Here is a 69,483-nt window from a genome sequence, read left to right on the forward strand (position 1 = left end):
GCACAGAGACGTGCCATTCCAGACTCTGGCAGATCTAATGAGGCTGGATGTGTATTTGCCCTGGGGAATATAATACCCCCTTGTTTACCGTAGCACTTTGCCCAAAGCCAGTCAAATGGGAGAGGAGAGGGGTGCGTACTGACCTGGGAGAGGCAGGGCTCTTTTCATGAGTCATGCTTTCTAAAGTTAGACAGTTGGGCGCTATTGGCACGTGACTCTGAGTAAAGCTCTGGATTGGCGCTAAAATGAGCTCCTTGTCGGAGATATCCCCTCGCAGTGACATGGACCAATGCAACCTTGACAAGTGACCTTTCTTATCCCTTGGTGCAGTTTCATTATTTGCCTTTTGCAAGATGTGCTCTCTCCAGCCTCTGAGAGTGGAGATTTGCTTCTGCAGCACCTGGAGATGTGGTTTCTAGTGATTTCACAAGTGTACAGCCTCCATTAATCCTAACATCAGTAACTGCTATTAACTTTGTAAATAAATTTTGACCGAAATCCTGAATTTTGGGACATTGGCCAAGCTGTAAGTTATACTCTTAAATAAATGTGCTCATTCCAAAAGCGTGATGGTGTTTGACTTCCTGAATGCTGTGATGCATTCCTGGACGTACGTGCGTGTGAGTGAGATGGGTAGGGATTCCTTGGATGTTACCAGTATGGAAGAGAGGGTTGTAGTAGGAAAAGGGTGGAGAAATCCTGCCCGTGTCAAAAGTTTCAGCATGAGACTAGTATCAGCTGGCTGGGTCAACGAGGCTCAGTACTGGGGAGCCCTGGCTGTTCAGACTCGGGGGCACCACTGAATGTCCAAAGGGTTTGATGCCCCTTTTGGATGCCTGAGGGTGTGATGTATCCATTGAAGTTTCTAGCAGGCTCTGGCCCTTTGGGGATGGGAAGTGATCTGTTAACTGAAGTATTGTTACCCAGGATGCCACATGCACAGTTAGCTAATTAATGGTGTTGCAACTGTGTGCAGGCCTACAGATCATGATCTCATGTCCTGGCATTTTAGACTTCAAGCTGTACATCCACAAGGGCATGTTGGGGCCACTGGCTTGTTTGTGCATTTACAGCAGCAGGACATTGGAGAAGCTAAACGTACTCGCCTAACCTAGATGGGTCTATTCTCATTTCTTTGCTCTCCGTCTTGAGGGGAGTGAAACCACAGCTGCCAATATCCCATAGAAGTACTGAAATGCAGGAGGTTCTCAGCCTCTTCCATTCCAAAACCTTCTCACCAGCATTCCTCTTCACTGCCATATCCTGGGTCTGTTGTGTTGGTTCCCACTGTACTTCAAAGGTGTTTCCTGCAGTGCTTCGCAGGGGACACCATGGAAATCGGAGCTACTGTTTACAGGATGCTCCTAGTGTCTGAGGACCCTCTTGTTGTAAATGGTTAAGTGAATCCACTCCAGAACAAGACCAGAAATGTGGAATGGGAATCGGCAGAGTCCCTCAAGGCCATCCCAACTCCCATGCTGAGGCGTGCTGAACTTGGAGAGTGATTCACATTAACCAGACCCTAGTGCCAGTCATCCCAGTGCCGTCAGGTGATGGATGGAACCGTCCTGCCGCCCATCGTTGCTATGAAAAAAACAGGCACCATCCAGACAACAAGCATGTAGCTTGGCATCCTGGTCCAGATCTACAGATACGTTGTACAATCTGGATTTAATGGGTTTATACCATAATAGATGTTGGCCTGTTCTATTACAGGGGCACTCGCCCTATCCATGATTGTGGGCATACTGCCACATTGTCATACTCTGATGTGATTCTCATGTGCTGAGTCGGCCAACACATTCTAACTACAATTGGTAAGATAATGCTCAGAAAGTGTGTTTCTTCTAAGAATAAATATCCAAATGTTCTTCAAGAGACTGTCCAAGTGGATTCCACTCTTGGACCATGTCCGCCCCATGCGGGTGAGATCAGATTCTTTTTGGCCAGCAGTGTCTTGTGGAACTACACCTGTGTCCTCGCTGCCCTGACCCTCCCTCCACCCCAATCCAGGGCATAAAGGAAGGAGTGGGCCCAACTGTCCAATCCCTTCCTCCACTCCCTCTGCTCCAGGCTCTACTACCGCTGGGTAAGAGGGAACTGGAGCAGCATCAACCCACGCAGCCTCCTAAAGCCTCAAACGCGCCATGTGCGGGTCAACGGACACTACTATGAACAGTTCTGGCTCCAGCGCATGGTGTGCATGCACACCCATGTTGGGAATCCAGATAGGGACCACCCATCTCGAAGAACCTCCAGTTACAGTAACCTTCTCTTGCACACATACAAAATGGGAAATGATGGCCTAGGAAGAAGTACTGTGGAAAGGGATCTGGGGGTCAGAGTGGATCAAAGCTAAAAATGAGTCAACAGTGTAACACTGTTGCAAAAAAGCAAACATTCTGGGATGTATCAGCAGGAGTGTTGTAAACAAGACACGAGAAGTAATTCCTCTGCTCTGCGCTGATTAGACTCAACTGAGGCATTGTGTCCAGTTCTGGATGCCACATTTCAGGAAAGATTTGGACAAATTGGAGAAAGTCCAGAGAAGAACAACAAAAATTATTAAAGGTCTTGAAAAGATTGAAAAAAATGGGTTTGTTTAGTCTGGATAAGAGAAGACTGAGGGGGGACATAACAGTTTTCAAGGACGTAAAAGGTTGTTACAAGGAGGAGGGAGAAAAATTGTGCTCCTTAACCTCTGAAGATAGGACAAGAAGCAATGGACTTAAAATGCAGCAAGGGCAGTTTAGGTAGGAAGTTTTTCCTAATATCCAAACTGTCAGGGTGGTTAAGCACTGGAATAAAATGCCTAGGGAGGTTGTGGAATCTCCATCATTGAGGATTTTTAAGAGCAAGTTAGTCAAACACATGCCAGGCATGATCTAGATAATACTTAGCCCTGACTTGAGTGCAGGGGGCTGGACTAGATGACCTCTCGAGGTCCCTTCTGGCCCAACGCTTCTGGACAAGTAGCCACACCCATTGGCATAAACATGGACCTAGCAACACTACCCTTTGTGTTTCTCACACCCAGACTACGCTACTGCTCACTCCTCTGGAAGCTGAGCTCAGGGGCTACTCGGAAACCACAGCAGGGAAATATACAGAAACCCACAAGCCAAGCACAGCCAGCTGGTGCAGGTACATCGTGTCAGCCCTGCACTAATGGCCCGTTGAATGCTGGGCGTGATCTGAGGCCCTCACCCTCATGCAAAGAGAAACAATTGAGCTCAGAACCAGCTCTCTGCTCCTCTCTTGCTGCTCTGGGAGATGGCAGCTCACAGAGCCCAGGCTTCCCCTGGTGGTGGGCAAACAAGGAAGCGAAAGGCCCCCGAAACGGAGTGAACTTCTGCAGCGGATCAAGCTGAACCCAGATCTCTCCTGCAGCTCACGCTGCACGTCACACCTGCTTATGCAGCTTCCCCCTCAGCACCATGTAGGAACAGCACCCAGCACAGCAGTCATCTGCCAGCAGCTCCTATCGCTGTGGGGAGCCAGCCTCAGAGGAGAAGGGAGCAGAGGCTCTGCCTCCTAAAGGTGATCCTGCTGCCTCTTGAATGATCATGAGGCTCTCGGCTACTCCGGCGATGTGCGCGCCTTACAAATGCCTATCAGTGAAATTGCTACGTCCCTTGGCCCTGCCTCCCAAATCTGGGTCCCTTGTATGGAGCCCCTTACGCAGCTCCCCCTAGAGTGGCTTCAAAGGTTCCCTCAGCTGGGATTGCAATGATGCTTGAGTCTCAGCTGAGATCAGTGGAGCAGCCAAGGCCGCCATGTGTCAGAGGCGTATTTCTGGCTGCCCGTGGCTCAGCCTCTGCCCCAGAGGAGCAGCAGTTGTAACAGGCAGTGACATTTCATGGTTTCGCTGGCTGCAGCACGTAAAGTCACATCTGCCTTCCTGACGCTCCCGGCGGGGTGGAAACCAGCACCGAGTAAATGTCACCAGCAGCCCTGAAGTGCAGCAGTGACCTCCGCCTCCTGGCCCAGGCGCACGGGCAGCTGTGACTTGCAGCAAACGGATTAAGGCTCTGATGGTGCGGCTGAGAGGCAGCCTCCTGAAGACCGCAGCCACCCCCATCTCCTTCCCTAGCAAGGATCTAGGGATGGGCCCGAGACACAGGCCCCAGCTGGTACAATCAGCCCCTGCTGCAAGAAACCCAGGACCTGGCTGGCTGTGATTCTGCAAGCCAATGTGAACAGTGCCTGCTCTACTCCAGGGCAGAACCTGCTGAGGACCACAGGCTGTAGGGGGACAGGGAGGCATTTAACCCACTGATCCTATGATTCATCTACTTTAAGGCTAGACGGGACCATGCTGATCATCTCACAGCTGATTAACGCGGGGCGTAGAGTTCTCCCAGTAATTCCTGCAGGGAGTGTCCAGCTACTAGCAATGGTCAAGACAATGAGACTATGCTGGGATGTTTGCTGCTGTAGCCTAGTATTTGATTTCCCAGCTCCCTCTCTCTACGCTGCCCACCAAGTGTGGGGGACAGGAAAGCAGGAAGCCTGATCTAGTGATCAAAGCACAGGACGGGGCCTCAGGAGAGCTGGGTCCTATTCTTGGCTCTGCCACTGACCCAGCTGGGTGACCCTGGGCAAGTCACTCCCACTCTTTGAGGCAAGGTTCCCCGTCTGTAAAATGAGGCTAGTGCTTCCCTGAATTGCAAGGGTATTTGGAAGCTCAGTTTGTCCACGTGCTTTGAGAGCCTTAGAAGATGCTCTAGATGCATTAGATCTATTAATAACTGGGTAAAGTGTCCTACCCACACACAGCGTTTCCTTAGCATCCTCTCGCATCTCACTATTCCCCTTGCTGCACAGAGTACTAAAGCAATGCCCCACAGAAAGCCACTAGGGCTGCAGGGTTTGGAATGGCTCCTCCTTATATGGCCCTCATCACCACAGTACCTGAGTAGCCCCTCACCCTCCTGAGGATTTTATCCTCACCACACCCTGTGTGGCAGGGAGGGAGATATTGTCCCTTGGTAACAGATGGGGAACTGAGGCACAGAGAAACTAAGGGACTTGCCCCAGGTCACCCAGCAGATCAGTGGAAGGGCCAATAATTGAACCAAGAGTGCCTAAACCCTACTGCAGAGCCCTATTCAATCGGCTATCCTGCTTACTAGGGTAATCACCCCGTACCAAAACCAGCTCAAATCCAGCCTTCTGTTTCTTCAGGATCCTTCAGGAATGCCCCTGTCCCTTTGGTAACCATCTCTTGCCCTCCAGGTTGCAAAGAAAACTCTGAACACGTGAACCCGAGTGCAACTGAGGCAGCAACATCTGGAGAGAGCCTGAGACGCGATCTCTGGCCCCCGTTCGCCTCGGTGGGTGTTGGTGGAGTTACCATTGTTAGCTAGTGGGCTGAATGTCACTGCATGGGAGAAAGGGCAAGTAGGATCCTACCATGAAGGTCTGCACAATCTGTGCCGCGTGCTGGCTCATTTGGAAGCCCTGGCCTTGGGAGACACCTCCAATGGTCTACCCCCAGTCAAGGAGACACGCACAAGAAACCAGAAGGGCACCCAGGCCCCACCAAGGGGAAGTCCAGCATGGATGCCCTCCAGCCCCACTGAGGAGGAGCCAAGACCAAAGAGCCCAGCCAACATGCGTGTTCATCAGTGAACTCCAGCACAATCTGTTGAGTGGTCTCCCTCGAGGGAGGAACTTTTCTGGTGGTTGGAGCTTGGAGTAGAACCACTCGCTTTATTTTTCCCTCGCTGTGAGCCCCGCGGTGATAGAGTGGAACAGGATACTGTGGGTGCGGATGTGTCATTGATTTATTTTCTAGGGTTTCAGAATTCCTCTGCTCTCCTTCACTAAATTGTGTTCAGGTCTGGTCCCTCGCCTCTCGCTGTTCAAGCCGTTAAGGGTCTGGCACCCCAACACAAGCTGTGCATGAGCTAGCCTACCCCAGCGAGCTTGACTCCAGCTAGGATGGGTGGTAACCGTGGTGAAGAGGGTGCAGCGTGGGCTTCCACGCGGGAGGTAGAAGCCCGGCACAGACTCTGAGTACATACTCAGCTAGCCCGCTCGGAAGCACGTGCTGGGCTGGCTTCACTGCTCGTTACCCACACTAGCTGGATTCAAGCTAGCTTAGACAGCTGAGCCGTGCATAGCTTTTGCTGTGTAGACATTCCCTACATCAGACAGATAAGGCTCTGGATGCAGCCTTCATGAACAGGCACATGCAATGACCTGGTGTGGACATGATGAAGGGAAGTGGAATGTAAAGGCTGCTAGACAACCAAACCTGACTGATAACTGTCTGTCTTCCTCAGGCAAGAAGTAACCTGGTTATTTTTAAATCGGCGGGCCTGTAGATAGCTACGTCAAATGCTGTTCCTTGTGCAAAGGAGAAGAGAAATGGTTTACTATTTCCTGAAATTCCCTGGGCTTGTTTCTGTGTGCGTGCGCATATAGGCACATGTTCCTAAACTGCTCACTTCCGTAATTCACCTCTGAGAAAAGGAGGACAGTTGTTCATAAAGTGGAGGTCACCCAGACATGGAACAGAAATTATACCCTGCGTTCCCACATAGAGGAAAGACCTCTGATTGTGAAGCGTTTTTAGTCTGGCAGATAAAAGCATAACAAGATCCCATGACTAAAATTCAGACTAGAAATAGGGTGCACATACTCAAGTGAAGGTAATTAACCATTTGAACAATTTAGCTAGAGATGTGGTGGATTTTCCATCACTTGAAGTCTTCAGATCCAGACTGGATAGCTTTCAAAAAGATATGTTCTAGCTCAGCCAGAAGTGATGAGCTTGGGGTAGAAATTAGTGGGTGAAATTCTATGCAGGAGGTCAGATAACATTGTCCTTCTGGTCTTAAAATCTGTGAATCCAGGTGACCAATCAGTGTGAATTGTGAATACCTGTGGTGAACAGTTTATCAATAGTCCAAAATCTGTTAGCATCAACTATTCCCGCATGGTGGATAAATGAACAGAAGCCATTATCTGTTTGGGGATAATTTCCCATCAGAAAGAAAAGCTAAATCCATGGACCAAATTCCCCCCTGGGTTTTGTTCCCCCATCTCTAGCCACGTGCTTATGTTTCATGGCTGTCGTAAAGTGACACGGACGGAAATGAGCTTATTGATTGTGCTCTGGTTCTTTGCTTTGGAACCTTGAGTCAATTTGGCCTTTTAAGTTGCCTCTGTTCTTTTATTAATACTTTGCCTTCTTTTTCTCAACAGTGCTGTTCAATGACGACTGAGTGCAGAGGGCTCTGACAGGGAGGGGGTGCAGGGAGAGAAAAGCTAGCTACGGTCATATTTAAGCATTAAGTTGCAAGTTTTCTAGTCCAGAAAGAAAAGACAGCGACTGCTAAAATCACATTGCTGGCAGGTTATCCTCCTGCTTTAAGCTTGTTTTAGATTTGCTCATAATACCTAAGAAATGGTAGAACCTCCTCGTAAATAGCCCCAGTCTCAGCTACTCTATATATTTCTAAAGGAATATTTAAAGCAACTTTGCACTGATTTCATGCTAAATGTATTACCAATAATTGGCACTTCTGTTGCATCCTTCATCCCACCAGCTCAAAGCGCTGTTCAGACATTCATTAATAACATTGCTTTCCATTTATATTGGACTATCAAGCTCAAGGCGGGTGAGCAGCATTGTCATCTCTTTTTCACAGACTGAGCAACTGAGGCACTGGGGAGTCAAATGACTTGTTCAGGGTCACACAGCGAGTGAGCAGCACCACTAGAAACAGAACCCAGGAGTCCTGACTTTCTGCCCTGCATTCAGGTCACTAAATCAAAGCTGCCCTTGGAGAACCTCAGAATCAAAATGGTGTTAGGGTTAAAGCACAGGGCTGGGAGGCAGGGGATTTAGTTTCTATTCCTGCTACAGGCCTCTCATGGCCTCAGCTTCCCCATCTAAAACACGAAGCTAACGCCAGTTACGTACCTCGCAGGAATGTCAAGAGGCTTAGCTCATTCATGTTTGCACCGGTCTGTCAGGCCTTCAGAGGGCAGGTGCTGCAGAAACACAGGGTATTATTATGCATCAAGGGCCCAATGTCAAGTCAACTTTGCTTCCAAAAACATAGGTGATTTTAAAACGCTTTCTTACCCTATGCTCACAGAAATACTTCCCTCCTTAAAAAAAATCCCTTTGGAAATCCATTGCCATTTCCCCAGCAGTGTTTGCAACCAACCATTGTGGCTTGGATTAATGAGCTAATGCAGGGGTTCTCGCAACAAACTTTTTGGTGGCCTCAGAGTGCGGCCACCAATTCTTGCTGGTGGCCACTTTGACAATTTTTCCTAAAATACTTTAACTTTAGGAAAAATAAATAAATATGCAAATACACATGTCCAAATCATAGTAATTTATCTATGTAGGGTGGTGGGTTTTTTACAGACTCAATAATAAAAATAACACACAGTTGTCTCTATTCTTTACTGGACCTAAACAGAATAGAAACACAAATAAGGTGCTTTGAACATTCTTGTCTTTTTTCTTGTTGGCGTGTGTGTGTGTGTGTGTGTGTATGTATGTATGTATGTATGTATTTGGGTTGTTGGGGTTTTTTTAGACTTGCTAGCTATAAGCAAGTCTGCTGTGAAAAGTGATATTTGCATGTTTGTTAATATCATTTTTCACAGCAGACTTACTCAGCCCCCACAAATTAAGCCCTGGATGGGGAGGTGGCTACAGAGGCAGCGGGGGCCAGGGGCAAAGGGGCACGTAATGGGCTCTGTTTAAGGCTCTGGAGTGGGACTCAGGGGATCTGGGCTCAGTTCCCAGCTCTGCCACAGACTCCCCGTGTGATCTTGAGTAAATCACCTAAGGCTGGATCCAAAGCCCACTGCAATCAATGGTAAGATTCCCACTGAGATCAGTGGAACTGGACCAAACCCATATTGCCTCAGTTCTCCAGCTGCAAAATGGGGATCACAATATTCCCCCTCTCTCATTTATGTATATTCTAAGCTGTTTGGAGCAGGGCCTGTCTCTTGGTTGAGGCCCCTACATGTTACGGTGATCTGTAGGAGGATCCTGGTGGGTTCTTACTGTAGGGCGCATAGTTGTTCATCATGCCAGATCAGGCCACTTGATCATGTCTGATCTGCCTCTGGCAATGGCCTACATCTGAGAAAGGCAAACTACAGCCCTCCATATGCACCTGTACAATGTTTATTCCTGTATGCAAGAGGAAAGTCTTCCTGCCTGACCTTTCCAGCAACTCATTTATGCCCTGGAGTATGAGAGTTTTTAGTGTGAATGCTTCTCACTGCATGAATCAGGAGGCTCCCCCTGCTTGGACACCTCCAACAGAGAATTAATTCATGAATCTGTATAGGGCAGCATCTTGCTCTACCGGCTCATCAAAATGGGCCTGCCAGGTGCTATCCAGCCCTCAGGAAGCCTTGTTTTTCCCCTGAGGGTCAGAGGTTGCAGGGAATTATCACCAAAGATAAGGCTCAAGTTTCCTCTTCTAGGGTGATGCCAGCACTTCTCCAAACGGAGTTATTCTGAACTTCAAGCAGATCCCTTTGGAGACAGCAGGATATTTCCACACATTGAGCACTGTGACATCAGAACCAGCCTGTTGTTCCACTTGGCAAATGCGCTGGGAGATTCTGCCATCCCCATCTGCGCGCTGGCTTGAAGTTGCCAACAATGACAGAAGGCTTTAGTGCCTGAAGCAGTGTCTTTCCGTACCCTAGCACGGGCTTTGGCTTTGCAGTATTAGTGCCTTCGGTACGTGCCACCATGATCGTCGGGAGGGATCTTTCAGCTTGGACTGAAAAGCGCTCCCAATTCTTCTGAAAGGAAATCAGAGAGTCCAGGCAGCAGCTGGGAATGAAAGCACCTTCTTCCTTTCCTTCCAGTTCAAATATCTAGTGATATTCAGGTCCTGATGCTGTCCTCTGCAATTCTCCTTCATATTTTGGAGTTGCTTGCCTGAGTTGTTTTGTAAGCACCAGCAAAACACCCCCCACCCCCCTCCCCAGCATTTATATAGCACTTTTCATAGTCCAAGGGGATTGTATAAATAAATTAATGGAGATACCCCATCTCCTAGAACTGGAAGGGACCTTGAAAGGTCATCAAGTCCAGCCCCCTGCCTTCACTAGCAGGACCAAGTACTGATTTTGCCCCAGATCCCTAAGTGGCCTCCTCAAGGATTGAACTCACAACCCTGGGTTTAGCAGGCCAATGCTCAAACCACTGAGCTATCCCTCCCCCCAATTGTGATATTAGCCACTTATTTTCATTTCACATCAACTGACTGTGAAATCAGGAATTGTTGTTAGCTGATTTTGAAGAAAGGGAAACAAAGGCAGGGATGTGAAGTAACTTACATACGATCACAAGCAAGTCCGTGTCAGAGCCGGATCCTTTCTGCTTGCTTCCTGCCTCTCTCCCAGACCTCACTAGGGAGGAGCAATGAAAGGAGAGTTGGGTAGTAAGCGGAGCTGTACATTTAGTGTTTAAAGATACTGCAGTCTGTAGCAGCTGAAAGCTGTCTGGTGGCTTGTGTGACAGGTTATTCATCCCACTTCCCATAAACCACCGCTACATTAGGGACTAGCCAGCATCTTTGTGGCACTCCTAGCAGAGAGGCCATTCCCCCTTTCCCTTTAGAGAAGGTCCTTCTCTGGCTCGTTACAGATGTAAGTTCTGATATTGGTGCCCATCGAGATCCCTGGGTGCTTTTCATACAGCAGGCCTGTTAGTTGATATCCTGGCTAGAGTCCAGCTTTGGGAATGACGTGCTGCCCACTGCAGTTTCAGCTACATAAGGGATGTATGACTGTGTCTAGTGCTGAATGGTAGTGTGATGCTGCGGGGTGGTGTTAGTTAACTGTATTCCACCCTAGAGGTATCTGCAATTGCATGGGGGATGAAGCAATGCAGGCTGTATTTTGGGGCATTCTGTTTGTGCCCGTTTGGGATGAGGTGCCTGATACAAATGTGGCATCTTCGTATTTGGTACTGAGCGTTCCCTTGCAGTCGTCATATCAACAGGCAGGGAACGAAGGAGGCATTGATGAGCTAACAAAGGCGAAAGGATGCAAAGCAAATTGCTTATCAGTGTTTTTTAAGCCAGGGTCAACAGGGCTACAAGAGGAAATCGATATAGGAATTAAAAGAGGGTGACATCTCCCAAACCTTCCGGTGTCTCGGAAATAAGTTAATTTACAAACGCTGTGTTTGCCTGTCCGCTCACAAGATGAGTTTAACCTCACGCATTGGCAAGGTTATGTTTTCCCTATTAGACAAAGAGCTCGCAGCTGCTGGATGTCACTTCGGATGGAAAATGCTCAGCTAATTTCCACGTCGGGTTGAGATGCAGTGATACAGGATGCGCTTACAGGAGCATTCTAGCCAGTGACAGAGCACTCTCCTCAGGGAGCCGAGCCCAGTTTTCATGCCCTCGCCTCAACAAAGATCCCAGCATGAATGGGGAGGCCCAGAGAAGGGCAGCCAAGATAGCTAGAGGCCTGGAGATACTGAACAAATACTGGCTTATTTAGGGTTGAAAGGAGAGAAGTGAAGGAGAACTTGATTGAAGATCACGCGTAAGAACGTGAACGTGCCTTTTAGGTGGTCCCATCACCTAAAAGCTCAGTGGTTTGAGCATTGGCCTGCTAAACCCAGGGTTGTGAGTTCAATCCTTGAGGGGGCCATTTAAGGATCTGGGGCAAAATCAGTACTTGGTCCTGCTAGTGAAGGCAGGGGGCTGGACTCAATGACCTTTCAAGGTCCCTTCCAGTTCTAGGAGATGGGATATCTCCATAAATTTATTTATTTAATTTAATTTAAATTTATCACGTGGGAACAGGGCAAGACCCAATGGCCTCCAGTGGCACCATCTTGTTAGGGATCCTCTGAGGTACCCCAAACTAAGCAGGGCTGGGCCTGGTTGAGTATTTGTATGGGAGAGCCTCTCAGGTCACCAAGGCCCAGATCCTCAGAGGTATTCAGGCACCTATCTTCAGTTGAAATCAGTGGAAGTTAGGACCCTAAATATTTTGTAGCTTTGGGCTCAAGTTGCTTCAAGAAACGGTGCCGTACTTCGCTCTGAATCAATCCCTCCACTAGCATGGTGGGAAGGGGTGGCCGTGGCTGGAAGTGCCACCTTTTGGACAAGAAGTAAAACCAATGCCTTGGCTGACTGTGGTCATTAAAGACCCCATAGCAGTCTGTGTGGGAGCCAAGCTGGTGATGCTGGAGGCCAAGCCGAATTCCAACCAAGGAAGAGTGTTATTCTGCCCATTTATATGCCCCCTGCAGCATTAGTTGGATACAGTAATCTCAGTCACATCCTGTCCTGAACTGGTGTGTGCTGATGTCATACACCATTGGACAGTTGATGCCATGAGCCAGCACACAGCTGGATGAAGGGATGTTTCTCAGTGGTTTGTATAGTAGTTTGCCAGTAAAGTGCCTTGGGGTCCTTTAGAACAGAAGATGCTGTATAAATATCAGTGATTATTATTGGCTTGCTTATACGTATAGGCCAATGTGCCATCCTGGCTGTCTCTCATTCAGACAAGCACGAAACAGATGAGCCCAGGCCCTCAAATTCACACTGCTTCAGGCTGGATGTGCCCAGAAGTTACTTATGCACCCTGAGATGTTTGGGATTCCAGTTCAGCCCATTTCAGAGGTAGGGTCCAAGTGTGAGGTAGAGCTGGTCTGGAATTTTCCATAAAAATCTTGTTTTGACAGAAAATTTAAATTTTCTGAGGGGAAAATGTTGATTTTTGCCAAAAAAAATTCAGTTTTTCCATCAGGAAAATCTAAACAAAACATTTTGTTTCAAGTCGGGTTGCAATTAATTTGAGCATCAGCATGAGCTGCAGTGGTGCCTTATGGGAGTTGTAGTTTGGGTGCCTCAAGCCCCCATTCTCTCCTAAAGACTGGGCTCCCGGGTTGGACTATATCTCCCATGACACCCCACAGCTTCTCTACCTGAGGAAGAGAACATAGTGCATCATGGAAGATGTAGTCTGACCAAGGAGCTCAGCCCATAGAGGAGAATAGGGGCATGAAGCTCTGGAACTACAACTCCCATGAGGCACTGCAGCATCTCAAGTGGGTGCAGATTAATATCAACCAGCCCAAAGTGAATCAATTCTGACATTTTCAAATCTAAATTTTTCTGGCTTATTTAGAGTTGAAAGGAGAGAAGTGAAGGGGAACTTGTCTGTTTCATTACAAATTTTGAATTTTCAACCTGATTCAGGACAAAAACAAATGTCAAAAATATCAGAATTTCCTGGGGGATGGCTTTTCAATCAACTCTAGTGTGAGCTAGGATCTGGATATAAATGCACCCAAATCCTGCAGGGGAGGAGGGGCGTTGGGATCTGGGGCTCCCATCTGGATCCATCTCTAGTTCTAAACTACTTTTTCTTTTATATTTTCCTTAGCCCTAAATGCCTGATTCTTCCACATTGTGGTGCACCCCAATATCACACATGCACTGGTCCAAATGCAGCCTCTGGGTAAGCAGGTGCAACTCCCATTGACTTCACTGGGAATTTCACATCCTTGCAGCAGGTCTGACTTTGGTCTTATTAATTGTATGTTCATTCAAGCACCCCCTGCTGAATAGATCTTGCATTAGAGGACCTTATGGCAACCTTATTCGATTAGCTGCCTCCTTCACCAGTCTCTGCGTTTGCTTGGTGTACACCAACAAGTCCCAGCCACCTGCAAGGGGCCTACAGGCTAGCTCAGACAGATGCAGTATGCCAGTAAGAGCTGGAGGGGATGTAGGAATCTCGTAGCTAGCGATCAGCATGAGCCAAAATCCTGGCTCTGAGAACCTGAGTTTGGTTCTAGATGTGTAAGCTCCACCACTGACCTCTCTCTCTCTCTCTAAAGGCCCAGGCCCAAAAGCCCAGATCTGACCAACCAACTTCCGCTCTGGCCCCCCGAATTTTTGGGATGAGTCCCAATCTCATTCAGTTTGAGACAGACTCTGCTGCAGTGCTCACTAGTGGAAAGGCTTCACTCACGAGGCAGCTCGTTGCCCCAGACATCAGTAGATGCTGAAGAGCCACCATTTAAATTGGATGTCCTTTGCCACTGTTGGCAACTGCCCTGCAATACAACTCTGCTCCCATCTGCTTATGGACACAAGGAAACTTCCACTGCGGAGCGCAAGGGGTCTTTGCCAGCTAATGAGCTGGCAGGCGGGTGTTCCCAGAAGAGCCTTTCTCAATACTGTCTCATCAGAGCACCAACCCGGTGGCAAGAGGGCTTAAACCTATCCGTGCACGTCGTCGTCAGCAGAGTATGCGATGAACGTCAGCAGGCAGCCCCAATAGAGTGGGAGACCAATTACACTGAAGCACACAGGGGATGGTATAAATACTGAGAGCAAACTGTGCAGGCATCGGTGAAGTCTAAGGACATAGTGAGCAGGAGATCGGAACAGGGTGAGTACCTCAATTTCTCTCATGCTTTGCAAACCGTGTTAGTTACAAGCAAATCCGATAACAGAAGTACTTCTGGGGGCACAGTATCCTAAAAGCGTTAAATGCAAATGGACTTTATGTATGTGATTATCTTTCATAGAGTCAAATTCTGCAGACGGTGTAAATCTGGAATGGCTCCAGTGGAATTCCTCCCGCTTTCCACTGGTGAAAGTGGGGTCAGAATTTGCCTTCTAGATATGAAAACAAAACCGTAAATAGTGGCTAATCAACCCCAGCCAACCTGAGTATTTCAGCAGCAAGGTGCTGGCTTGCCTTCCTCTTGCCAGCTACAATATCTTCATCGTGTAATAGTTGATCTGACTTTCTTTTGTTAAGATGGTAATATTTTGAAATGACAGAGAACCGCACAGCAGTTGAGCACAGAGTAAATTCCCCTGCAGAACTGGGTTAGCCTGGAGATGGTATCACGCTGCTTCAGGCTGGATACATCTCACAAGTTAGTTATGCAGTTGCTTTAAAAAAAAAAACACAACAAGAGGGGAAAAAATTCTTATAATGAATATTCTTTACATCAGTGAGAGAACCCTGTAGGATCCCATCTAATCTCTATCTAGCCTGCACTCAGCCCAACTGTAGCCAAGTGCTTGTGATCTTTGATCACCAGCAGAGCCCTTGAAGAGGGCAAGTTTGCAGTGGGAGTTTTCCTATCAAAGCTTAAAATGGGTTGGGATGTCAGACTCAACTCCCCGGAGCCTCCAGGAAAAAAAAAGAGAGAATTTTGAGATGGAGTGAAGAGAATTTAGTCACTGATTATAGGCACTGTTTTATATCATGAATGAATGAAATTCCATCCTGACTTAATGACAGACCTGGCACTTGGCTGAGAATGCTTTAAATCCTGACTGAGATCACACTAAACCCTGATCGCAGAGACCTGTTCAGAAGAGTTTGTGATGCTGTGTCTGGTGGAACGGGGAAGTGCCACAAACTGGAACAAAGTGTTGCCCGGGGTGCACAGGGGGAATCAAGATTTTTGGGTTCTAGTCCCAACTCTGCCACTGACTTGCTGTGTGGTTTTGGGAAAGTCACTTAACATTTCAATATTTCCATGTTTAAAAGGAGCATAATAATCTTCTCAAGGTGTTAGGGGATTGGATTGATATTTAGAAAGCACTTCAAGGCCCTCTGTGCTAGAGAAGCACAAAGCCTTGGTATATGGTTGTCACTGCAGTTTCTTTAGGTTGTAAAATGAAGAGGGCAAAATTAGACGCTTCTTTCCCAGATTTAGGATATCGATGAAATCACAAACACTGCTCACATTGTGCTCAGTGGCTTGAGAATACAGTAGAACCTCAGTTATGAACACCTCGGGAATGGAGGTCGTTTGTTACTCTGAAATGTTTGTAACTCTGAACAAAACATTATGGTTGTTCTTTCAAAAGTTTACAACCGAACATTGACTTAATACAGCTTTGCAACTTTACTACGCAGAAGAAAAACGCTGCTTTCATTTTATTTTTTCAATAGTTTGCGTTTTACACAGTACTGTGCAGTATTTGCTTTTTTGTTTGTTTCCATTTCTGCAGCTGCTTGATTGTGTACATCTGATTCCAAATGAGGTGTGTGATTGACTGGTCAGTTCATAACTCTGGTGTTTGTAATCTGAGGTTCTGCTGTACCATTGACCAGTATGTGAGCGGGGATGATGGATTGGCTCTTAGGTTAGCTCCAACTAACAAATGCTGCCGACAATGGGATGGCACCAGAGTCAGTTGCAAACTGTTCTAACACAGGGAGCAAAGCTGACCGCAGGGCTTGGCCGTACAGGTTCAATGGAGCACGTTCAGAGCTTTTTGCTTTGCCCTGCTCTCTCAAACCTGCACCACAGAACCCTGGGGAAAGACCTCTTGGATCAGCAACTCCTCCCTTTCCCCAGCCAGTGCAAACGTCCCAACACTATGGGCCCAAACCTGCTCTGTTACACGAGTGTAAACCCAGAGTAATGCCACTGGAGTGTCAGAGGTGCTGGGATAAATCCAGATGAGCCCCATTTTGCTTTGCACTGGTGTAAGTTTTAGTGCAGTTATCAGTCCCTTCCAGGACTGCTTAGTTGAAGGCAGGACCTAGGGAGACCCAATGAGGTGACATCCAGGAGAAGGCAGCACAGGCTGGGAGTGCCATCAGATTAAGAGAGTCTCAGACCAGAATGGACCATTGTGATCATCTCATCTGACTTCTTGTAGAACACAGGCCAGGGAACGTCCCCAAAATAATTCCTAGAGCAGAACTTCTAGAAAAACATCCAATCTTGACTTAACATTTGTCAGTGATGGAGAATGTTCCAAATGTTAATAACCCTCGCTGTGAAAAATGTACATCTTATTTCCAGTCTGAATTTGTCTAGCTCCAACTTCCAGCCATTGAATCATGTTATACCTTTCCCGGCTAGTCTTAAGAGCCCAGTGTCAAATATTTGTTCCCCCTGTAGGTACTTATAGACCAGGGGTGGCCAAACTGCGGCTCTTTTAGAAAGCTTCCCATTCTCTGCCTACCACACTGGGGGGAGAGCTCAGGGCTTCTGCCCTGCGGCAGGGTGGTGGGGCTAGGGGCTTCTGTCAGAGACGACTGGTGCCTGGTATGAGGGGGCACAATATAAAGGTTTGGGCCCCCCAACAGCTTGAGTCATGCCCCCAAGGCGTGCACACCCCTTATCCTTAGCGGCCCCTCCCTGCAACTCTCAGGTGTTAGCTCTGCCTGGAGAGGCAGCAGCAAACAGCTGGGAGCTGCAGGGAAAACAGCTGCTCCTGGCGGTTTGCCGCTGCCTCTCCAGTCTCCCCGCAGCTCCCAGCTTCCCGGCTCCCGAGCGGGCCCAGCAAACTCTGGGGAGGGGCACAAGACCCTACATCTCTCAGCCACACGTCGCCTCTGGCTTTTGTCTAGTGGGAAGGGGAGCATCTCAGGGCTTCCACCCTGCAGGGTGCACCTGCCGGGGCTCAGGGCTTCAGCCCTGATCCCCAAGACCCCCCTCCGCACAAGGCTGAGGCTCCGAGCCTCGGCAGGCACCCCCAGCTCTCAAACTTCTGAAGATTGCCGTATGTGGCTCGGAGGATCAGGAAGTTTGGCCACCCCTGTTATAGACTGTAATCAAGTCACCCCTTAACCTTCTCTTTATTAAGCTAAATAAATTGAACTCCTTGAGTCTATCGCTATAAGGCAGGTTTTTTAACCCTTTAATCATTCTCATGGCTCTTCTCTGAACCCTCTCCAATGTATCAACATCCTTCCTGAATGGGTGGGCACCAGAACTGGACACAGGATTCCCGCAGTAGTCGCACCAGTGCCAAATACAGAGGTAAAATAATCTCTCTACTCCTACTCGAGAGTCCCGTTTATGTATCCCAGATCACATTCGCTCTTTTGGCCAGATCTGCCTATAGGTCTTGAACTAATGCTATCCTTAGTCCCTTTAGAAGCCAAGTGTCTTTCATCTGAGGGCCACATAGCCTGTTACTGATGTTAAACAGTTGGACTTCACAACCACCCTGCCAGGCAGGTGAGTGTTATCCAAATTATACAGCTGGGGAACACAGACATACAGCAACCTGTCCAGCGGGAGAGCTGGGAAGAGAACCCAGGCTCCCTGTTCCAATCTCTTCCCACCAGGCCATGCTGCCTGTGCGCACCCTGCACTGCGTGCTAGCAAATGAGGCGCTGCCTGCCATATGGCTCTAGAAACACACACACTGTGGGACTTTTTCCTCCGCTGACTGCTCCCAGGCCATGTCCGACTTGCTCCTCCCTTCTCCTTGCAGGATCTCCCCATTCAGCCAGACAACGCCATGGCATGTCAACGACCTCTCCTGCTCTTGCTCTTTGTCATGCTAGTAGTCAGCACCCACCTGTCGAGAGCTCAGCACTGGTCCCACGGCTGGTATCCCGGAGGGAAAAGAGAACTAGATTTGTCCCAGACTCCAGAGGTGAGTTCCAGCCTTTCCCTAGGGGGAGCTTCCATATTACTTGAAAGCCCACAGTACGTTCTCAATACATCTTGTTCTGCAGCCCTAATTTAAGGACTGATCCTGGGAGGTGCTGAGCATCCACATGGGATCCAGTGGGAATTGTGGGTGCTCCGCACCTCTCAGGATCAGATCCTTAATGAAAATGCTGACATACATAGAGAGAAACCTTTCATCGCCACTTCCCAGCCCTGTGCTCACCACCCAGAGCACACGGCCTTCAGATACAGATCAGGATCTGAACCGTCCCACGGCTCAGGGTGGTTCTGATCCGCACAGCTGCGGTATCATAACAGACACAACTGGGAGAGGGCCAAAGCTGGACAGCCTTTAGTGCTTTCACATGCTAGCTTTAAGGCATGCACCATTTCCTGCAGCATGTCCGCTGCCCTTCAAGGCAGATCCATGTGGAGAAGGGTTCCATCTTGAATTCAGCCGTTTGGGGGACTTCGCGCCCTGCCCCCCCAATATGCATTGACTGAATTTTGTCACCATCCAATATCCAGACATTAGAGCGCAGCAAATTTCATGCACATTGGAAAGGCATGAAGAGGTAACAGCGAGAAATGAGCTAACGCATAGCTCTGTTAACAGAAAAATACCCTCTAGGTCCTGCACAGAGGCTACTAACTCATTTCACACCAGGACACCAACCAGCCATCGGTGGTAACGCTTCCACTTCTAGGGTTATAGGAATTGCTGTATCGGATCAGACTGGTCACTCATTCTAGTCCAACATCCTGACTCTCATAATGGCCAGTACCAGCAGCTTGAGGAAAGTACAAGACACTCTTCAGTGGACAATTATGTAATAACCAGTCCATAGCGAAAGTTTGTTGTCTGCTCATGCAGGCTTATACTCCACAGCATGAGGGTTTATATCCCTTGTTTCTTCCCCCACTAACTGTGAATATAAGTGTCTTCATGACAGAGCAGGGCTGGATTTAATTTAGGGATGAAAGACCATGTAACCACCCAATCCCGGAAATGTATTTGTTTTGTTTGTGAGTTCAGGCTTCAGAAGAAATCAAACTCTGTGATGGGGAAGAGTGTGCTTATCTGAGAAGTCCAAGGAAAACCATTGTCAACACTCTGCTGGTAAGAACAACATGCAACCTTCTCCAGTAGCTACCAGAGTGCCTCAGCATTTAGCAGAGGAGGCAAAAGTGGGGGCAGTAGTGAACAATCCGGTATTGTCAATGATTAGAAGTATTTTCTATCTCTAATGCCAAGGCTTTTAAAGACAAACAACAAACACAGCTGTCTGCCCAAAAGAACGTAAAGATCTAGCAAGATGCTGGGCATCGCCTATGAAAAGTTCAGAATCATGGCCAGGACACGTATCCGGATAGGAAGAGCTCAAGAGATAAAATGTCCAGGTTATTCAAGTTCTTACATTGCTCCTGTCACGGGGGTATCTGCATGTGGCCTCTGTTGTTTCCTTAATAGACATATAATAATAATGAATTTTTAGGGAGCACAGTCAGGCAAGAGGGGTAGGTGAGTGGTAGAAAGTTAATTGGAAGACGCAAGCCTTGAAAGGAGGGATTTGAAGGAATAATGAAAGTCGGGGAAGATAAGCCAGACATAATGGGTGGAGTGCCCACTTACAGAGAAAAACATTCAGCATTTAAAAGACTGGGAAAATTATTATTTGTACTGCAGTGGTACGTACAGGCCCCAGCTGTAGATCACAACTCCACTGTGCTAGGTGCTGAACAAATGGTCTGAGATCAATCACATGCGATTAAATGGAGAATCAGGCCCAATAAATTGTGGGATTTAAAAAAAAAATGTCTTTGTTGCCAAACAGGCTGACCTGCTGGCGAGACAACTACAGAAGAAGAAGTGAGCCTTTCCACAGACTCTTTCCGAAATGCTTGCCAGCCCCACTGGCTTTTCAGTCACTTCCTTTGCAACATGATGGTGTGTCTATAGATTCCATGTATCTGACCGTTAAAGAATTCTTATGAACATCTTGGCTGACTGCACTCGAATGCTGGGAACGTGGATAGTGCTGTAATGCTTGAGAAATGCCCCCGACCCATCACCCAGCCAGAACGAGGCCCTGTTTGGAGTTCTTTACGCACTTGTGTAACTCCACCATGTTGAATAAAATACTTTATTTTGTTACATACACAATTCCATCCACATTTATGTCCTTACCCATGTCTTAAAAAGATAAAAATAAACGAATCTCCAGCCCCATAAACCAGTTTTAAGCACGCACTGATTTTTGAACAAGAGTTGGGTCATAAGGCCTTTTATTGGTAATTCCTGGCCCTCCTTGCACTGCTTTCTGGGTAGTTCAGCCTTCTGGCTGAGTGCTGGAATATTCTGCCAAACTTGATTCACGTCCTGTGTACGGCCCTTTATTCACAGAGATACAAATATCAGGGGTACATGTAACCTTGGAAAGGTTTGGTGGTGGTAGTTTTTTTCACAAAAGGCAACATTCTCACATTCATATTAAGAAAATAAGAAAGAGCAATGGTAAGGTTCTTGGGAAGATAACAAAAGGAAACGTGATCTAGGGGTTAGAGTGCTAGGCTGGGACTTGGGAGACCCAGGTTAAAGCCCTTCCTGTGTGACCTTGGACAAGTCACTTAGTCTCTCCGTGACTCAGTTTCCTCTCTGTACAAATAATAGCACTTCCCTATTCGGGTGTTGTGAGGCTAAATACATTAGAGATTGTGAAGATACTGTGGTAATGGGGTTCATATACATACCTAAGACATCCCAAAGAGGGTATCTTTTGTCTGTTGCAGGCTACATCTGCCATGAATTGGTAGCTGTTTCTGCAGCAGTGAAGTAATGTCATTAAAGGTGCAGTGCACAGAACCAAAGTCATAATAGATGTAAGGAGCAGGTAGGTATGAATTCTTCCACCCAAAACCCAAATGTGAATAAATCCACTGTCAATCAACATGTACACAGAGCTTAAATACATACCGAGAGTTTCACTCACTGACAACTTCTCTGTTTTGCTATCTGTTCTATGTGGCAGCCAATTACACTGAAATGAATATGAATTACAGTGATCAAATATGATTTATTCTAAATCAGCTGGGCATCTCAATCTCTATACTGATTGCTTTAAGAATAAAAAACAGTTGGTAATGAAGGATTGTTTTAATTTGCTGCTCATGTGAAAAATGTGTCAATTAAAATGAGGCAAAAATTCTTGGAACTAGATTTCAACATTTCTGAGAAATAACACCCTCATATTTCCAAGCCAGTTTATATAGCACCTTGCATCCACACAGATTCCCCAAAACAACTTACAAACTTAGAGCCATATTCTTCTCTCAACTGCATCACTATAAAACCAGTGTAACTCCAGTGACTTTGAGGGGAGGGGCAAATGGTGGGGGTGTACTCTGGATTCAAGCCAGTGTAACTGAGATCAGAATTTGGCTCTTTATTAGTGGAGTGTAAACTGGGGCCTGTATTCTGCCCTGATTTATACCGTGTTCAAGTCCGCTGAAAACAACTGGCCTAATTTTCCTTTTATTGATATAAATCAGAAGTAACTCTACAGAAGGCAATGGCGTTACGCCAGTATAAAACGGGTGGAAATAGGATCAGACTTACTAATTCCAATGATCTTGCATGAGGAGGAAATCCATAGTTTTAGGAATTGCCAGACTAGATCAGACCTAGGGTCCGGCTAGTGTCCAGTATTATGTCTCTGACAGTGGCAAAACACGTGTAAGAATCGTGGAGTAGCAGATATGGGATAATCTACTTCCCACATTAGGTCTCCTAGTTAGAGCTCGGCTTAAACCCTGAATCACGAGATATAATATCCCTTCCACAATTTTTTGCATTAATTATGATAATTCCAGATATTCTTCTTCATATAAATGTCAAAACCTTTTTTGAATCTTGCTGAATTCTTGGCCACCACAAATTCCTGTGGCAATGAGTTCCACAGCCTAAACACACATTATGTGCAAAAGTATTTCCTTTTATCAACAATGAATTGCCCTCCTCTCAGTGACTGTCCCCTTGTTCTTGCATTAAAAGAACTCAGGGAGGACAGAAGCTCCTGAGCTGTACTCATTATAGTATTCAATATTTAATATACTGTTATCATGTTCATTGCCTTTCTATGGTAACAATCCCAGTCTTTTCAATCTCACTTCACAGGAGTTTTTTTAGGCTCTTTGATAATTTTCATCACTGAACACCATTTAATTTGTCTCTTCTCTGAACCCCTTCCATTTCTGCAATCTTTTCTGAGATGGGGTAATCAGTACTGCAGGCCGCCTCCAGAGAAGGCTGTATGAATGATTTATATAACGACATTATAATATTCTCTGTATTGTATAAAGGTTCTTATGCCATCCTCATAACTGTAGTATCTGAGCACCTTCAGCAGTCTAAGTTATGTGACTACCCCTCTGTCACATGTGGTTTGTTCTTTCTCTCCTCCGCTCCCCAGGGAGTGATGTGTGTTAGCACTGGAGTGTTTTGGTTTGGTAGGGTTTTCTGTGTTTATTTGGCCAATAGGAGCTATGGAGCCAGCACTCAGGGCGTCGCCTGTGGACGGGACAGGCTGCAGAGCCCCCCTGGCTGCCCCTCAATCTAGGAGCCAGAGGGACATGCTGGCCGCTTCCCAGGAGCCACGCGGAGCTAGGCATGGAGACTGCCTGCCCCACTGGCACTGCGGCCAACTGGACTTTTAGCAGCCCAGTCAGCTGTGCTGACTGGAGCCGCCAGCGTCCCTTTTCAAGCAGGTGTTCTACTCGAAAACCAGACGCCTGACAACCCTATTCATCTCCTGCACAGAGACACTTTATCCTGCTTGCAGAGTGCGCTGGTGTGTCAGAGGTGCAGTGCTGCCAACCACTGGGCTTTAAGCTCTTTTTGTACCCGGGGCCTGAACCCAAGCCCTGGAGCACCTAGACCAGGAGTTCTCAACCTATTTATCATTGTGGGCTGCATATATAGCGCTCTATGTGCTATGTGGGACGCATCCACACAATATATATATACTTACCTGTACATCTACAAAAATAATACGGTTTAGTATTATGACAGCAATATGATTAAAATCGACGTCGTACCTTTCATTTCATTTCAAATGTCTACAAAGAGCATTTTAAATTAGCAAAATAAGTATTAAAATTAATTCATTTACTGTAGTGGTGGCATAGCAACGTGTATTGCCACCTTCAGTTCCCCGTTGCTGCCAACAGCAACATGGCTGAGTGCCCGGCGAGCATGGCTGTGGAGCGTGCCTGCAAAGATGGGGAGCTCTGCCCAGTGTGGGGTGCCCCCTCACCCAGAGACTGTCCCCCATGCACCCAGCGCTTCCACTCAGGGACTGCCCTCCAGCTCCTCCCCAGACAGGGACTGTCCCGCCAGCATCCAGACCTCACAACAGTGGGCTGGCACAGGTGCCTGCCCTGCAGATACAGGATGCCCTGTCTAGGGCAGAAGAGGCTGTCCAGGGGAGAACGGCCCCTCTAGGAACTGCCCCCTAGCACCTCCCAGCAACTGCCCCCAACACCCAGTCCCTACAAGGACAGGCCCCTCCCCCCCCCAGCACTCAATCCTCCCATCCAGGGACTGTGCCCCAGTATCTAGCCCCCCACACAGGGACTGCCACCAGTTCTTCCCACCTAGAGTCTGTCCCCAATGCACAGGCTGCACCCCGTAGCCCTAGCTCCCTGAACCCACCTCCCCATGCCCGCTGGTCTCCTACTGTGACTGCAGGTAGCTCTGCCTTGCAGATTGCCTGTCGCTGCCGTCCTAGTGCCAGGGAGCCTGCTCTAGCCAGGGTCACTGGACCCATGATCCTGTAGGGAAGGGGGGCGCTGAGCACCCTGGCCTCCTGCCGATGCTGCTGGGCCTGATCCTGGCAGAGGAGCTGATGCTGGTGGGCCTAATCCTGCATCACCCCATTTTTGTACAAACACAAACCATGCTGGCTCTGCGCCCAGGACAGGTGCCCCTCCTGCCCTAGTTACGGCCCTGAGGATGTCACATGGGCCGCAGCTGTGCTGTTTGGGCCACCAGTGGCCTGCGGGCCGAGACCCACTGACCTAGACGATTAGGCCCAAGCCCGTGAGCGGGGCTGGCTATTCCGGGGGGAGCCAGGGTAGGGCGGAGGCCAGGCCTGGTGTGCTTGTGGCAGCGGGTGTGGCTGAGGCGATGCACTGCAGCATCCCGCCCCGTGTTGGGCACCGGTCCCATCCTTTGCCGCTCTTGCCGGCCTCGCTTTTCCCACCGCCATTTTGTGTGGCTCCTTGAGCTGCTTCTCTCTGAGGAGCAACGGTCACCTGTCCTGAGCAGTGGGGCAGCCCCGGGGGGCGGCAGGAGCCTGGCCCTATGTGAGGGGCTGGGCCGGGCCAGGGGCGGTGGGGCAGCCCCGGGGGGTGGCAGGAGCCCGGCCCAGAGCCGAGGAGAAGTAGGCGGGAACAGAGGCTGAGGAGACAGAGATCAGGGGGCGGGGCTTGGCCCCGCAGCCCCGCCCACCAGTTGCTGACCCGGAAAGAACTACATTTCCCAGCATGCTCCTGCCCCCCCCTCAGGCCCGGAGCCGGCGGTGTCCGCGTCCTGCATCCGCTTCCGGGTGAGGGGTCAGGTCCATGGCGGCGCCCAGCCGGAGGTCGGTGGCGCCGCCATGCTGCTCGCGCTGAGCCGCTGCTGGGCCCCGCTGAGCCGCCGGCCGCTGCCGCTGCTGGTGCCGGCCCGGGGCCGCAAGTCCCGCCACGACCCGCCCGCCAAGTCCAAGGCCGGGTGGCTGAAGGAGCCGCCGCCCGTGGAGCCGGCCGAGCTGCTGGTGGTGAGCGAGCGCTACCGGCAGTACCGGCTCGTGCTGCAGGCGCTCAGGTCTGTGCGGGGCCGGGGTGTGCGCGGGGCACGGGGCGGGGGGGGTCTTTCCCCAGGCCCCTGCCTGGAGCCGGGGAGCCCGAGGGGCCAGAGCCCAGCCTCGTGCGTCCCCCTGCACTAGGGTGACCAGAGGTCCTGGTTTTATCGGGACAGTCCTGATATTTGGGGCTTTTTCTTATATAGGTGCCTATTCCCCTCCCCCCCCTCCACACACACCGCTCCTGTTCTGATTTTTCACACTTGTTGTCTGGTCACTCTTCCTGCACGGGGCTGGGGAGCCCGGGTGGTCTCTTAACATGCCCGTGCTTCCCTGGGCGTGTGCGCAGGGAGCAATGACCAGGGTGCGTGCGTGTGTTCATTCATCGCTCCCCAGAACGACTACTTCGGGTCCTGGAGAGGAGTCGAGATGTAGGATAGGGTTGGGTGTGATGACTTCTATTGTAGAAACCAGTGGGCGGGCACGTGTACGGGTAGGCTGCCTTGCTGAAAGGACCCTTGTAAACCTTAGCAGGAGTGTGGGGGGTGGGGGAAGCCTTATAAATGTTCAGAATTCTGGGTTTTAAAGAACCCCCCCTCCCCCAAACATTTGGAAAGGGAAATGGCGCTGTCAGGTGACTGTCTGGAAGTCGTCAATTCAAGCTTTCTAGTGGTGTCGGCCCAGTGGCTGGTGAAAGACTTACTTTAGAATCCATCTCCCAGGACAGAAGTATTGGTAATCCCGTGAAAAGCAATGTTGATGTGACTGTGCCGTGCTTAAGGCCTTTCTCTCATCACTCCCAGGATGGAGTTCAAGCAAGAGGTGATGCGGAAGCACCGTGAGGAGCGCCTTGATAAAGAGAGTGGGGCGGAGGCGATGGAGGAGCACCTGAAGCTGATGGCATGGAACAGCGCTGAGAACGAGCGGCTGCGGAAAAAGAGGTAAGTAGTGGCCCTTAGGTCTGCTGCAGGAAGGGCTTGGAGTGCTACTTCAGTGCAATGAAACCATGTGAGGTGCCAGAGCTACGCAGGGAGGCTGTGATCCACCCCAAAAGGGTCTTAGGAGCCTTCTCTCGTCTGTGATTTAGAGACCACGTGGATTCATAGATTCTTAGATGTTGGTCCCTTCTGGCCTTGGAGTGTTATCATCTAGTCTGACCTCCTGTATAACACAGGCCATAGAACTTCCCCAAAATAACTCCTACAGCAGATCTTTTAGAAAAATATCCATCGTGATTTAAAAATTGTCTATGATGGCGATTGTCCACCACAATCCTTGGTTAAAAGAACAGGAGTACTTGTGGCACCTTAGAGACCACAAGTACTCCTGTTCTTTTTGCGGATACAGACTAACACGGCTGCTACTCTGAAACCAATCCTTGGTTAGTTGTTCCAATGGTTAATTACTCTTACAGTGAAAAATGTGTGCCTTATTTCCAGTCTGAATTTGTCTAGCTTCAACTTCCAGCCATTGGATCATGTAAAAACTTTTCTCTGCTAGACTGAAGTGCCCTTTATTAAATATTTGTTCCCCATGTACATACTTATAGTTGGTTTAAAAAAAAAAAAAAAAAAAATCACAAGCTTGCTAAACTGATTGTTTCTTGAAAAGATGACTTCTGAGGTAGGCTAATGGCTTCTGGAGCCTTCTACCTCTAGCTTCAATCCAGCCCAGTTCACCGTATTACTATCTGCTGGCAGTTCAGCCCTGTGTACAAAATGTCAGAACACTTGCTAGCCAGACAAATATCCCTCTTGCAACACCAGCACAGCTGGCAAGAAATGGCTCCTTGAATGGCTGGATCATAGAGACTGAACTGTATCCTCCCCTCTTTTATTATGGAAGGGATTATGATTACATTTGAGGACACTTTTAAATAGGAGCTCGAAACCTTTATTTTGTAGTAATCTCATTGAAATGGCAAAAACCAAACCACAGATTATAAACTCTCGGCATGAGCTGAATTTTTCATGGTGGCTTGATGAAAAAAGAATTGATACAGAGAATACGAAGGTAAAAATCACCCCTTTTAGTGCCCCCCCCCCCTCCCTTCACTGAATTCTCTCTTCTTTTGTACCCCTATTGCATTAGTTATATTAGGTATGTATGAGGGGAATTTTCATTGTTGTTGCCCAAGCTATCCCCGTTCTGTGAATAGCTAGGACTTCAGGCCCCATATCTGTAACGCTGAACTTTTCACCACCCCATCACCTTCTGCTAGGCCTGCTAGCACCTTGCTTCACCATCCTCATCCCATGGGAGAGTGGCAGGTTTCACCTGAACATTAAACACTCCCTGCGAGACTGCTGTGCTGTGTTTCCCGCTGTCCTGAGGAGGGCTCACCAATATCCCATTTCTCTTGTGATCATGTGATAGGGAGGAGCGACTCAGAAGAGAGGAGGAAGAATTGCAGGACCGTAAGTTACAAGGAGCCCTCAACCGTGCCAAGTTAATGGAGGATTTTCTTAAGCAGAAGGAGAGAGAGGTCCTACAGTTGCAGGTATGGAAGGCTTGGGTTTGAGGGCAGTGATCACTGTGTTAGCTGACTTTGTGAACCCGTCAAATTGTAACCTGCTGCCACCCACTGTTCGGTTTGGTACCCATGGGTTGGGAGTTCTGTGGAGGCACCAGGCTCACACCCTGGAGAGGGGAGAAGGGGCTTACGTTGCTCTGTGGCAAACTCCTGCCTTCCCAGCTGCCTCAAGGAGCAGGCTTGATGATCTTGGAGTGCAATAAGTATGTCCTGCCTGAGACCTTTGAAAGTGGGTTGGGGAATAAATTTGGATGGGAGATGGGGATCTACGTGTTTCCAGGGTTTCCTCAATAAGAATATTACAGTGCCAAGCTCTCCTTTGCTTCTGATGAGTCCTGAGCCCCTCTTAAGGTGTAATGAGAATCTTTGTTGCGGTCTCCTCATTGTCTTCCTGAATGAGGGTTGAGAACCTCAGAGCTGCTGGAAGAGTCACTCCAGGCCCCATAAACACAAGTTACGGGAGCAGCTGCCCTGTGGGGTAGTAACTGTGCATGCTCCATTGGGTTTGAATTGAGATTGGAGTTTGGGTGAGAAGCTAAAGGAAAATTTCTGGGGGTGCTCATCCCTCTCCAGTTCATGCCTGTTTCATCAGCTCCCGCCCCGGCTTCAGATCAAGGCAAATCTGATCTGAAAGGGAGCCCCGACCCCTCTGCCCTGAAACATGATCTCATTCCGTGATCTGTGTCTAATCACCTGCCTCGGTGGGCACAAATGCTGCACGCACTGAGAGTTGGCTTCCACCTTTCATTGATTTTAGGAGGAAGCCAGAAATTTCATCACCCCTGAAAACCTGGACGAGCGAATCGAAGAGTGCCTGGATAACCCTCGCAACTACAACTTCGCTATCGATAAAGAAGGGTGCATCGTTAAGCGGAGTGTGCCATCCTAGAGGCTCTCTCTTGATTGGGACAATTTGGATGGGAGACTTTCCTATGGCTTCCATCCAGATGCGGAGCTCAGGGCAGGAGCATGAGGAAAGGAGCATCATGCATACAAGTCGACCGTGGAATTTCATTTTGACAGACAGCCCTTTGGTGCCAGTCACAGTTCCTGCCTTGAAAGGTTGTCACCTGCTTCATAACTCATGTCCCTTTGCTTTGGGGCAAATTGCTGTTGTCTCTGAAATAAAGGAACTTGTTTTGTACAGCGCTGTAGTTCTTAATTTCTTAGGCACTGTAGTTCAGAAGTATTAGTTGAATATATCTATCTATGAGCTTATATAGTTTCCATCACTGCAGTATCTGAGTGCCCAGTCAAGCCTCTGTCAGTTCAAGATTATTCCCTGCAAAATATTCCAAGGATTGATGCTGTGGTAGCTTTTTTCCATCACTGGACGCTTAGTCATGGGACTTCTATCACTTTCCTAATCTGTTTTCTAAATGTTCCAACCTAATTTCCTTCTTTGACAGGGTTACTGACCTAATGGATGTGGGGAAGCTGTAGGTGTGATACCTCTTGATTTTAGTCAGGCTGTTGAGATAGTCCCATGTGACATTCTCATAAGCAACATAGGGAAATGTGGTGTTGATGAAATTTGCTTATGATGTGGTTGCATAACTGATTGAAAGACTTACTCAAAGAGCAGATATCAATGGTTACCTAGTGCGGTCTTGCAGGAGTCTGTCTTGGGTCCGGCACCATTCAGTATTTTCATTCATGAATTCAATAATAGAGTTGAGAGAATGCTTATAAAATTTGTGGATGCTGCCAAGTTTGAGGGTTGCAAGCACTTTGAAGGACAGGATCAGAATTCAAAAGGACCTTGATATATGGGAGAATTGGTCTGAAATCAACAAGATGAAATTCAGCAAAGACAAGTGCAGAGTATGGCACTTGAAGGAAAAATCAAATGCACAACTACAAAATGGAGAATAACAATAGGTGATAGTTCTACGGAAAAGGATATGGAGGGGTTATAGTAGACCACAAAATGAATGAGAGTCAACAATGTGATGCAGTTGCAAAAAAGGCTAATATAATTCTGGAGTGTCTTAGGGCTGGTCTACACTGGGGCGGGGATCGATCTAAGATATGCAACTTCAGCTACGCGAATAGCGTAGCTGAAGTTGAAGTATCTAAGATTGAATTACCTGGGGTCCACACGGCGCGGGATCGATAGTCGTGGCTCCCCCGTCGACTGCGCTACCTCTGCTTGCTCTGGTGGAGTTCCGGAGTCGACGGTGAGCATGTTCAGGGATCGATATATCGCGTCTTAACGAGATGCGATATATCGATCCCAGATAAATCGATTGCTACCCGCCGATATGGCGGGTAGTGAAGACATACCCTATATAGGAATTTTACATGTAACACACGGGAAGTAATTATCCTGATCTGTGTGGTACTGGTGAGGCCATAGCTGGAGTACTGTGTTCAGTTTTGGGTACCACACCTCAAGAAAGATGTGGACAAACTGGAGCGAGAAGACTGAGTGGGACCTGAAAAGTCTTCAGATATGTTAAGGGCAGTTATAAAGAGGATGGTGGTCTATTTTTCTCCATGTCCGCTGAAAACAGGACAAGAAATAATGTCCCTTCTACGGCAAAGGAGATTTAGGTTAGATATTAGGAAAAACTTTCTAACTGAGGATAGTTAAGTACTGGAACAGTCTTCCACAGGAGGTTGTGGAATCCCCATTGGAGATTTTTAAGACGAGGCTGGACAAACACCTGGCAGGGATGGTCTAGGTTTACTTGGTCCTGCCTCGGCACAGGGGGCGGACTAGATGAGCTCTTTATGACCCTTCCAGTGCTACATTTCCATAATTCCTTGGGGGAAACTGCCTTGTAGCCAAACGATCTTGCTGTCTGGAGATCTGTTACTGATTTACAGCGTAAATTCTTTTTGGTTAATTTCTTTCTATACTCATAGTGCTACTTCCTCTGATTACCTCTTAACTAACCCTCCTCTTAGACAAAAAATCTTTATTAAACTCTAAGGTTGAGAGCACTTATCTGCAAATTAAGGTTGGGGAAAAAAATCTTTACAAGAAGTTCGTAGTATTAAAAATGTGAGGAAAAAAGATTAAAAACCAGGGTAATTCAGAGTTAAGGTCATTTCTTTTCAAAGAAATCCACATGTTTGAAACTATGGAAGCACACAGTTGAGACATACAAGCCCTCTTAACTGTGCCCTTGTAATGAGATTGAACTTGATGTTTTCACTGAGTTCACCACTTGTTCTCACCCTAGATCCTTCTCATATTTGCTTTCCCGACAGCCGTCTTCTAGATTCTGTGGATTGTTTCCACGAGGTGGCCTTAGGATTTGTATGTACTGAATCCTGCTTTGCTCACATTTCTAATCCCTGCTGGCTATGTCATGATTTGGTTTAGTTCTCATATGGATTTGTCCTTCTGGTTTTGGTGTCACTGGCAAACCTGATCATGGCTGAATTTGCTTGCTTGCTTCAGGGAAATACGTTTGTCTGTGAGGCGCACAGAGGACATCACTGGTGGTCTCTAAATCCTTTAGGTCATGGATTCTCTGTGGGGGTTCATGAGCACATATAATCAGAATATCAGGGTTGGAAGGGACCTCAGGAGGTCATCTAGTCCAACCCCCTGCTCAAAGCAGGACCAATCCCCAGACAGATTTTTGCCCCAAATCCCTAAATGGCCCCCTCAAGGATTGAACTCACAACCCTGGGTTTAGCAGGCCAATGCTCAAACCACTGAGCTATCCTTCCTGCCCCATCCCATGGGACCACTCTATCCCATGTTAAATGGGACAAAGTCCTGACTGGATGAGGGAAGGATCTCTGAGGTCCCAGTATGGAAAAGGCTGGGAACCCTACTCTAGATCATTAATGATACTTATGAGTCTCTTTACTACCCCCTGTAGCACTCCATGTGGCTTGCTCCTCATCAAGTGTTTGGACTCTGCCATTCACTACTCTGTTTTTCCTGTTCATTGATAGATTCTTAATCTGGAGGTTTTATTGAGCTGGCATTTCTCCCAAACATTCATGGTCTTATTATTATTGGGGCACTCCATCCCCCACCTGCCATGAAGTCCCTAATCAAAACCCTTCCTTTTAAATTGCATGGTAGAACCTTTCTATACAACATGAATGACTGGGAAGATGGAGATTTCAATCAGTATTTGACAAATATAGTGGAAGTATTTAATTTTAATGCATTTTGTTTAGGTTTTAATATAGTAACATTTTAATATTACATTATTTAATCTGTATGTCGAATAGATTGGCTAATATAAAAGTCAAGACAAAACGTTTTGACGCTATCAAAGCAAAAGTTCGGGAATTCGTTTTGCAGAAATTTGTGGCTCTCTGTTCCGAATTGAAATGAAGTTTTTTTTTAAATGTTGGAGCTTCTTGCAGAATGGAGATTCTGGTTTCTGACCTGTTCTAGCGTTTGTTGTGACAGTTACTGAGTGAGTTGTTCAGAGAGCTGTGAATGACCAAGGTTCTGTTCTGATTGAAGGGACCTCCTTTGGGCTTCCAATATTCTGCCTTATTTAAACTCTTCTGTCCCCCCATTGGCATCTTTTAACACGGGACAGAGTTCAAAAAAGAACTAGCCCAGGGGTTCTCAAACGTCATGGCACCACGACCCCCTTCTGACGACAAAAATTACTACACGGCCCCAGGAGGGGGACCGAAGCCTGAGTTCGTCTGATTCTCACTGCCCTGGGCGGGAAGAGGTCAAAGCTGAAGCCCCAGGGCTTCATACCCAGCCAGGGGGCCTGTAACCTGAGCCCCGCCACCCAGGGCTGAATACCTCAGGCTTCGGCCCAGGGCTCGGGCTTCAGCCTCGAACCCAAGCAAGTCTAAGCCAGCCCTGACGACCCCATTAAAAGGGGGTCGCAACCCACTTTGGGGTCCTGCCCCATAGTTTGAGAACTGCTGAACTAGATAAATTCCTGGAGGATAGGTCCATCAATGGCCAGGATGGGCAGGGATGGTGTCCCTAGCCTCTGTTTGCCAGGAGCTGGGAATCGGCAATGGCCTGGGTCACTGGATGATTACCTGTTCTCTTCATTCCCTCTGGGGCACCTGGCATTGGCCACTGTTGGAAGACAGGATACTGGGCCAGATGGACCTTTGATCCGACCTGCTATGGCTGTTCTTGTGTTCATATTATCTAGTGAACTATCCACCCAGCAGGTTAAAAAGAGACTTTGCTTTTCAGTGCATATGCTGCCATTAGGTGCTTAGAAATCCTTCGTAGTTATATTTCCTCTGATTACCCTTTAACAGCAGCACAACATGGTCCTCTTTTTCTCTGCTCTCTTTTCTAGCATTACCTCCTCAATCCCACATCCATCCTTTTGGGATAGCACCTAGAGCATCTGGGTGGCAGGGCCATTGCTCTGATCATACACCATTCCCCACGCTCTTAATTCCTAGTATGGCTTTCCAGAGCCTCGGCATGCATTGACCCTGTTTTTTCAGAGAACCTCCCTTGGGTGCTGGATAAAACTGTGACCCAGGGACCTCTTGATGCCAACTGGCAGAGGGCAAAGGAGGTGCCTACAGACTGTCGGGGATCCCCTGGGCCAGGTATATACATGTTAGTACACCAAAGGGTACGTAAGGTGGCTATCGAAAGCCAGCAGCCCACTAGTCATTGTAATCATTGCAAAATGTACATATGGATAATATTTAAGGAGTTATGTATCTATACTAACAATTATGTTCTTAAAGGCTAGGAGTTAAGACAGGTCCCCAGGCAGGAGGTGCTTACCACTCTCGCTCTGGTCCTGTGGGTATTGTATGCTTTGTAATGGGTGCCTGGTTGCACACTGAACCAAATGCTAATCAAGAGATTGCACAGTCAAGAAGAAAGGTATACATGAACAAACAACCAGCAGGGGGCATCCTCCAGTTTACAAGTGGAGGCTTGTGGGGATCTCACCGGGGGTGCCAAGATGCACCCTGGATCCTTTCACTGAGGAGGCAAGCTGACACCATGTTACTTCTCATGAAAGAGAGATCCCAGGCAGGGCTGGCTGGTGAGTAATACTGCATTAGGCCGGAGATTATCTTGTTACTTAAGTCTAGGGTCTAAAATGCATGTTGGCATTTTATTTGAAATGTAGCCATTTGTTTCCAGTGCTGCTTCGTGCTATTGCTCGAATCTCTGCACTTGCTAACTACACTTTTGCTTGTTTTCTCTAAACATATCTCAGCGCTGTGTGTGCAGCGAAGCAGTGATCTGAGGTAGATCAGGGGTGTAGAGCTGCTTTGGGAGCAGTGGCTCTGAACTCAGCAAGTGTCCAGTGACCATGGGCTGGATACCCCACGGATACGCTCAGAGGGCTTGAGGGGTGGCGTGTTGCCGTAGGGCCTATGTAGGCCTGGACGGGAGTGTTTGTGTTGTCAGAGATGTCAGGGAGCTGACCCCAGGCAGGCACAGACAAAGCTCCCTCATGCTAAGGGCAGGTGGTAGCGAGGTGCCTCCCAATCCTGGGGACTGCTGGAAAGCATCACAAAAATCCCCATCCTGGTCCTTAACTGTCTGCTTAGGTAAATCACCTACATTCCTCTCCTCCCTCATCCAGGCTGTACCAAGAAGCAGCGTCTCCTGTCCAGAGGGGGGATGTGATTCCCAGCTAGGCAGACAGCAAAGCTGTTGAGTTTGTTACAAAGCCAAAGGGGAAAAAAGTAAATAGCAGGATATTTTGGTACAAGTTTTATTTCTAGCTGGGGATGTCATTTGAATGACGGCCGAGGCGCAGCGCGGCCAGGATTAATGCATCCTGTTGGACTGGCTTTTGGTCTTGCACAGCCTCGTAGATGGTAAATCCTGTGACTTCATCCCTCCTGTGTAGCGGGTGGTCTAGGAAAACAGCGATTCTTGGTCACAGGCCGAGTCCACCATGCAGCCCTCTGAAGAGAAACAAACGCACATAAAAGGAAACGGCGCATGAACTCGGCCACTGGAGTTACGTATAGCTCTGCTAGATAACACCGGGGCCAGATCCTCAGCTGATGTAAATGCCTACAGCTCCATGGAAGACAATGGTACTATACCAAGATACACACCTGAGGATCTGGCCTAGGATGTGTGGGTGGTGCCTTTCCTGCCAAGGGAGAGGTATTCTAAACTATTCCTGCTGGGTGAATTTCACCTCTCTGCATGGGGTTTGGCCTGATGTGATACTGCTGCCAACTTTGCCTGCGGCAATGAAGGCAATGCCCAGGCCAATTGAGACTTCTCTCCTCTGGGAAAGGAGGAAACTGCTGGACTGCCACCAATATTAACTTCCCCACTTCTTCTCTGTCCACAAATACTAGGGCCTGAGCAGTAGATAATGGCCCATGGCCTTTGCAGAACTCTTGCCACTTGTGCATGCACCAGCACTGAAGTCACGGTGCCACTGCGCGCCGTCCAAAGATGTCCAAGTGCTTCCAAACATCAGTGAATGTAGCTCTGAGGCTGAAAGTATAATTATCCCTACGTTACTGATGAGGAAATGGAGGCACAAAGTGGTTAAGCAACTGGTCCAGAGTCCCTCAGCGAGTCTGTAGCGGAGACAGGGGTCAAGCTCATATCTACTAAGCCCCTCCTCTACCCTCCCCATCCTGTCTCTTAATCACAAGGCCCGTCTTCCCCATGTTAAAAGTGCATGAGAGCATTGAGAATAGACATGAAGTGTTACTTTTAACAGCCCTAAATTGCAGGGTTGGGTGGGAGGGATTGTGCTCGTTCATATGGAGCTATGGTTAAAGTCGAAGCGAAGCAAGTGCTCTCTCACCGTTGTTACAGCAGATCCCGGGGGCTGCGCAGGTCCCACCGTTGGGCCCGCATGGCTTCCTGCCAGACTCGCAGGGTGTCGGCAGGTAATTCTCCTCCTGACATCGCAGGGTTTCTGAGGTACCGAAGTAGCATCCCATCTCCGCTCCACAGCAGATGCTAGGGCCAAAGCAGTGGCCTTTGTTCCTAGGTCCACAGGGGATGCACTGGTGGGAGAGAGAAACCCAAAGGCTGGTTAACGGGGAAAACAGCATCCCTTGTTGCTTGGGTCCTGATTCAAAGCCCGTTAGAAAGACTGCCACTGCGCTCAGTGCATAGATGGTGTCTTTCTGCCATCATGTGCTAGTATCTAAGGAGCCCCTGTCTGCTCAGCTCAGGCCTAGCGCTTCAGTTCTAGTTTTTCAACTGGTATTAGAAACCTGACTAGGAAGCGAAATGTTCTCCTGGGATTGCTCTGTGGAACTGGATGGGGTGGGGAATGATACGTGCTCTGGAGGGGTCATAACCCTAGCCACGCTAGCCTGGGCTCACATCCCCAGAAAGTGAAACTGACAAGAAAATAACGATCAGCACCCCAAACTGACATTGACCAGTGGGGCTGTCACGATTCTAGCGCGGTGGTATGAGTGCATGAGAGAGTGGGGGAGGGAGAAGCAAACACAAGCTGGGAATGGGAGGGATAAAGGATAATTTTGTTTTGTGATTGTTAAATAATTGATGGGGTTAGTTGCCAGCGCAGGGAGGGAATTGTTTGGAAATGTTATGAATTAGACAGTGCCCCTTTAATAAACAGGTGAAACCATCCTGAACAAATTGGGCTGAACTAATCCAGGGTGTAACTCCACTGACCACAGTAGCGTTTGATACGTTGCCTGTGACTCCTATTAAGAGAACTCCACTACGCTTGCTGGGCTGGGTCTCCTAGTGTATTCTGCTGTGTATTTCTTTTATTAAGCACAAGGTTTCGTTGTGCTAACAGCTTTCCCGGGCTCCGGCTAGATCATGCTGTTTATGTGAAAGTCCCCAAGTTTTGCCTGAAGATCAATGTCCCGAGGTGGGCAGTGGGGCAGCTATTGTGATGGGTTCTACAAAACACTGGTGCCTTTGTGTATCAGTTCAGGGTTAAATCCCCTGGCAGCCCTTCCCCGTGCACTTGAAAGCAGACAGATCCTATCGTTTGAATTAGCAGTTCATGGGCTAGGGAAAGGGATGCTTTGAAGAAACGGTGCAAAATGCAGGTCACATGAATGAATACAGACCTAACCCCCACCCCCAGACTTTGCTTTTACTTGGGCCGTCCCAGCCTCGTTCGTGGCTCAACAGAGAGCAGAATTTCATCCTATCATTTTAACCATTGGGTGTCTTTCTCAACTCTAACTCATAGACTCATAGACTTTAAGGTCAGAAGGGACCATTATGATCATCTAGTCTGACCTCCCGCATGATGCAGGCCACAAAGCCGTCCCAACCCTTTCCCTTGACTCTGCTGTTGAAGTCCCCAAATCCTGTGGTTTAGAGACTAACCAGCGCAAATGTATTCCCTCCTCACCCAAATTGTGGCCCTCTTACGCAGTGGCCGCCTGCTGTAGGGAAATATTGCTCCAGAACATTTTGCCTCCCTCAGAACCATCTGATTAAAGGGGGTTACAGGGAGTATGATTGGATTTGTTCCCTTTGCCCTCCTGCTCCCCAGTCTAGCTGATGCTGGGGATATTATCTCCTCTCATGTGTACAGGATACACATTACAGACTGACTCAGAAGATGATCAGTAAAATGTTCCTCCTAAGCACAATCGCTCTTGACAGTGTGGCATCGGTTTGGAAAGGCTGCAGGCCTTTTCTCCCCCAGTCCCCACTGTGCCTGTGGACAGGCAGCAGGAGGAACATGTAGCAGAGCACTGAAAACTCATCTCAGCTCGTGACTGCCCCTTATGTTGCCCGCACTCTTCTCCCAGAGCCAGCGCTCGGTAACTGGCCATCAGTGATTTGACTGATGCTGCTGCTGGGCCGCTGGGCTATCACAGCTGTTTCTTGGCTGGCCATTTCCCGCTGGGTGGCATTCCTGACCTGCCATGCAGACTATTTGCCTGCATCCCTGCGGTGTTTTCCTCTGTGTTTCAGCACGAGCCTATTAGCATGTGCTCTCAGCCCCCTCAAGGCACCTTGCTCCAGGCCAGTCCCACTGCCACTGCCCTAATCCAGTTTTTCTCCCCTCTGCATCTGAGTCAGGCAGCTTCTTCCAAGCCGCATAGGCACCCACAAGGGGTTGCTGAGAGCACAGGAGAGCATCTTCTCTGCTGTTAGTCTGGTGCCTGGCGTCACAGCGCCCGCTCCCCGCCGGCCCACAGTAACTGGGAGCACAACTGCAGGGAAAGTCCTGCTCAGTCATTCTGGGGGAATGGGTCATCCACAGGCCAGTCACATGTAGCACCTGTGGGGGGCTGGCACATGCTCAGTGCAGGTGGAATCTTCAGAGAATTTATCTGCCAAACTCTGACACATCTCTGGTAAGTAATTGCAGAGGCTTCTGACGTGGCCACATTTGAGTGGTTTATTCCACGGGGCTGGCAAAAGGCACATCCCTGATACCAGGGCGACCCCACTCCCAAATTTCAGGTCCCGTCTCCAAAGAATGGGGATGCTAGAGCGCCTCAACAAAACAGATTTAAGAATTTTTTTTGAAGTGGGCAAAACAATGAACGGTCCCCACATCTCATTCTTGGAAGTGGCCAAGATATTTTCGCTGAACCTTTCAGAAGAAAATTCAGGCTGATTCAGACACCCAGCTTGGTCCATTTCAAACCAAGCAGTTGAAGTTTGGCAAAGTTATAAGCAACTGAAAACACAGGCCTATGTGGGGAAGTATTGGACAACCTTCAAAATAGATGCTGCTCCCCGTCCTGCCTATAAGGCAATCTGATATAGACATCTACACTTGTAACAGTATTTACAATTCACCACCAAACTAGACTTCTGATGTCCTCAATACAGCTGGGCTTATAATTGTAGTGCAATAGTGCCTGGAGAACCTGATTGAGATGGGACCTGATTGGGCCGGGTGCTGTACACACGCACAGTAAAGCCAGAGTCTGCCCCGGAGGATTTACACTTTAAAGAGACAAGACAGCTAAAGGAAAGATTATTATCCCCAGTGTACAGATGGGGAAGTAAGGCACAGAAAGATTAAAGGACTTGACCAAGATCACACAGGGTGTCTGTAGCAGAGGTGGGGATCGAATCCAGATCTCCTGCTTCCCTCTCAGTCTCCATCCAATGCTTTAACCACAAGACTGAAAAGTCTGGCTGCTTACCACTCATCTGCAAAGGGGCTCATGTGTGTTCCATTATTTTTCAAACATACTTTCAGCGTTAGCTGCGTAGGTAATATATTGGCTGAATGAGGTCCTGACGATCACAAGATGCACTTCTCTACTGCCCAGGAGTTTGGCATACACTATAGTCTATGCTTTCCTGATTGGCTGAACACTGAACACAGAGATGGTTGGAATGGGGCATATAGGGTGACCAGATGTCCCGATTTTATAGGGACAGTCCCGATTTTTGGGTCTTTTTCCTATGTAGGCTCCTATTACCCCCCATCTCCATCCCGATTTTTCACATTTGCTGACTGGTCACCCTAGGGGCATAGGAGAAGGGAAGGAAAAGAGGGACTTGGTAATGAATATTCGTTAATGCTTGTTCAAAGCTTTACAAAATTCACACCACAGCTGTGTGAAGGGCATCGGAGAGCCACAGTCTAGCTGCTTGTGGTATTGATCAGGGTATCAAAACATACGCGTGTCTAGTTGCTCGGGTTTAGACAGCTACCATCGCAGCCGGCACAGCTCAGCCCCTTGCCAGCAATCTCCCCTGTCGCGCCCTGGACGGGATCCTTTTGGGCAGGAGGTGAGAGTTTTGGCGCAGTATCAGGGCAGCTTGGGACCGTCACGCTAACAGGCTATCAATGGGGTGTCTTTACCCAGCCCTAAACAGCCCCGACGGTAAGGAATGCATCACGTACCTTTCTGACATCCATGTCCAGGACTGAGCGCTTTCCGCCGATGGGGCAGTTCTGGATGTAACAGGCCGAGGAGAGAGCCAGGAACCACAAGACGCATATGGCGAGAGTGTTCTGAGACATGGTGGCTGCTGCTGACCCTGCTTCTCTCTCGAGTGGGCTCAGGAAAGCCCTCCAGGTTTTGTCTCCGCTCCTCCCGGGGTGCCGGTATATATAGCGCCCGCTGCAGCTACTTAGACGTGCCGCCACCATCGTCACTCATTTCCCTTAAAAAATACAAGGCATTGCTTTTCACACCAACTAGCACTGCTAATAATCCAGGGTCGAGGATGTGAGGTCAGCGAAGAAGGAATCATTTGCTCCTTGGCACTTATTCCAAACATAGCGAGACATGAGTTGACGTCTACGAGTTTCCTTTAATTGGCACAGTCAATCGGGGCCGCTGGGGGTCAGCGAGCGGAGTTGGCGAGGCCCTCACTTTCCCGTTAGGTCCCAGGATGGGGCGGTTCCTTGCTTTGCTCCTGGCAGAAGAATATTTTCGAACAGTTACATTTCCTCACGCACCTTTCAGCCCAAGAGGCACCTAAAGCGGTACACAAATATCGACAGGCAGCACTTTGTCCACCTCTGGGGTGGAACACAGCAGCTGTTTGACAGTGCCCAGCAACATCATGGGAGCGTAAATGGATACCTGTGATGAAGACTGTGGTTTTACACCTCCCCTTTAGCTGACAGCACCCCCCAACCTCGTTCAGTACCCTCAGGGGGACAGTGCCATCCCCTGAAACACCAGCGCCACTTCCCGTAGCACCTGTACGCTCCTTGGTTGGCTCCCTCTCAGCAGGTTAGCTTGAGGGTTGCCAGGATCACAGGGGTGTGGAGGACCACGAGAGATACAGCAGTTTGCTGCAATATTCCAGGCAAACCTCATTGCGTTACGTTAAATGTTACTGGGTTAAGTATCTTAGGCGTTCGTTGTAGTAAAACCACAAATGGTTATGTACTATTGTGGGATTATATGCAACAGCTCTATGCGGGGAGACTTGCCTAACATAACCCCTGGGAAGGGTTATAAACGTCAAAAGACGATTTGAAGCAATGTGTTGGACAAGAATGACCTGTTAAAGTGGGGTTTCCCGGAAGTCTCGAGGGGGCAGGGTATGCAAATGTAAACTCCTCCGCCTAGGCAAGAACCCAGCCTTTGGGATCTTCACCCTGAGGGGGGGACCTTTGGCAGCTGATCACTTGTTACATGAGGACAAGGTCAGAGGTCCAAACTGTTTAAAGGAAAGAATGAACAAGTCATGGGTGTTCTTGTGCTGAGCAAAAGGTGTCATGGCTGTGTAACCCCAGAAAAACCCTGTGAGAGGGCTGACGCTGTGAGAGCCCCTGTTGGAGTTGGGGTGATCTCTGGTAAGTGTAGTCGCGTAGGTCCTTTTATTGTTTTTAATATGTTTGCTCTTGGATGCTTTCACCTTAAGAATAAATGTGGTGGCATAAGAAAAGCTGTGTGGTGCCTTAGAATTGTTCATAGCCTCTGAAGAGAAGGCAAAGCAGGCCTGCTTAGGCAGTCTGACTTGCTGGAGCATTCACAGTGTAGCCTGGAAAAACCCTGGTCAGGAGGGAGAGAGAGAGAGAGAGAGAGGTCTCTGCCCAGGAGGGGTGACAGCTCAGGAGCCTATGCCCTGGCTATACCCTGGAGAGGGAATACAGGTGTAGTTGCCCTGAAGGTGATAAGGTTATTGGATTGAAATTCCTTCATGCCCACCAAAGGGGAGGCTAACTTACACAACCATATGCACCACTTCTGCGTGATCCTGCAGCCCGGAAACTCCAGCTGTCCTGCAGGGTGAATTCCTTGGAGTACCACTGAGCTCCTGTTGCAAGGGCATTCATTTCCTGCCAGCCTTCAGCACTGTAGGGTCTCAGACACCAGGCACATGGCCAGGTTAATGCCATCAGAAGAACCGCCACAGTTTAGAGGAACACACAAACCATTGTGGATTAACCTATGTTCTACCACATCTATTGCCTCTGGTCCAGATCACTGGCTCCAGTGCATTGCAAACTGGGACTAGCAGCTAAGCAGACAGGAAGGGTCTGTTTTTTTACTCCAGAACAGTTTTCCTTTTTTTTTAAGTGAACAAACCCAACGTTTCTGGGTTACAGGCCTGCAGAGCTATCTGAGTAAGGGGCAGAGCCAGTATGAGCAAACTGACCCAGCCACCAAAAAGGAAAAACGGCTTCTGAACAGTTCCGGTAGGAAATACAAAGGCAGCGAAACCTACTCATGGAGAGTCACTCTGAGTGGGGGCTGAGTATAGTTTTTTCTGCTCTTCCCAAACAGCTGATCTGGTCAATTGCAGAAATGGGTATAGACCCAAAAGAGCTAACCCAGGGTCAATATCAGTGTAGCCACTTAAGCCAGGATGCCACTGTCACGTGCGTAATACCTGACTGAAAGGAAGAGAAAGTACCATCCAGGGGTTAGATATTAGCCTGGCATTTGGGAGACCTGCATTCAATTTCCTGCGCTGCTCCAGCCTTCCTCTTTGACCTGGGGCACATTGCGGAGGGGGGTGGCTATTCTGCAATCCTGGGGGTGGTTGTTACAGTTTGAGTGCACAGACCTGAGTTAGTTTTAATCCTGCTAACTCCGATTCTGAAGCGGTCAAGCCCCAGCAGCATGTACTTTCGCGCAGGTGGTACAAACCCATTGGAGGCCCGGGCAATTATTCGTGGAGCTAGACCACACTGAAGCGTGAACTGCTGCTGCACTGGCCGTGCTCCGGTACCGGCGCTAGCTAGTTAAAGCCAGCGGAAAGGTGTCTGCTTGAGCTGCAATCACAAGATGTAGAGACATGCAGTAGAGACATGCCCTTTGTTGCTCTGTGCCTCAGTTTCCTGTTGGTGCATTGGGGATAATAGCACTCTGAGTTCAGGTGTGTACATCACAATGGCTCTGCCATAACTGAATAGCATGGCTGCTTTGCAGGTGCGCGAGTTCTGTCCTCAGAGCCCCTGCCCTGGGCCTGAACCATTTTGCCCAAAGTGACTTCCTCGACGCCCCCATGGTGATTTGCGATCACTAACTTTCTGAGTGCAACAACGCCCCAGGTTGCCCAACGTGGTGCTGAATCATCGGGAGAAAAGCAGATGTCTCGACACTGAAGATGCGCCGACAGCCAGTAATGCTGCGAAGCATTAATGAGCGAGATTGACAGATAGTGAAATCAGTCAGGGACGCAGCTCACCTTGACCCTTCACCTTCTTTAGCTCAATTAAGATCTTCCCGTCTACCATAAATTCATCAGACATGGACAACGTCCTGAAAATCTTACGTTCATTGACTATATTATCCTGGCACCGTCACTACCCATCCCAGGGCCTGGATAAATGGTGCATACATTGCTCCAGACACTTAACAGTTGGCTAAGCAGCAACCTTTGTCATCTTCGTTGGCTTGCTTTAATATTTGCCACTTAGCGAGGGCATGGTAGACAATAGAGAGGGTCAGAGGGGCTGTTCCACCCTTGCTTTTGGAATCTGAGCAGGGTCAGCCAGTCAGCGTTAAGTAGGGTGACCAGACAGCAAGTGTGAAAAATCGGGACGGGGTTGGGGGGTAATAGGCGCCTATATAAGAAAAAGACCCCAAAATCGGGACTGTCCCTATAAAATCGGAAGATCTGGTCACCCTAGCGTTAAGCAGTGAGTCCTCACGTAAACCAATGAATGGGAAAAGAAGGACACAGGGTAAATACTAATAGATTTCTAGTGCAGTGGTCCCCAAACTGTGGGATGTGCCCCCATAGCGAGGCCCGGAGGAACATCCGGGGTGCGTGGCAGGGCCTGGGCCAGCCCCCCAAAGGGGGTGGGGCAGAAGTACCACCCAATGCAGTCTGCCCCGAGCTCCATTCCAGCCCCAGCTGCAGCTCCGGTCCTGTTCCCAGCTCTTGACCATGGTTGCCAGCAGGGGGCGGACAGGCTCCATTACAGATAATGGGGGGTGCAACATAAAAAGTTTGGGGACCCCGTTCTAGAGAGCTCTGAAATCTTCTCTGCTGTCATCGGCTCTTGTCCGAGAGCCTGATTCTTATCTTGCACCACTATAAATCTGGAGTGACTCCACTCATACCCTTTAGCCTGATTCCAGTCTCCTGCACGATGGTATAAGTTAAGAGTGACTTCAGTGGAGTTCCATCAGTACAAAACGAGTGTGAGATCAGACTCTGGCCCACGAGAACTGCTCTGGCAGTAGAGTACGTGAGGGCAGAATATGCCCTTAGGGATGCTGGATTGTAATGTCATTTTTCATACAAAGAGCCCAAAGCTTTTTGCAAACCTTAACCGAGTGCACCTCGCACACCGTGTGAGGCAGGTAAAGATCAGCGTGCCTGTATTTCACAGATGGGGACAGGATGACCTAGTGGTTAGGGGCACAAGGTTAGGAGACCTGGGCTAAATTCCCTGCTCTGCCACAGACGTCCTGTGTGACCTTGGGCGAGTCACTTAGGCCTAGCTCCTCAATTAATTTAGGTGGAAAAGAGGGGCCCAAAGAATCAACAGTGTTATCACGACCCAGTTCAATGCTCCAGCATTAAGCAGTGTTAGGCTGTCAGGAGTGAGCGCCTTCAGCTGAACCTGTGGACTAGCCAGACCCGCTCTGGGCGGATGAATAAGCTCAAATGGGTCGCGGCAGGACCGCCTGATTGGCTGCAGTGAGCCAGGAGGCCTGCTTTTAAGCTGAGCAGTGGTAGGTCAGTGGCTGCTCAATGACCGTGGCTGCAGCTGGAGCTGCTCCTGTGCAGGCAGAAGAAGGTCCAGAGTCCCGGGAGATGGTGGGCACGGAGGCCATGATGGTGAAGCTTGTGCCTTTCCCTGCCTTTCATCAGCCTGCTGCATGATAGCCTGCTCCTTATTCCCCCCAAACTCTCTTTCTGAGGACCCCAAAATAGGGGCGGGGAGGAATAGCCTCTCCTCTCATTCTTTTGTCCACCAATTAGGCCTAGTTTCTGACACACCCATTTTGATTTGTCACTTTCCAGTCCCCCACTTCTCTTGTTTACCAGGCATGGTCTTAACACAGCCTGTGAGTTCTATGGGGAGACCTCTTTGTTTGGACTCATGCTGTTTTTCTGTCTCCCTTTTGCACCTTTTAATAATAATATATGGAGATATATACCTATCTCCTAGAACTGGAAGGGACCTTAAAAGGTCATTGAGTCCAGTCCCCTGCCTTCACTAGCAGAACCAATTTTTTGCCCTAGATCCCTAAGTGGCCCCCTCAAGGATTGAACTCACAATGCTGGGGTTAACAGGCCAATACTCAAACCACTGAGCTATTCCTCCCCCCTTTTCCCATCAGCCTTTCTTGTATCAGGTTATTGTAACTTGGAATGAACTTTCACTCACTCTTTGCAGATGAGCTCACAATTTGGGTACATTTGTAGGCCCAGTTACCAGAACAGGCCCTATAAATACCTCAGATGGATCAATAGACAACTGAGGCAGGGAGAGGGGAAGCGACTTGCCTCCGAGCCCACAGAAAGTCAGTGTCAGAGCCAGAATTGAATCCAGGAATCTGGAGTCCGAGGGCCAGTTTTACGAAGATATTTAGATGTCAAAACCCCTCGTGAGGTTTTCAAAGCCGCCTAAGTGCTAAACTCCCATTGAAATCAGAAAAAAGAGTGTTTCAAAGACTTAAAGACGTACCTGCACTAGAGAGACAAGACTGCATTTATAAACTCTCCCCCATGTATTATTGTAGGTGATTTAGAACGACTGAGAGCCCCTGTCTGGAAAAGGGGCTGAGCACTGGGGTATAACATAGGGCTGCCCTTTCTCAGCCCACTGGAGAAAGGGAAACTAGGACTCCACCAGCGGGAGACAACACAAGGAAGCAGTGGACCAATAGCCTAGATCCACAATCCAGAGCTGAACGCCGGCTTCAGAGGTAGGCTTCTGTAGGATGCCGGTGGGTCCGGATCTGCTATTTCTCAAAGTCTGTGGGTGTTGGCGCCAGGGTTTCCATTTCCTCTCATCTCTGATTATTCTGTAGTTCAGGATTGTTTCTGGAGACCCGCTTGTGAGGCTGCTAGGCTAATGCATGTCCTTGAGAAACAGTCAAAAACAGCTGGTCACAGAAAATGCAAAAGAAAATGACTGGGGGGGAGAGAGGGGAAGAGCTTCCTCTCTCTCCTTATTAAGCTTCCTGTTAATTACACACAGACACAGTTGCTGTTTATGGGCCTGATCCAGCCTATATGACTCTCCTTCACTCTAAAGGGCTTCAGACCAGGTTCTGTAAACTTTCTTATCCCAGTTAGCTGGGTGAGATGAGCCTCACCCTCCTGGCTGACCACACACAGCACCCCTGGGACCAGGACCGGGAACCCTCGCAAGCAGCAGTGTGATTTGCAGGTGCAGCAACATATACAAAGGCTGGGACTTCTCAGACACGGCATTACTCAGCAGGGAGGGGGCCAGGTTTGATGCTGGAAGCTCCGCCTCTGGCTCCACCTCCCTGGAATGCCTCCTCCCTCTGGGGACTCTATAAACGGTTGCTTCCTAAGCTCGGTGACCGTCAGAGCCGATTGAGGCTGTGCCTTTGGGTCGCCTGCCATCAAACCAGTGCTCCTTTGGTCAAACGGGTAAGTGTGTTCCTTCTCTTTCAATACCCCGTTACCCCTTTGGACCCAAGTGATTAGCTGAATTTGGGGGGTTGTGGCTAGTTCCAGTTAAAAGGAGAAACTGATGACAGAATCAGGGCTTTTCTTTGCTGCAATCTTGTTTATTTACAAGGGGTGAACACAAAGTCCTGTTTCCCTGAACACAGAAGGAACCAAACAGGAGATAGGTTCTTTGCTTACAGCTCCAAGCCTCTTTTTCTGGCACCAGACCCCTTCTATAGGCTCCTCTCGGGGTCACCGACTGAGCTTGTCCAGACTCTGTGTGTGTGTGTGTGTGTGTGCTGTCTTCTGCTTCTCTTACATGTACACACCTCCCGCTGCTCAAACAATACCCAAAGAGTCCCTCCGCGCAACTCATTCAGATTTCTGGACAGCTTTGTATTTGCCTCTGTTTGAGGGAGAGCCATGTGCCCGTACTTTGGGTTTGGAGGCGGCTTTTATTTCAGTCACTTCTTCACATTCATCCCGAACAAAAGGGATGTTGATGTTTATGATGTTTTGGGGCGACTGGAGAAGCGAGAAGGATATTGCAAACTGCCGGGGATGAATCCCTCTCCTGCATTGGGGCCAGGGTGAGAGTCCTGGTGGTGCTTTGACTCTGCCCTTGTCCCGAATCACACCCCAATAGAAAAAGCAAAGCAGCCAAGACACACAACAAGAAGATTTAACTCAGCGGTGACCCTAAGAGCCCCTCTGTGCCAATTTAGCAGAGAGACCCCCCATACTGTAACTCACATCAGCTCTGACATACGCATTGCCCCAATATACTGTTGTCATAATATATAGCTCAAAAGTGCCATGTAAGGTACCCGCTGGTCATGTGATGGACGTATGGGTTGTGTTTAAAGAGTTACAGATGTGTGCTGGAAACATGTTCTCAAAGTGTGTTTGGGAGGCAGTGCACAAAGGGTTGTGTATTTACCTGTCTGACCAGCCAGTCTTCAGGCAGAGGACAATGAAAGTACATTTACATATAAGGTAAAGAAAGCCATCCAGATAAACAAATAGAGGAGAAGACCGTTCATGCTGAGAGACAGAATATGCACCCCAGGAAGACTTTCTGGCTCTTGTGGCCAAGACAATGGACTTTGTGTAATACAAGGGGAGCAAAAAGACCTTTTAGTGATCCATTACTGTGGGGACATAAGGTACAGCAGCCTGTGAAAGTTGGATCCCCTAATCTGGAGGGTCAGGGATGCTGGTAACTTCATGTAAGGAAGAAAACTGCTTTGGCAAAGATAGTAACTTGCTAAAATTAGTTACTATCAAGGTTTTTTGTTTTATTTGTAATCACACTTCTCTCTTTTATACTTGCTTAGTATCCCTGCAATCTCTGTTCTTTGTTAATAAACTTCTCCCTAGTTTTACTATAAACCATCTCACTGCTATCCTATTGAAGTAAGTGTGAGTCTTCAGCAAACCTAACCAGCTGATGAGCATGCTGTGTCTTTGAGCATCCAGAGAGAGGGACTAGATGCTGCAGGGAGACGTCTCTGGGGAACTGCAAGTCACTGATTGTTCCCTGTGAGGCAAGGTTTAGACTGGCAGAGTTTCAAGGGGTTTGCTGGTGAAGCGGGCGGGCTGGTGTGGCAGGGTCAGGAGCTGACGCACAGGCTAATCTCTGCTGAGGCAGAGGGGTAACTCCGTGGCTTACGGTTCTGGCTGTCCTGAGCAGAACGTCACACCAACACACAGAATGTTGAACCGTGTCGGGAGCTAGCGCCAGTTTGTTAAACAGCCCCAGAACTTCACGCTGCTCCATAGAACAGGAAGCCAGTGAGGATGAGAGTCCTGGGAACAAAAGGGAAGGGTAAGTTATCAGGGCAAATTCCCGACCCGGGAGATCTGGTTAATTATGGCAGCCCCATGGCCTGGCTCACTTTGAACCTGACTCGACGAGAGAATGGATATGCAGTGGAGAGTGACCCTGCACAGCTGTGGGGTGGGGTGGCCCTAACAAGACTCTCTGCTGTCTCCGATTTGTGTGATTCACTAGATATACACTTGCCTAATCACCCTGTAGGACTGAGAGCTCTTTAACTGTAAGATTGTTTATTAATTGTATTGCAAGGGTGCTTGCAGCCTGAGACCCACTGAACTCACTTCTCTGTCTCGCCAGCTTTGGGAGCTATACGTGATGAGGCAATCAGTAGATAATGTGGCATTATGCAATTCCAGGCACTGGAATCTCAACGTGGGGTGCCTGACGGTTTGAAAGGACTGTGTTGCTCTAGTCCAGAAGCGTCCGTGTTTTGCTGTGTGATGCGGGTGCAGTTTGCTCAGATGAAAGACCTGTCTCTCTCTGCTTTGTTTACAAAAAACATGCAAGGCATTAAAGAAAAGTAACGAGTGAGAGAATTTCTGCTCTCAAGTACACTGGTACCTATCAATCAACTCTACTGAACTCAGGGAGCCTGATTCTGAGCTCTCATGGGGATAAATGCAGACTAACTCAATTGAGTCGATGGCCCAGATTCTGATCCTGGTGTTAATTTATTGTGGTAGTGTCTAAAGGCCCCCATGCCATTGTGCTAGGCACTGTACTCATAATCTCCAGACGGTGTGGGGTATTGTCACCCTCTGGTGGCTGGCTCACATGGGAGGTTTATAATTGCTACCGGCTTGGGGCCTTTGGGCCAGGGTTTTAAAGGTATTTAGGCACTGCCTTCCTGTGTAGCACTGGGCGGAGAACTCCCCTGCAATAAACAGGTGGGTTCTCAGGAGGGACCTGAGGGAGAGGGGAGGAGCTGGAGGTGGAGAAGCCACGAATAGTAAAGAGCTGGAGAGGGAGGGCTGGATGGGTCAGAGGGAGGGGAATGAGAGAGGAGCTGTAAGCAAGGACGGGGTGCTTGGCTGTACTGCCCCCTTATTACCCAGCGAAGGGGGCTATTTGGTATGCCTTCCTCAGGAACCCGTTCTCTTCACTGTAACTCCAGGCAACTCACTGGCTGCTTTGCCGGCCTCCCTCCTCTCCCAAGACTCGATCTGCCATTTATTTGCTCAGCAGGTCAGAGGAATGGGCTGGAATCATCCCCTTGCTGGTGCCCTCTCTCCCTCTGCTCTGGCCATGCTGACATGCCCTAATATTCCCCGCCCGCAGTAATAGCGGTGACACAAGCTCTGACATCTCGCTTCCCGGCCCTGCGTCTCCCAGCCCAGGTTGCTCTGACCACGGCAGAATGGCGCACCAAATGAGCCAGCGTGCCTTATCTGATTCTCATTGCAAATTCCCTGCAAGAGAGGCAGCACAATGAGACTAAGAAAGAAGCCTATACAGTGCTGTGCTCTGTATTCAGGAATACACTTCCCAGCCGCTTTCCCCTTTCGGGCTGGCTGACTGCCACTCAGCCGAAGTACGGTCTCATCAGAGCGACGTGGCCTGAGCATGAGTCCGGGAGCCAGGAACGCCTGAACTAGGAGCCTGAGTCTGACGCTGACTTCCTCCACAAGTCACTAAGGATGAGATGGTGAAATCTGCATAGGGGTGATGCACTCCAGGGACAGCTCCTCAGGGTACAGTCTCCCCAGGAGCTCCCAGGTGTGCATGAGGACTGCACCGAAAGTTACCTACTTTTGGACATGCTGCCCCATTGTGTGCCACTGCCCTGATCCTAGGAGGCACTAGGAGGGAGCAGGGTCTGTGGCTGTTACTAGCCACCACACAGGGTGCAATGGGGTGTGACGCTCTATGTGCACTCACAGCAAATCCGAACGCAATATGGCTCTTAGCCACTTTGCCTCGGTTTCCCCCTCTGCACAGCGCGACTCGCTACCTTGCCTGGGAGGGTTCGCTGGTGAAGAGGGGGAGAAGCTGCTAGCAGCACAAGGACAATCTGAGGGCTGCTGTGTAATGGGCAGCGCAGGGCAGGGGGTTCATTGCTCAGGGCTCATGGAATCTGTTCTTTGGCAGGGTCACAACCCTGAACTTTGGGCGGCCGAATCCAGTGCCCTGGGAGCCTCGAAAGAGAAATGTTTAAAACTGCAGCGTTTCATGTTTTCCACCCCAAACCCCAGAGTAGCCCTGGGCGCCTGGGAAATGTGTTCCCTGCGTCATGGGAGCTGGATAGGGGTCTGCTGGGGGAGCCAATCCCTCCCCTGCCAAGGCAGGGCTCTTCTCCCCCCATGCCTCGTTTTCAATGTCCCGAGTGATGGGGCTCGCTCAGGAAGCACCTCCCCAGCCTGAGCTCTCACGGTCACCAGGGCACAGCCCCTCTGGCCTGAGATCCGGGTTTGTCGCGAAACTGGGAACCAGGTAACATTTGCTTCCAGTGCTACACATGGGCCAGCCAAGCTCCTCTCTCAGCTCCAGGGTGGCTGCAGCCAACGAGGGTCTGACAGTGCCCCCATGCTCAGAGCTCCCATCGAACTCCCAAGGGAGCCCCTGCCCAGAGCAGCGTCAGAGCCAGGCCCTTAGCTTTGCAAGCCGAGCAGGGCTTGCCTGGGGGAAGGCGCCGTAGCTGCCCCAGTATTCACCCGCTGCTCCGCAGATGTCTGAGCCCCAGGCACAAAGCCCAGGGCTTGGTCTGGCTCTGTGGCTGCCCGGCTTTGCCAGCCTGAATGACAGGAGGGTTTTACCCTGTATGAAAACCAGCCAGGGCTGCTCCTACCCAGGGGCGCATCGGCCAGCGAGTCGAGCGCCTGCGTCTTTGTGCTCATGCTTATTACCACGCACGGCAGGCGACCATCAGCAATAAGGGTGCTGATTGTCATGGCTTCATGGTGCATCACAGCCAGACTTCACACAGCACCCAGTCAGGAAGAAATCCTAAGAGTAGCAGAGGACCCCCTCCCCCATTCCCACCCCCAATCCCAGTCAACGAAGAACAGACTAGGCCAAGCACTGGAGAACGTACACAGCTGGTGTGAATTGGTGCAGGCTATTTACTTCAATGAAGCTATGCCAGCTGAAGGCCTGGTCCAGAGGGGCTTGTAATGTAAGTTAAAGTCTTCATCATTGTTTCACCCAGTTGAATTTTCGACTTAAAAAGCCCCAAATTCATTCATTCGACCCATGTCCCTAAGGATCTGGCCATCCGTTCTAAGTACCGTCACCGCAGAGTCTGAGCCGCTCAGTGCAGAGGGCTCTGTACTCTGTAAATACGGTAAACGCGATTAGTGCCAACTGGACAGCAAGAAACCCAGAGCGTTAAATCAGCCACCCACATCAGAGCACTGTCCTGTGCAAACCACCCCTATTGATCTTCCTGGAGGATTCATAGATTCATAGATTCTAAGACTGGAAGGGACCTCGAGAGGTCATCGAGTCCAGTCCCCTGCCCTCATGGCAGGACCAAATACTGTCTAGGATGTCCTCTAGGCCAGCAGTTCTCACCTTTTTCGGCTCAGGACCCATTGGTAAATGTTGATGACCCTGTTGCCACCCAGTAAATAGTCTGGGGGTGGAGGCCCTGGAGTGGTTTTGTTTGGATCCTGCCTCCTGGGAGGGGGTTGGGCCCTGCCCAGCACTCACCCCGCAGCAGCAGTTCTTGTAGCCCCTGTGCTGTGGGGCTGGCTGGGCGTGGCTCTCCGCTCTGGGCATCACAGCCTCCGGGGGTGCAGCGCCGCTCAGGTTTGGCCCTGCACCCCTGACTGTACCAAATGTGTGTGAGTGGAGTTGTGCCCTGGCTCATGGGGTGACAGGGCCACTCACTCAGATTTGGCCTAGCCGGACTCCCGTTGTCATGACGGCTGGGCCAAACCTGAGTGGCGCTGGGGGCCAAACCTGAGTGGCGCTGGGGTGCAGTGCCTGGAGCAGGGAGCCAAGCCCAGCCGGCCTCATGGGGCAGGGGCCACAGGAGCTGTCACGTGACCCTTTGAAACATTCTGGTGACCCAGTTTTGGGTCCGTGAAACCCTGCTCTAGGCAATAGCAGAGCATCAGCAACAGGCTGGCTGGTGCAATTAACTTACATCACTCAGGAAAGCTGTGTGACACCCGGTTAGCAGGGCTGGTGAACCTTGGTGCACGTTGTGCTGAAGTCATTTGGGCCAGATCCTCCGCTGGTGTCAATCAACCTAACTCCACTGCAGCGCTACACGGATTGACACCAGTGGAGTACCTGGCCCAATAGACGTTGTATTCGCTTATACCAGGATTGACCTTATGGCCCCTGGGCTGAACTCTGCCCAGCCAATGGGGTTGCTTGAATGCAAATATGAGCAGAATTGGACCCGGCAAAGCAATTACCTCTTCATAGGGGGTGTGTGACGTTGCAGGGGTGTAAACCCAAAGTGATTTCAGTGGGGTTACTCCCAATTTACACAGGTGTAGCCTGGAACAGAGTTTGGCCCTTAGGCTGTATCTTGCAGCAGAACTCTCATTGCCAGTGTCAGGTTTCAGCATGGGCGGGGGGGGGGGAGTGGGGGTGCTGATGCCGTCCTTATGGAGCTCACATGCGAGAGGGGAGAGGGTGGGAGCAGGGATCGAGTCCTGGCCCTCAGCAGGGTTCTGTGGCAAATGATCTGGAGAGGCAGAGAACGGCCAGTTCCCATTCACCCTCTTGCATTGGGTTCATCCTCCCTCAAGGTCTGGTGGAATCGGAGCCCTTCCTGGCTTGCCCCTCACAGAGCTGGGAGGAGATTGTTAAGTCAATGTGAGAGTTTTGTCTGAGGTCTTGGGAGCTGGCCCTGTGGCTTCGAGCCTGCTGAACCTATCTGCTGATTATTAATATCTTCTCAAGAGCTAACTATGGGAGGAAAGCTGGTTTAATGGACAGGGCAGTAGCATGGGACACCCAAGACCTGCGTTCAGTTCCTGGCTCTGCTGCAAATGACCCTTGGGCACGTCCCCAAATGAAACACTCTGCCTCCATCCAATGGAGATGATGCGTCCGCACCTTGCAGGAGAAAGGCCATGAGGTGTCCAGTTACTCCGGTGATGAGGGGCTGTATACGTAGAATCAGAAAAGGGGGCGGGGTAGGAATCTTATGGGGTAGTTTCCATAGACAGTCTTTGGCACCAACTGGGGTGAAGATGTCTTTGTGTCCAACATCCAGTGGATAACGTTTTAAAAAGCATTTAAGTGAATTAGGTACCTAATCCCAGTTTCTAAAGTGACAGGCACTTCGGAGCCCACGTCTCACTGAAAGTCAATGGGCCTTACCGTCACCGAAGGTTACGTCTACACGGCAAGCAGAAACCAGTCTTGGAGCCCGAGCCTACAGGCTAGGACTTGTGCTATGGTGCTAATCACAGCTATGTAGATGTTTGGCTCAGGCTGGAGCCCGGGTTCTGAAGCCTACGAGGGGGTGAGGTTCAGCGCCCGAGCCTGAATATCTGCAGTGCAAGCCCCGTGAGCCCCAGCCTGTAGACCCGGGCTCCGAGACTCGCTGCCATGGGTTTCTGCTTGCCATGTAGACATACCCACAGGTGGTCAGAAACCTTCGGGGGGAGGGATAGCTCAGTGGTTTGAGCATTAGCCTGCTAAACCCACAATCATAAGCTCAATCCTTGAAGGGGTCACTTAAGGATCTATGGCAAAATCAGTACTTGGTCCTGCTAGTGAAGGCAGGGGGCTGGACTCAATGACCTTTCAAGGTCCCTTCCAGTTCTAGGAGATAGATATAGCTCCATATATTTTTATTTAACCTTTGAAAACTTTACCCACGCCACTCTCTGCAGCTAGCCTGCCTTGTGGGGTGTGCTTCCTTCAGACATCCCAAGCTGTGCAGGATTGTCCCCGGACAGAACTCCTCTGGGAGTCTTCTGGGAAACTCATGTGCTGCCAGGAGTGAACCTCTAAGTCAGTGCTCCAGGAGGGGGCTAGTGGGAGCTGTGCTGCTGAAGTTTTGTACCCCATGAGGTCTGGTTTCTGACTGCATTGTACATCTGAACTATCTGCTGCCTCTCTTAGCTGGGGGAACTTGGCAAAGACATTTGGAAGATCTGAATAGTGATGGCACATGTGGTGCTCCTTCTCCCCTCCACTGAATGAGGAGGGGCTGCTGAACCATCAAGGGCCAGATTTCCGAGTGCTCGGCACCCCCCAGCTTCTTGAAAGAGCTCAGCTCTCACTGTGACATTGATGGGCAGATCTTCAAATGAGCTCTACACCCAAAGTCCTGAGCTCTTGCAAATCTAGCCCTAGTGCCGAAGCCTTCAGTGCAAATGACACAGGACAAAGTTGAATAGCACAGTGCAATAAAAGACTTTATTGGCCACATATTTACAATGCTTTCAAAGGGCTGTTCCTTTACATCTTGTAATGATTTTCTGAGGTGCCGCGGCATGTAAGCAACATACTCGCTGTTAGACTCGTCTGTGATCTTGCTTCTTTCCCTCAGTAGAACTGGTGCTTCCCCTGTTGCTGCCTGTTCGCCAAATGCATCAGCTTGAGCAGGAAGTCACTCGCTGAGCCATCCAGCACAGTCAGGTTCTTCTCTGAGGGCTCTCGACTTCTGTCACTATCGTCATCCAGGCAAATGGTATCCATGGTGCAGCTCTCTTCGAAACAAGAAAAGAAAACCAAAGTGTTATCACTGATGTTACATGAAGCAGTGGGTTCCAGGGATTGGTGTCATAGGCTGTGATCCCATGCACTTTCTTAAACAGAAGGGACGTATTAAACCGAAAAGCTACAACTACAGCCACAAAAAGAATTCCACAGAGCTTTTGTTCCAGCTTTGTCTCCCTTGTTTACCAGGCACCACAACCTGTCTGGAACTCACTATAGCAAACAGAGACATCTAATGGATGAATAACATATTGCTGACAAATACATTACAAATGGAGGTTAGGAGTGGGGGGACCGGGAATTCCTGAATTGTAATACTATCTCTTACATTGACATGCTATGTAGACTTGGGCAAATCAATTCACCTCTCTGTGCCTCAGTTTCCCCATTTGGAAGATCGGGATTATAGTAATACTTTTACAACCCTACCTTTGAGTCTGCCGGGCTCTTTAGTTAATGCTCATAAAAAGCTTTGAAGATATAAAGTGTTATATCAGCCATAGGCTTTTGTGTTGAGTCAAATCCTGAAATCCTTACTCATGCAAAATGCCCACTGAGGTCAGTTACTCAGTCCTTACTCATGCAACCCCTCCCCCCGGGGCGGAAGTCAATAGCAGTTTGTCCTGATTCATGACTGAGCAAAAACTAAAGCTGTCAAGCAGGTTTGGTCCATTACTGTTCCTTATATTTCCAGAAATGATCCAATCCAAGAGTCAAGTAGTTGACATTCTGGATCATACCATCTCATTCATTATCCGGCTTCTGACGGTGGCCAATATCTGCCCATTCCCCATCTCTATAGTGGGGCTAACAGCACTTCCCTACATCACAGAGGTGTTATGAGGATAAATCCATTAAAGATTGTGAGGGGCTCAGCTACTACAGAGATGGGGCCAGTGAAGTACCCAGGAGAGGAGATGATCCCCTAGGCAAAGGCTGTTACTATTTGAGGTGCCTCCCCATTCCATTGTATTTGTTCTGGGTATGGGGGTGCTCCTCTATTACCATCATTGCAGCAAATGCCGGGAGCGGCGCATTTCCCTCCTGAGCTGCAGGCTTTCCCACCGGCCTCGCAAGGGGAAGGCAGGTAGTTTTCTTCCACGCAGCGCAGGGTTTCAGAAGTGCCCACGTAGCAGCCGAGCTCCTCTCCACAGCAGATGTTGGGGCCAAAGCAGTGCCCTCTGTTCCCAGGACCACAGGGTATGCACTGGGGAGACAGGAGACAGATCAGCATGCCAGGTGCAGCACGGGGAGGGAAGATTCATTCTTAGAGAACAGCTAAACCCCTCATGCATGCTATGAGCACAGGGCCTGATCTCACCAGTGGGAATCAGAGGTGAGTCCATGGAGTAACCAGCCAGGAGAATCGGGTGCATGAATGGGAAGCTGTTATAACCAGTGAGCCAGGTCTGAAGGTTGTGGGCCAGGTCCTGCTCCCCATTGAAATAAATGGCAAAATTCCCATTGTGTTGAATGGCGGTTAATTCTTAGCTGATTTTTATGGGCCAAATCCTTCAGCAGGCGTTTAACCTGAGCTAGGAGGCAGCATTGGGTCTCTGAGATCACCCCTAAAACCAGCTGCATGGTCACATGGTTTCCCTATCGCTCTCCACCTGCTGCAGACAAAGCCTCCATGCCATGAAAGAGCCCATAAGAGTGGGTGTGTCCCGGATGAACCGCACCCAGGTAATTACATCCTGCCTCCCGCAACGCCCCCTGCAGCTTCAATTGGAGCGATATTCTGCGTCAGGTGCTGTGCTCCACCCCTTCGTGTTTGTATCCCAGGCCCATCATCTGGGCACCTACTCCGTTTACTAGATGGCTGCATTTCAGTGGTGGGTAAACTGAGTCATATATATACCTACCTCATCGGGCATTTATAAAACTTTCAAATACTTTAAGTATCATATTCGTCCTCCCCTGAAGCAATATGCAGCTTTCTCAATGGAGGACGCATCCCTGCCAAGTTACCAGTGTAGGGGACAATCATTTTCAGTTGCTAGAATAGCAGCTGGGATCAGATCTTTCCATGGACAGTAGATGGAAGATGCTGCTATAAGTTACCTTAGGTTTTTTTTGAGCAAAAGGATGAGCCCGTTCAGTCTCTGAAACCCTGGAAGTAAGTGCAGGGGTTTAAATGTTCTGTGGCTCCCAGTTCTTTAGCTAAGCGCTTGGCATTAGCAGTCATAGTTTTTGTCCAAAAACCAAGAGACAGACACGGCCTATTGCATTGTCTGCTCTTTCCCTTGTTGGCAATGCAAAATTGTGCCCCCTTTTTGTTCAGTCTTGTTTTAAATGGCTCATACAATTTGGCTCCCACCATAGTATGTGGAAGCCAACGTCATTCATAGATGGTGGTGGCTCGTTTGCAAAGATGCCTTCAAGCCTTAAAGGAATTAGAGCCAAGCTGTAGAATGAGGTTGCTTTCAGGGCTATATCTATTCTTCTCCCATGTTTAGAACTTCCTAGTCAATGGAATTTCCTCTCCACTAGAATTTTCAATATGTTGGTTTATTGCATTACGGGGTAAAGAGATACAAGTGCTCTTCTCAGGACAGCTCTGCTGAGACCATCAATGGAACAGAGCATTCAGTTCCAGGCACTTCATTAACAGAATGATATTAATTAATTAGAAGCAGTTCAAAGAAGAGCAGCAAAAAGTGATCGGGGGCTGGAGGGACAGTCTTGCTAAGAAAGAGGGAAACGGTTAAATATGGGCAGGCTGGCTAAGCCGTGACTAAGGGTGGGAGGGTAGGCATGATTCTACAAACATTGAAAGTGGAACCAATCCTAGCACAGTGCGTTTTGTGTGTGTGTCCAGCCACTGGAGGATAACAACCTACTGCTATTAACAGTAACAGAGTTATCCCTTTAGCTCAAGTGCTAGAGATCAGTGTTGTAGTGCTGAAGGTCTGGGGGTCAACCTGGCTGATGACCTCCTGGGAGGGATGGGGATCATTCCATTCAAGGGGGTGGGAGGAATTACTTAGGATAGTACAAAGGGGGAAGAGCTAGAAGTGATGGGGGTCACATTAAGAAAGAACATAGGAATTGCCAGATTGGCTCAGACCCATGGTCCATCCAGCCCAGTGTCTGGTCTCTGACTATGGCCAGTATCAGATGCTTCAGAGGAAGGTGCAAGAGCCCCACAGTAGGCAGATGTGGGATAATCTGCCCCCTGCATTAGGGCTCCTTCTAGTCTCTACTAGAGATTGGCTTAACCCCTGCAGTATGGGGGTTAGTATCCCTTCCACACTGTACGTCATTAACTTTTTTAATACTGGATGTTCTTATTAGCCATATGAGAGAAGAGAGGACTTAAGATGAATAGCAAATAAAACCGCCTAACAGAAAGCTCACTTTGGCTCTGCAATGGCCTCCTAAGGGAAGGGGTAGCCTCTCCATCACTCAGGCGGATTTAGCCAGGAGAGAACGGCAGGCTGTGATTAGTAGCGAACAAGCCTGTCTGGGCTGGGAGAGTCACTAGTTGACCAGAGCACAGGACTGGGCCTCAGGAGTCCTGGATTCAGTTCCTGGCTCTGCTACTGGCCTGGTAGATAACTTTGAGTGGATCACGTCACCTTTCTGTGCCTCAGTTTCCCCATCTGTAAAATGGGGATAATGACACTGACCTCCTTTGTAAAGCACTTTGAGATCTGCTGATGATGAGTGATACATAAGAGACAGGCCTTAGTAGTAACTCCTGTGCTCTATAATCCATATAGCTCCACTCACAGCTAGTGTAGGAAGCTTACTGCAGACCGTTACGTGAAGGGGCTATATTTTGCACCCTTTCTTCAGAATAAAAGGGAACAGCTACTCAGTGACGGGGGGCAATACAGGCACATGCTGTGTATCTCTGTGTCAAAGGTCCCCTCATTTAATAACTGCCCACCAGCAGTGGGATCATGGCTACACACAAACCACAGGGGAAAGTAATTACTAAGGATAAGATTTTGTCACAGAGGTCACAGATTTCATGACTTTCAGTGATCTCCAGGACATTTTCTGCTTCAGCCCCGTACCTTGGGGTGGCGAGGGGCCCTGCGGCTGTCAGCCACTGCTGTAGGCAGTGGGGGCTGGCGCTCATAGTCTCTTCCACCCCCTCTTATTTTTAGTAAAAGTCACAGCTAGGTCACGGGCTTCCATGAATGTTTTTTTAGTGCCCAAGTCCTGTCTGGGAGTTTTATTAAAAATAACTGTGACAAAATCTTAACCTTAGTAATTACACTTAGAAGCCACATCAGTCTAAAGCCAGCCACAGTGAATCCTATTGAAATGGAAAATTAAATTGTGGTCTAGAGATGTTTGCATTCAAACATGACCTTTTCTTCTATTTGGTAACTGGGGACACTTTGAAATTTTGATCAGAAGGAACTGGTTTAAAAAGGCTCTGAATGGTCAGCACAGTGGCTCTGTCCATGGTGCTTAATTTGTTAGGTTCTTTAATGGCCCGAAAACTTTTAGGACCAAATTTTCATAGGTGAACAAGCTACCATACATCAGAGACGTTGTCTAAAAATCAAGTCAGCCACAACAGGAAGAGACAATCACATTAACTTTGGTTATTTTAAATCCTCTTGATATAACCTGCATGTTTATAAATTGAGATATAATTTCTCAGGTAACCAACTGCTGTGTTCAGATCTGCTCAAAATGTGGTAGAATCAAAATGAAATGGTGTAAAACACTTTGCTATGACTGAAATGGTTTAAGTAAGTAATACAGTAGTGCCTCATGTAAATCAATGTGTGTTTAAAAGGCACCGGTGCTATTCCTTTTATGATATAGTTTTTCTTTCTGAAATTACTCTAAATATATTATTGCTACTTCACATTTGCATTGAGCATGACATCCAGACTGCATTGAAGTCAATGGCAAAACTCCTATTGAACAGTGTGGGGCCAGGATTTCACCCTAAGTACATCTGAAGGTCTGTAACTTAATTTTTTTTTTCATCTGTTCTCTTTGCACAAGAAATACAAGTACTGGGTTCTTGGGGACCAGATCCTTAGCTGGTGTTCTCATTGCTCTATTGAAGATGATTTTTACCAGCTGAGGAGTTGGCTCTTCAAATGGGCTTCAGATGTCCTCTCTCTGCTAGTGCATTAGTGAGGCTGTTACAACTAGCAACAGAGCAAACATTCTGTTCTTTAATCACAAGCCAAAAGAACTATTAAAGTGTGTGGAGCAAGATTGCATTAAAAGGGGATTAGGTGGCAGAAGGAAATCACGAATGTCAGCTATTCCTCTTTAGAAGGTGCAGCCCCTGTTTTAGTGGGGTGCCAATCATTTTACCACTTCCCTCCCATCCCCCACAGCTTCCCAGTCCAAAGAATTTCAGTCGATTTAAGGACTGGCTCCCTATTTTTCTCCCTCGCTTTTCTCTCTGCTGCTTCCAATTAGGGGCCAAGGGGTGGGGCGGGGGACTTAAAGACACCTTTCCTAAGTCGAAATAAAGATTTCCCCCACCGCCTTTGTCTCCTAAGAAGCATCAGTGCAAAGCTCCTTCGCTCAAAGCAATGTAACTTCATTTCTGTAAAGAAAGCAAGCTGGAGCAAGAACTGGAAGCTTTAAAAAATGCCTATCTGAGCTTCAGGCCAATGAGCGGAATCTAGCTGCCAGCCAGTGAGGTGTTTGCCCCTGTCTCTCTCACCCCTAGAACTCGAATAGAGTTTGCCTAACACACCCAGGACTGGAAGACAGACAGTCCCTCGTGCCCAGAGAATTGAAGTACAATGTTACACACCCAGGACTGGAAGACAGTCCCTCGTACCCAGAGAATTGAAGTACAATGTCACACACCCAGGACTGGAAGACAGTCCCTTGTGCCCAGAGTATCGAAGTACAATCTCGCTCTCTCTTGCACACACACGCACACGCACACACTTTGTATGGGAACACAGTTCACCACACCGTGAGGAATTAGCTCCCCCCCACGCACATTGCAAGCAGCCCCCCTCGTACCTGTCTGATCTCTGTGTCGGGCAAGGCTCTCTTTCCTCCTCGAGGGCAGTTCTGGATGTAGCAGGCTGAAGACATGGCGAGAAGACAGAGGAAGTAGACTGGAAGAGAGGTTTTGGGCATCTTGAAGGGGGCTGCCAGGCTCTCACACACACACAGAGAAGCTTTGTTTGCTTTCCAGCCTCCTGTTTGCATCTGGCTCCTTTCTGGACCAGCTGCCTACTTATATCCCTCCCCGTGCCGACGTAATGCCTTTCTTGGCCTTTGTCACCACGGCCAGGGGGAGGGGGCTTTTTTTTTTAAAACCTCTTTCCCAAACTAGACTCAAAGCAAAGACTGTAATTGAGGTGATTCAGTGCAGAGGCACAAACAGCCAGTCCGGGCTCAACAGCTCCTCTGAGCCTTCGCTGGGTGCTGATGAATAATTCTTCCTTCCAGCCCAATGCGAAATCCCAGCAGGAAAACTGTGGACACGTTTGGGGGGGGAAAGGATAGCTCAGGAGAGGAGAGGGGGTCTGATTCTGATCTCACTCAGCCCTGTGCCAGTACAGAGTGACTCCACTGAGGTCAATGGAGCCTCCCGTGAACACAAGGAGAACCAGACCCAGCCATTTCCTCCGGTTTGGCATGTGGGGCCAAATCTACAACCGGTGTAACTGAAATCGTCGGCCCTGTGTCGATTTACACCAGCTGAGCATCCACCTCACACAGCTTCTTGACTCCTAAGGGGAAAAGGCCTTTTCTTCCTTGGGTTGCACCACGTGGGGCAATCCTGTGCTGACCCCGTCTAGAAACCTGGAGGCAGACAGCAGAAGCAGAGGGCAGTTGAGACGCCAGATATAAAAAGTGTTTTGGGATGTGCTTGCTGGAGTCGTTTATGGGTTCTGCTTATTGAGGGCTTAGTCCTGCTGCCCCTTACTCAGGTGAGTAAGCCTCGCCCACGTAACCCGGATTGGGTCTTCACTTTGTGAGCGCTTCCAGGCTGGTTCGCCAGTGTGGGGCTGCGTCTGAGTGCCACTCATGCAAGCTCAGAATCAGGCTCTCTGGGTTTTATTCACCAGCTTCACTGTGCACAGCCGTTCATCCCTGTGCCCAGCGAGGGCTCAACGCCAACACTTTGCCCTCCCATTGCACAGGTGTAAAGGCTGGAGCAAGGGGCAAGGCAGTGGAGAATCAGGCCCATTGCTGTCACACCTGCCTCCAAAGCCCCTGCCACACCACTGGTGCTGTATAAATAGTTAGGGGACTATCAAAGGCATCCACAATTGAGGTTAAACTTGAGCCACATGACGTTAACCCTGGCATGAAGCTGTCCCTTTTATCTAACAATGCTAGCTCGCGCGAGCTTATAGTCATGACTGCTAGACTGGAGCTCCATTGTGCTAGGTGCAGTACAAACAGAGTGAGAGACAGGCCCTGCATCCAAGAGTTTACAAGCCAAATAAACAAGACAGAAAGAAACAGACACACAACAGAGTCAGGACTAGGACCCAGCTTGCCTGAGTCCTATTCCAGTGCGCTTAACTACCAGACCGGACTGTTCTCCTGCAGCTTTTCTGCTGTGCAGGGAACATTTACCACGCTGCACCAAGACGTGTGCCTTTTATTTCTGCCTGTTTAGTTGTAGCAAGGCGAGGAGGGGAGAAGCCACAGCAATTATCTCTCTGGGGTAAATCCCCAAATCATTAGTCAGAAAAAACTCCCATTGACTTATATGAATAAGGCACTTAATAGTTTGTGTTCTGGCCACTATGGCTAAAGGCTGAGTAACTTCCCAGCCCCAAATAATGTATTGTTCTGCTACCGGCCACTGTGGGAAAGAGGATACTGAATTAGAGAGACCTCAGCCTCCATAGTGCAATTCCATGTCTAGTCGGCCCTCTCCTCATGTGTACATTTTGCTATGGTTTGCATTATTGCCTGCTTGCTCTTTGTGTCTATAGCTATAGAATTACACACAATGGTGAGGACATTCGTGTTGCAAAGTCAAGCACTCCAAAGTTAGGAAATGCCAAAATTAAGGTTCCCATCCCCTCCAACTTGTCTCTGCCCCAGTCATGTCTCTTCCCTACCACTGGCTTCCTGTCCCGCTCCCAGTCTCTTTTCCCAGCCATCAGTCCTAGTTTCCCTCCCCTCCTCAGCTCCCAGGTTCCCCGTGTCCTCCTCCCTGTCAACCGCCAATCCCGTTCTCCCGCTATGGTTCTCATGAGGCTGCTCTCTCCCCATGCAGGTTTGGCTCCTGGTCCCTTTGCATTGGCATCAGACAGCTTCCTCCTCCACAGTGCCTGGGCCCAGCAGAGAGAGCATCGTGGGCACCGGCCAGACAGTCCCCTTGCTTTCGGTTCAGATGCCTGAAGTGGGAAGTCTGGCAGACACGGAGCATGGAAAGTTTCAGCCCAAACAGTAAAAGTTTGGCAAAGTTCTAAGCAACTGAAAACAGGGTCTTACCATGTGACGTGTTGGGCAATCTTAATAATAGGGGATGCTCATAATAAATATATTTTGATCCTCCAGCTTCAAACCGTAGGAGATTCATAAATAAATCACTAGTCACCCAGGGACAGACGCACAAAAACTTGGTTAACTACTACAGCAGACAAGCCTGACTTTCACCGGGCGTGTGGAATTTTAGCCAACGCTCCCAACAATACTCTACCGTCATATGGCGTGTGGCGAGACTGGGGACCGGTCCAGCCCATCCAAAGCACATTGCAGAGAAGACAAGCATGGAGCAGGTTGAATGGTGTCGTTACATTCCTCGCTCTCCTGTGTGTGAGCATGCAGCTACCATGGTGATAGCTGCAATGTTGAGACCTAGCTACCTCAGTGCTCTGGGTTGAGGTCAGAAGCGGGCCTGGCCGCTGAGGGAGGGGAACTCCTGGCCTGCACCTTGGTCCGACCCAGGCTGTGACCAGTAGAGACAACGACAGAAGCCCTTTCTCCGGATGTCAGCTGTGGGCTGCTCCGGGCTATGTATATGTGTGTAAAATAGATTCCTGCTCTTTTTACAGAGCAGCCCATGAGCAGCTGATGGCTCCTTCCCGGGGGACTGGCTTGGCGAGTGCAGCAGGGCCAATCCTGGGTCCCGCTTGATTATAGCTGGAGCCGGTTGTGTGGACTTTGCATGGTGAAGGAACCCTCTAGCCCTGGCGGCATGACTAGTACAGTTGCAAGCTGAGTAAGGCCAGTCTGGGGGATCGTATGAAGGGATTGTGAGGCTTTTAAAGGCAGATTTGATCAAGAGGCCAGTTTAAGACGGGGAACAGTGTGACTATAGTGGTTTGGAACGGGTCCCATATGAGGAGAGATTAAAGAGGCTAGGACTTTTCAGCTTGGAAAAGAGGAGACTGAGGGGGGACATGATAGAGGTATATAGAGAAAGTAAATAAGGAAAAGTTATTTACTTGTTCCCATAATACAAGAAATAGGGGGCCACCAAATGAAATTAAGGTTTAAAACAAATAAAAGGATGTTCTTCTTCACACAGCGCACAGTCAACTGGTGGAACTCCTTACCTGAGGAGGTTGTGAAGGCTAGGACTATAACAGGGTTTAAAAGAGAACTAGATAAATTCATGGAGGTTAAGTCCATTAATGGCTATTAGCCAGGATGGGTAAGGAATGGTGGCCCTAGCCTTTGTTTGTCAGAGGGTGGAGATGGATGGCAGGAGAGAGATCACTTGATTATTGCCTGTTGGTCCACTCCCTCTGGGGCACCTGGCATTGGCCACTGTCGGCAGACAGGATACTGGGCTGGATGGACCTTTGGTCTGACCCAGTATGGTCGTTCTTCTGACTCTTCCAGAGAAGAGCGTGGGAGGATGGTTAAAGTGCTGGCTTGGTTCATTTTGCAGCTCTACGCCTCCGTTCCCAGCTGTCCAATGAGAGCAACCCACGCATAGGCTGGAAGGTCAAGCTGGCTTTCACGGAGCTCTACATTACCCACTGCAATGGGGCCCTGAGCGTGGCCGTGCCCTCTGGGTCCTACTGTAATAGAGGGGCCCTAGCCACAGTGCTGAGGTTCAGCTCTGCCTAGGAAAGAAGCACGTCTGTTGATTTACGTTGGTTCTCGCCCCCCCCCCATTCGCCTCCACATTGCAGCCTCTCGCCAAGCCCTGTTCAGCCCCTCCCCTCTTTCTGCTTGCAGGGGGTGAGCCAGCCACTGATGGCGTGGCTCCTCTGAAGTCAGTCGCCGTCACTCAACACCAAAGCCAGCAGCCACCCACGCTTGGCTGGCTTAGCTGGTAGCTCATACTATTCTCACACATTCATCCCCTGCTTTATCCATGATCAAGGGGGCTGGGGGGGGGGCTAGATACCTTGTTGGGTGATGAAGGACATCTGGGCACCATCGGAGACGCACCTTCTCCTGGCCCCACCCACGCCACCGTCCCAATAACCCCTGGCATGGTTTGACTCAGCAACACCCCAGAGATGGGACCACACAGTATTCTCTCCCCCCTTCCTCACACACTGGCACTCATCCGTCCACCCAGCCAGGGCATTCTGCCCACCCCATGGGCTGCCATCTGCAAGCACTGCACTAGCGCTGAGCTTTCCCTCGCGCCCCCCCGCCGCCCCCCACGCCATTGCACTGCAGCACCCCGGGCCCTTGGACAGTGCCAGCCTTAGCCCAAAGATGGCGGCTGTAGCCAGGTGAAAAGGCTCACTGGAGAAGTGGGGCTTGGACTTGCATATGGAAGCCATCCCCCTGCCTTCTGGGCCCCTGTCTGACATCGGCGAAACGCCTCCCAGCCCCCTCTGGTGAGACTGTACGAGCAGGGCAAGGTGAGCCAAAGCATGACAGACCACCCCACCTGCCCCCCCCCCCCCAGGCCCATTACGCTGAGAATGGAGGGGCCGGTGGTTAGGGGCCCTCCCCCACATTGCATGGAGTGGATCCAACACCTGATTCTGTGCACCAAAGCCTTCACTGGCCAGTTCACACCAGCTGAGGCTGTCTCACACACACATACACGACACACACCAGTAGCATTCGCCAAGGCAGTGGTTCTCAACCAGGGGTACATGTACCCCTGGGGATACACAAAGATCTTCCAGGAGGTACTCAACTCATGTAGATCTGGGTTGCTCAACCTGGGGGTTGCCGCCCCAAGAGGGAGGTCATGTGACAGGTTTAAGGGGCTTGCAAGCTGGCATCGGGACTGGCAAGCAGGGCAATTTCCCCAGGGCTCCATGCCTGCAAAAACTACGCTACATGCATCGTCCCTGGTGCTCGGGCTTCAGTCCTGTCGCTTGGGCTTCAGACATGTCCCAGAAACGAACAACAGGCTCAAGTATCACCCTGAAATGTCAGTATAATATTTATATTCCAATTCATTAATTCCATGGTCCAAATGAGAACGTCTTCAGTACTAGTGTGCTGGGAGGGACACGTTTGTATTTTTAAGTTTGATTTTGGAAGCAAGTAGTTTTTAAGTGAGGTGAAACTTGGGGTGCGCAAGACAACTCAAACTCCCGAAAGGGGTACAGTCAGCTGGAAAGGTTGAGAGCCACTGCTCCAAGGAACTGACAGAGCTTTAAAACGCTTTCAGGGCTAACACAAGAGTAAAGGTTTGGTGTTTCATGAAGAAGGCAGCAAGGCTGCGTGTCACTCCTCCACGACCCAGCTCCATCTGCTGAGTGAGTCATGCCAAGTGGTTTTTGGCCCTGACTTCTGCACCACACAGATTTGTTTTTAGCGGCCTGCAGGCTGGTTCCCTGGCAGCCTGAGCTTCCAAGCCTTTGTACCTGTGACACATTCCTGACGAGGCGGAGGTGGAGCTAACTGACTCTCCTGATCATCCAGTGGAGCTGCTACATCACCCAGCACCTATATTGGGGTGGCACCTCTGGGTTATAGCGGGTGGTCTACAAATGCACAAGGAGACATCGTCCCAAAGACCTTGCAACGTTGAACAGGTGACCGACAGCTGCAGTGTGGCGGTTTTCTGTAGCGGAATGACTGCAAAGGGGTTTTTGATCTTAAATAAACTAAAACCTCAGCAAAGGAAACACCTACCCCTGCCTGTGTAATTCTTGCCCTGGGGAGAGGATGAACCACAGGTGACAGATGTCAATCACCTCACTTGAGGCACTACTGGAAGGCTCTCAGGTACTACAACAGGCGACAGGTTGGTAGCCAGCCCTATTCCCAGTTTTGCGCCTCTTTTCCACCGCTCCCCTCTCCTGCTAGGCTAGGAGCAGCACTACTCCTGCTAGAGGGTTGGGACTGTACCATCAGAGCCTACAAGGCTGAACCAAGTGAGGGTCTGCAGTGCACTGCACCCCCAGCACTGTAGGGCCCAGGCTTGTTGCCTCCTATGCTTGAGCATCCGCACTGCATTATAAACCTGGGCCCCTGGGACTCTCAGCCATGTTTTCTCATAATGGAGATATCCCATCTCCTAGAGCTGGAAGGGACCTTGAAAGGTCATCGAGTCCAGCCCCCTGCCTTCACTAGCAGGACCAAGTACTGATTTTGCCCCACATTCCTGAGTGGCCCCCTCAAGGATTGAACTCACAACCCTGCGTTTAGCAGGTCAATGCTCAAACCACTGAGCTATCCCTTACTGTATCCTTACTGCACTATGCAGGCCTTTTGTCTCGGGTCTGCAATGTGACCTGCAAAATGACTGGGCTTGGACCTTGAGTCCCAGCAGGACTCTGGCTCAGACCCATCCCCCTAGCAGGGTCCTTGACCCCAGGTACCGAGTGCTTGCTGACTCATTTGCGTGTGCATGGAAGGGGAGGTGTGGGCTCAGAGCCCAAGCATACTCCGCAGTGCAGACAGACCCCCCTTAATCTCCAGGGACCAGCTAGTGCTGCAGGAAAGGGTGCTGGGGATGTAGCCCAAGACGTGTGATCTGAGCCGTTATGAAACCAATGCTCCAGCAGGGCGCGCGGCGGTGCTTTTAGCCAGCCAAAACAGAAAGCTAAGATCCAGGTCCCTAGAATTGTTAAAAATCCCCAGCACCTTCCATTAAAAGAGGGGAACTAATCCTGGGCTCTGTGCACATCCTAGGTTGGGTGGTTACGCTGAACCACCTATGAGAAGCCATTTCTTTGGTGGCCATGGTCCTTGTTTCCCTTCACTAACTGCCCGTCCACAGACGGTGGCGCGTACGGATTTGGTTGCTCTTTGCCGCTGTCCGGTTAACATTGTTTGGCAAACGAATACCTGCCTGCAGGTCGCTCACGAACTGCTCACTGCGCCTTCTAGTTCTGATATTTGCTCACTCTGCCCGTGGGCACTTTAAACTCAGGCCTGTTGCCTGACTGGATGCTCTAGCCTTTATAAACTAGCTCTGCTTCTGCCTCAAAGGCCACTCAATCTGAAGGCTGGGCCTGCTTGCCTCCTTCCTGCAGGGGGTTGCTCCTCTCCTTGGATCTAGTCCTGCCGGGAATGGGCGACAGGGGATGGATCACTTGATGATGACCTGTTCTGTTCATTCCCTCTGGGGCACCTGCCATAGGCCACTGTCAGAAGACAGGATACTGGGCTAGATGAACCTTTGGTCTGACCCGGGATGGCTGTTCCTATGTTCTGATGCACCATTCCCTGATGCGCTTACCTCTTGGAGGTAATGGACCGGATTCTCCTCACCAGGGTAAATCAGGAGTGGTCCCAATGAAGCCCTGATGGGCGAGAAGCAAAGGCCCAGTAGCTGTAAGAGCCCCAGCGCCACTAATTACATTAACTAGTTACATTCCCAGCCGAACTGGCCTTGCCTTGGCAGTCGGTTTTTGTTTTGTTGTTCGCAGTGGAGGAAACAAGACCCGGTTTATCTGTATTATTGTTCCCATTGTTTTTGTCCCCGGTCCTCTTCCTAGCAACACAAGCCCCAGAGCCAGGCAATTCCTGTGGTGTGGATCCCGGTGGGGATGGGCCCAGGGCAGGCTCCAGCAGAGGGTGACCTTAGCAACGTGAAATTAACATGCAGAGGGGAATCATCTGCCTAATGAGCGCGTCAGCAGCCCCCTCGGAGAGCGCCCAATGGCCCCGGCGGAGCAGCGCGGCAGCCACTTCTCATCCTTTAGAGGCAATTAGTAGAGGTCATTGTCAGAGCTTAACGAAGGGGGAGGGGGCCCCAAAGTGCTAACGACACAGTAAGCAACCGAGTGGCACCAAAATGACTGTTGTATTTTGCTGGTCACATCTGGGTCTGGTGGGGTGTATGCAGGACAGTGGAAAAGGGTATGGCTGAGCATGTGTGTGTGTGTGGGGGGTTATAGAGAGCAGGGTGTGGGGGGAGAAGGGGGACAAAAAGGAGGAAGGGGTTATTGAGGGGCAGGGGAAATGGAAAGAAATAGGGACAGGCAATTGGGAGAGGTAGAGGGAAGGGTGGCTGCAGGGAGGAAGGGCCAGTGGGGAGAAGCTAGGGCAGTAGTTGCAGGAGGGGTCGGTATAAAGGCCAGGGGTATCTGGCTGTCTGTACAGGGGGGAGGAAGGAAGCGTTCCCCAGCAGAGAAGGAGGAGCTGTGTTGGCCTGGGCCCTGTGACACAGACAGCTGGAGGCAGCGATCAGCATCGGGCGCCACTGAGCACCGGGTCGGATTGTGAGCCAGCGGCGAGCCCCTCCTGCAAGAGAGGTGGGAGGAGCCATTTTGGGATGAATTCTGGTGAAATCCTGCTGGAGCCTGGGGCTGGATGTTTCAAGGGATTGAGGCACCCAAACAAACAGGCAGATGCCTAAGTCCACCACGTAGTCACCACTGACAGTTTCAACGCAGGCGCTCAGGCACCAGCTAAGCCTGGAGGTGCCTAACTCCCCTAGGTGCCTACGTTTCCCAGAGTTGGCATTTTCAACTGCTGCTGCCATCCCATAGCTAACGAGTT

General features: G+C 49.5%; 4 protein-coding genes across 4 annotated transcripts; 2 read left to right on the plus strand and 2 right to left on the minus strand.

Annotated features, from left to right (window-relative positions):
- Window positions 1-13,741: 13,741 nt before the first annotated feature.
- LOC117878518 (progonadoliberin-2) lies at window positions 13,742-20,717 on the plus strand. The gene is made up of 4 exons (XM_034772766.1): window positions 13,742-14,433; window positions 18,246-18,410; window positions 19,464-19,547; window positions 20,263-20,717. Exons 2-4 carry the CDS (start codon window positions 18,273-18,275, stop codon window positions 20,299-20,301), a joined length of 261 nt encoding a protein of 86 aa, XP_034628657.1. The 5' UTR covers window positions 13,742-14,433; window positions 18,246-18,272; the 3' UTR covers window positions 20,302-20,717.
- A 4,313-nt stretch (window positions 20,718-25,030) lies between these two features.
- Window positions 25,031-28,948, plus strand: MRPS26 (mitochondrial ribosomal protein S26). The gene is made up of 4 exons (XM_034772765.1): window positions 25,031-25,292; window positions 26,073-26,210; window positions 27,646-27,769; window positions 28,560-28,948. Exons 1-4 carry the CDS (start codon window positions 25,084-25,086, stop codon window positions 28,689-28,691), a joined length of 603 nt encoding a protein of 200 aa, XP_034628656.1. The 5' UTR covers window positions 25,031-25,083; the 3' UTR covers window positions 28,692-28,948.
- A 5,513-nt stretch (window positions 28,949-34,461) lies between these two features.
- LOC117878345 (neurophysin 1) lies at window positions 34,462-39,705 on the minus strand. The gene is made up of 3 exons (XM_034772512.1): window positions 39,544-39,705; window positions 35,524-35,728; window positions 34,462-34,654 (listed from the first exon to the last, which is right to left on the minus strand). The coding sequence occupies exons 1-3, from the start codon at window positions 39,661-39,663 to the stop codon at window positions 34,605-34,607; spliced, it is 375 nt and encodes a 124-aa protein (XP_034628403.1). The 5' UTR covers window positions 39,664-39,705; the 3' UTR covers window positions 34,462-34,604.
- Window positions 39,706-54,359: 14,654 nt separating this feature from the next.
- On the minus strand, window positions 54,360-60,837 carry LOC117878181 (vasotocin-neurophysin VT-like). Its single transcript, XM_034772207.1, has 3 exons — window positions 60,649-60,837; window positions 55,687-55,888; window positions 54,360-54,671 (listed from the first exon to the last, which is right to left on the minus strand). Exons 1-3 carry the CDS (start codon window positions 60,766-60,768, stop codon window positions 54,508-54,510), a joined length of 486 nt encoding a protein of 161 aa, XP_034628098.1. The 5' UTR covers window positions 60,769-60,837; the 3' UTR covers window positions 54,360-54,507.
- Between the last annotated feature and the right edge of the window lie 8,646 nt (window positions 60,838-69,483).

Source organism: Trachemys scripta, chromosome 5, assembly GCF_013100865.1.
Source record: "Trachemys scripta elegans isolate TJP31775 chromosome 5, CAS_Tse_1.0, whole genome shotgun sequence".
Taxonomy (NCBI): Eukaryota; Metazoa; Chordata; order Testudines; family Emydidae; genus Trachemys; species Trachemys scripta.

What these genes read in the sequence shown, in the direction of transcription:
- LOC117878518 (XM_034772766.1), top strand. Translation starts at nt 18,273, where the DNA reads ATGGCATGTCAACGACCTCTCCTGCTCTTGCTCTTTGTCATGCTAGTA. An exon ending in ATTTGTCCCAGACTCCAGAG is followed by an intron (nt 18,411 to 19,463) that starts GTGAGTTCCAGC and finishes TTGTGAGTTCAG; the next exon opens with GCTTCAGAAGAAATCAAACT. An exon ending in CCATTGTCAACACTCTGCTG is followed by an intron (nt 19,548 to 20,262) that starts GTAAGAACAACA and finishes GTTGCCAAACAG; the next exon opens with GCTGACCTGCTGGCGAGACA.
- MRPS26 (XM_034772765.1), top strand. Translation starts at nt 25,084, where the DNA reads ATGCTGCTCGCGCTGAGCCGCTGCTGGGCCCCGCTGAGCCGCCGGCCG. An exon ending in CTCGTGCTGCAGGCGCTCAG is followed by an intron (nt 25,293 to 26,072) that starts GTCTGTGCGGGG and finishes CATCACTCCCAG; the next exon opens with GATGGAGTTCAAGCAAGAGG. An exon ending in GAGCGGCTGCGGAAAAAGAG is followed by an intron (nt 26,211 to 27,645) that starts GTAAGTAGTGGC and finishes ATCATGTGATAG; the next exon opens with GGAGGAGCGACTCAGAAGAG.
- LOC117878345 (XM_034772512.1), bottom strand. Translation starts at nt 39,663, where the DNA reads ATGTCTCAGAACACTCTCGCCATATGCGTCTTGTGGTTCCTGGCTCTC. An exon ending in TGGACATGGATGTCAGAAAG is followed by an intron (nt 35,729 to 39,543) that starts GTACGTGATGCA and finishes CTCTCCCACCAG; the next exon opens with TGCATCCCCTGTGGACCTAG. An exon ending in CGGGATCTGCTGTAACAACG is followed by an intron (nt 34,655 to 35,523) that starts GTGAGAGAGCAC and finishes GTTTCTCTTCAG; the next exon opens with AGGGCTGCATGGTGGACTCG.
- LOC117878181 (XM_034772207.1), bottom strand. Translation starts at nt 60,768, where the DNA reads ATGCCCAAAACCTCTCTTCCAGTCTACTTCCTCTGTCTTCTCGCCATG. An exon ending in CCGACACAGAGATCAGACAG is followed by an intron (nt 55,889 to 60,648) that starts GTACGAGGGGGG and finishes CTGTCTCCCCAG; the next exon opens with TGCATACCCTGTGGTCCTGG. An exon ending in CGGCATTTGCTGCAATGATG is followed by an intron (nt 54,672 to 55,686) that starts GTAATAGAGGAG and finishes CTTGTTTCGAAG; the next exon opens with AGAGCTGCACCATGGATACC.